Genomic DNA, 72089 nt, shown 5'->3' on the forward strand with positions numbered 1-72089 from the left:
CTTAGCGCTGATATATTATCACCAGCTCTAGGCCAGCAATAAGAAACCAGTAAGAACAAGGCCAGAAACCCAGTAGAAAAAAAATGAGCAAAGGATATGAATAAACAGTCCACATAAAAGGAAATGCCAAGTGGCTCCTGAATATGCGAAAAGATGCCCAGGGCGCAGTGGCTCATGCCTGTAATCCCAGCACTTTGGGAGGCCAAGGTGGAAGGATCCCTTGAGCCCAGGAGTTGGACACCAGTCTGGACAACATGGTGAGATCCTGTCTTTACCGAAAATTTTAAAAATTAGCTGGGCTTGGTGGGGCTACACCTGTAGCCCCAGCTATTCAGGAGGCTGAGGTTGGAAGATCGCTTGAGCCTGAGAGTTGGAGGCTGCAGTGAGCCGTGATTGTGCCACTGCACTCCACCCTGGGCAGCAGAGAAAGAAAAAGATGCTCAGACGAACTTACTATTTCCAATGTGCAAATTAAAGCTATTCTGAGACAAAAATTTTTACCCATAAATTTGGCAAAAATTTAAAAGTTTAATAACACAATCTGCTGGAGGGGCTGAGAGGAACAGGTACTCCACTGGGAGTGTAAAGTGGTGCAACCCCACGGCAGGGTCTGGCAAAGTTACAAATGCATTTTCCTTTCACCCAGCAATCTGCCCACCAGAAATTTATTCAACAAATATCCAAAGTATACATAGTTACATATTTCATTATGGTTTATAATAGCAAAGTATGAGAAATAACTCAAGGTGTCCATAAAAGGCGGCTTGATAAAGTAATGTGCATTCATTTGTTTTAATTTTAATTTTCCTTTTTTTTTTTTTTTTTTTAGAGACAGGGTCTCACTCTATCACCCAGGCTGGAGTGCAGTGGTGCCATCAAAGCTCACCTTAACCTTCAACTCCTGGGCTCCAGTGATCTCCCACCTCAGCTCCCAAAGCACTGGGATTACAGATGTGAGCCACCACACCCAGCCAAATTATGTACATTCATTTAACTGAATACAGTTCAACACTTTATGGAGTTCTCTGTGGATCATGGCAAGCTCTCCAGAGGCAGTATGGCATAGTGGATAATAATCTAGACTTAGGAACATCTGCCTGGTTTGGAATCCCAACCATGTCATTTACTGGCTGTGTGCCCTTGAGCAAGTTTGTTAACCCCTCTACTGCCTCCCTCTACTAACTACTGCCTCAATTTTTTAACAGTGAAAAAGAGCAAATAATAATACCTGTCTCATAAGGTTGTTATGAATAAGTAAGTTAACATTTGTAAAACACCCAGAACAGTGCCTGACCACCCATGCTAAGTAAAAAAATCAAGGTACGAAACAGTGTGTATTACTACCTCTTGTATGTAAATATATGTGTGTGTATATATGTGTGTGTGTGTGTATGTATGTATTAACTAGTGTTTATACAAAGAACCTCTGGAAGAATACATAAAAACTAAAAAGCATAACTGGAATTTAGAGTAGAAAATAAGAGAAAGGGTTTTTGTTGTAAACCTTTTCATATTGTTGTGATTTTTTTTTCCCCCTAAGACAGAGTCTCGCTCTGTCGCCAGGCTGGAGTGCAGTGGCATCACTTTGGCTCACTGCAACCTCCGCCTCCTGGGTTCAAGCAGTTCTCCTGCCTCAGCCTCCTGAGTAGCTGGGACTACAGGCATGTGCCACCGCGCCCAACTAATTTTTGTATTTTTAGTAGAGACGGGGTTTCACCATGTTGGCCATGATGGTCTTGATCTCGTGACCTTGTGATCTGCCCACCTCGGCCTCCCAAAGTGCTGGGATTACAGGCGTGAGCCACTGTGCCCGGCCTTGTTTTGATTTTTGAATCATATAAATAAAAACCTATTCAAAATACATTTTAAAAAGAAAGTTTTAGGGCTAGTCTGCCAGAATCTAAGTAATAATAGAAATAAATAGGCACTGCCTGAGACAGACTAAAAATGGAGACATTTCCCTTTGGAAGGACAAAGTTGATGGTATGTATAATCAAAGTCTACAAACCAATATGAGCAGGAATAAGTGGCTAGACCCTGCCATGGGGTTCCTCCTTCAAGAAAGAAATATGCACAGGGGTTTCATGCTCAATAAAATAACAATATTTATTTCTTTTTTAGAATTTTTAAAAATAACACTACTATGAAGAGCTCAAGATACATAAACTTTTAATTTATAACAACAAACCTTCTTAATATTTGTAATTATTTTAAAGGAGGGGAGAGAGGGACTATGAGGTAGACAAAAACGTAAAAGGAGAAGAATGGAGGTGAAAAAACTGCGTAAGAGCATGCAGGAGAGAATGAGTGAAATACATTCAACAGGCAAAGGGCCCACCAACCAATAACAGCAAAACCATCCAGCAATAGGAACAGAGAGGTTTTTGCCTTGTGATGGATTCATAACTCTGTCAGGTCTTACACTCTTCTAGAAGGCAGGACTGTTGGCTAAGGACTAAGCACTCCCAATTTTAAGCAGGCAAGCCTAAAAGAGGATGGCAGAGCAGGCAAAGACACCTTGGAGCAGGGTCGAGTGGTATGGGAAAACACTGGAGTGCTGAAGGAAGACCTGAAGGGGGTCACAGAGGAGTAAGAGGATCAAAGGTGAGACAAGAATGTAAATGTTGTAGAATCAGAGCCTGAGAAGGAAACACCCAACGGTGCTAGTGGTAGTCGTGGGGCCTCTAGGCATGGAAATGGGAAGGTAGATGAGATGGACCATATGTTGGATTTGAGTATTAGAGACAAATGTTTCACTTCGATTTTCCAGAGAGAGTTGGGGCCAGGACTGGGGCAGGGAGGTGACATGTCACTGAGAAGGAGAAGCTGGCACTGCAGATCTGGACATGAGTAACGAGAGTGGAGCCAACAGGTCACCAGAGGGCATGGTGCCCAGGGAGTGGCCCAGGAGAAAGTGCCCATTTCTGTGATCTTTAGTTTGAGGATGAGATTCTCTTTCATTCCTGGAACGAAATGTTCAAGGTTTCCTCACAAGGAGCCCTGGGACCATCCACAGCACTGGCTGGGCAGCAAGGCTTCCTGGGGTTTACTCCTTGGGCTTTACCATGACGTGATTGCAGACATCTCATAGCTAGTTCCTCCGAAGAGACAAATGGCTCGTGAGCCTGCAGTTCTTCAACAAACCAGGTGTAGACCAACAGTGATGGGAGACGAAGAAGGGTGTTCTTCCCGTCTGTCCCAGTGGGATTCATGTTTCTCAGAGGGTAAAAAGAAAGCAGAACTTGACCTTTACTTTCCTTTTACAGCAAATGGTTGTTCCAGAAAAAATGCAACAACACCTGAACTCTTCTAAAGAAAAAGAAGACAAAACCATCTAGTGCATCTATGCCATCCTGTTGAAGATCCTATTTGAAAAAAAGAGAGAGAGAAAGGTTTTGTTTTTAAGTGATAGAATAATCCAAAGTTAAAAATTCAACACAATGGAAAATAGTAATTCAATCCATGCTGCAAACAAGCTTCTTGGGTTGCTTTATGAATTGTATGAGCTGAAGGACAGCACCTTCCATATGGCCATATCCTCACATCGCCTTGGAAGTTTGCCTCTGGACATATTTTCCTATCTGACCATCTTTCCCATCTGGCTTCAAACTTCTGGGCTCAAGAGATTCTCCCACCTCGGGCTCCCCAGTAGCTAGGACCACAGATGCATGCCATCACATCTGGCTAATTTTAAAAAATATTTTGTGCAGACAGGGTCTCACTATGTTGCCTAGGCTGGTCTCAACAAATTGGGGCTCATCAGCAAACTGGGACACTCTTTTCAGGGCTGATAACCTATTCCCCTGGCTTCCCAAAACACTTTCTTAGTCCTCTCAAAGGGGTAAGCAAATTTGCCTGGAGGCTAGAAGAATGGAGAGAAGACTGGGCATGGTGGCTCCCGCCTGTAGTCCCAGCACTTTGGGAGGCCAAGGCAGGTGAATGGCTTGAGCTCAGGAGTTTGAGACCAGCCTGGGCAACATGGCGAAACCTCATTTCTAGAAAAAATTAGCCAGGCATAGTGGCACACACCTGTAGTCCCAGCTACTCAGGAGGCTGAGTGGGGAGGATCACCTGTGCCTGGGAGGTCGAGGCTGCAGTGAGCTGTGATTGTGCCACAGCACTCCAGCCTGGGTAACAGAGGGAGATCATGTCTCAATAATAATAATAATAATAATAACCATAATTAATGTCTAGGACTTAGATGGGCAAAGAGGTGAGGTGAATATTAAGTACTTTGGAGCAGAAAGTAACAACTGTTTATGTCAGAACATCAGAAAAAGACTGTGGGTCAGACACAAATGCTCCCCCTGCCTGCCCCCTGCAGTCTGTTCTCAGCACAGCTCCCTCTGTGGACTGTTGAAATGTGGTTCCTCGGCTCAGTGCCCTCCAATGGCGCCACCTCACTAGAAAAAAAGCCCTTGTAGTGACCTCAAGGCCCTACCTAATCTGCCCGCCACCCACCCCTGACCATAGATAGATAGATAGATAGATAGATAGATAGATAGATAGATATTTTTTTTTTCAGATGGATTTTCGCTCTTGCAGCCCAGGCTGGAGTGCAATGGTGCACTCTCGCTCACCACAACCTCCACCTCCCAGGTTCAAGCGATTCTCCTGCCTCAGCCTCCTGTGTAGCCAGGATTACAGGCATGAACCACCAAGCCCAGCTAATTTTTTTTTGTATTTTTAGTAGAGACAGGGTTTTTCCATGTTGGTCAGGCTAGTCTAGAACTCCCAACCTCAGGTGATCCGCCCTCCTCGGCCTCCCAAAGTGCCAGGATTACAGGCGTGAGCCACCATGCCCGGCCCTGACCATATCTTTTATGACTTTCTCCCTCACTCAGCTTCAGCCACACTGGCCTCCTTGCCATTCTTCAAACACATGAGATGCATTCCTGCCCCAGGGGCTTTGCTGTCCTCCTGCCTCCAATCCTCTGCCTCCTCCCCGATACCCACAGCTCAGTCCCATGCTTCTTTCAAGGTTTTCCTCAGAAGTCACCTTCTTTATGGCTCACGCCTGTGAGCACTTTGGGAGGCCGAGGCTGGTGGATCACTTGAGCCCAGGAGTTTGAGACCAGCCTGGCCAACATGGTGAAACACCCCTGTACTAAAAATACAAAAATAGCCGGTGTGGTGGCATGCCTATAATCCCAGCTACTCGGGAGGCTGAGGCATGATAATTGCTTGCACCTGGGAGGCAGAGGTTGCAGTGATGACTTTGTTCCACGGCATTCCAGCCTGGATGACAGAGTGAGACTGTCTCAAAATAAAATAAATAAAATAAAATAAAATAAAGTCACCTTCTCAGTGAGGCCTTCCCTTAACATCTCTACTTAAAATTGCAAACCCCAACACTCCTTATCCCTTTCCTTGCTTTACTTTTCTCCAAAGCATGTATCACTATCTGATAAACTACCTACTTTATTTGTGTAGATACTGTTTGTCTCCCTTACAAACTCTGTGAGATCAGGAATATTGTCTCTTTGATCACTCCCATATCTCCAGTACTTAAACAGAGCCTGACATACAGTAGGTGCTCGATAAAAGTTGAAGAAATGAATGGAGAAAGGAATGGAAAACTATTAGCAGTAGGCTAAGGAACTTACACTTTGTCCTGCTAGTAATTGAAAATCATTAAAGGTTTTTCTCCCCCTCTTATAGTTGGTATCAGCTAGGAAAATGGAATGAGTTTCCTTTCAGCATGGCAGACAAGAAAAAGTATAGAACACTGAGTCAGATGCTCATATATTTAAATTCCAGTCTTGTCACTTAGAAGCTAAGTGCCCTTTGATAAGTTTTGTAATCTCTCTGAAACTCCACTGCTTCTCCTGAAATACCTGTGACAGCAGTTCATAGGGTTACTGGGAGAATGAAATGAAACATGAAAAAGTGTCTCAAATAGTACTTGGAAAAAAATTTAATAAATGTTTGTTTCCCTCCCTTCCTCCTAACAAACTGAGAAATTCCCTATGCATTATGACATCAGTCAGATTCCCAGAGGAAACAGATGGCACACCCAAATTAGGCTAATTCAAGGTGAGTTAAATAGAGAGACTCTACAAAGGTGTGGAGAAACCACAGAGGATGGGGCAGTACCCAGACCCAGTGACAACAGAGTTGTCACCACTCCTAGGGGCGTAAGGACAGGGAGGGAGCAGTTTCCAGAACCCAGAAGGAGAGAAAAATTTCGAAGGCATATTTAAAATTCTAAAAGTGATGAGAAGCCTAACTATTTTAAAACATGCTTTATATCTAGAAAAAGTATATGTCCCGGGCATAAAAAAAAAAAAAAACTGGATTAAAAAAAAAATACTTGAACCAAAACCCCACACAATTCAATGGTAAAATAGAGATTTTTTTTTTTTCTTTTTCAGATTCAGGGTCTCTCTTTGTCACCCATGCTGAAGTGCAGTGACACAATCATAGCTCACTAAGGCCTCGAATTCCTGGGCTCAAGCAATCCTCCCACCTCAGCCTCCCAAGTAGCTGGACTACAGGCACACACCACCACACCTGGCTAATTTTTCAAAAAATTGTTTTGTAGAGACAGGGTCTCACTATGTTGCCCAGGCTGGTCTCAAACTCCTGGCCTCAGCCTCCTAACGTGCTGGGATTACAGGTGTGAGCCACTGTGCCCAGCCTAAAAGATGTTATTTTGAGAAACACAGAACACTTTTGAAAAAGACAGAGCACTTGCTTAAGTAAAAAGAACAAGAGAGGAAAACTTTGGCAGCTCAACAACAATCCATTTAGCATATAAAAATATAACTTGATGAGCTGCTTGATAGGCAGTTCCAAGAGCAAGAATAAAAGTTTCTTTAAATACATCAGTGGCAGGAAGGCATCTAGAGAATCGATGTGACTGCTTGATTAAACAGAGTACAAAAGGTAAATAAATGATGACTATATATGAAAGAAAGTTACCATGCCAGACTTGAAATTCTGTTAATTTCCTTGATTTGAACTTCGAAGCAGCAAAGCCTTTAGCATTTCAGAGCCAAACTTAGAAGGATTTTTTTTTTTTTTTTTTGAGACAGGGTCTCACTCTGTTACCCAGGCTGGAGTGCAGTGGCACTATCACAGCTTATTGCAGCCTTGACATCATAGACTCAAGCGATCCTCCCACCTCAGCCTCCCGAGTAGCTGGGACTGTGGCCACCACACTCGGCTGGAATTTTTCAAACTATTATTTTTTAAATGTGTTGTGGTCTTTTTAAAGGTGTTCTAGGCTGAGCGCAGTGGCTCATGCCTGTAATCCTAGCACTTTGGGAGGCCAACGCAGAGATTGCTTGAGCCCAGGAGTTTGAGACCAGGCTGGGCAACGTGGCGAAATTGTGTCTCTACAAAAAAAATACAAAAAAATTAGCCAGGTGTGGTGGTGGGCAACTTTGGTCCCAGCTACTCTGGAGGCCTAGGTGGGAGGATTCCTTGAACCTGGATAAGTTGAGGCTACAGTGAGATAGTGCCACTGCACTCCAAATTGGGCAACAGAGTGGGACCCTGTCAAAAAAAAAAACAACAAAAAAGGTATTCTAAAGTGCAAGTTTATAGGTTTATAGTACAGAACAAATGTCTAGGTCAAAACCAGCTTTGTAAAGTTCTGCAAGAAAAGCTGGAGCAGGCATAAGGATAGCTATACAGATCAGTGGAACAGAATTGAGAGTACAGAAAGAAACTCTCATATTTACAGCCCATTGGTTTTCAACAAGGGTGCCAATGATGGCAATGGCTGCTGCCCTCATACTGGCTGCAGCAGGAAGGTGCAGCTTGGGCCGCATGCTCCATGGAGCCAGTGGGAGCCCCACCTCTTCTGAGTTGGGGCAGGAGCTCCCTGGGTGACACTCTGGCCACCCTCCCAGTTGCAGGACCCAGGCATCTCTGCAGCCTGCACCCTTGGGGGCCCCAGGAAGGACATACCCCTACCCCTGAAGGCTCAGGGGTGTCTGTTCCCACTGCCTAGCCTCTCTCTGCTCCCAGAGCCTGCTCCAATCTCTGAGTAGGGGTGGGGGCCAAGTCCCTCATGGTGCCAGAGGCAGATTGATTCCTGGGTGGAAGGGAGTGGGTCCCCAGTGAGACCCCACCTTCAGGTCAGGGAGGGTCTAAAGGCTGGGGGCTAGGCTGCCAGTCCTGTGGACCAGAGTGGGGACTGGTGTTGCCCCTTCCAGACCCACCCATGGCCACCCATGGACCAATCAGCATGCACTGCCTCCCCTCTGAGGTCCATAAAAGCCTTGGGCTCAGCCAGAGCAGGGCAGATGATGTCCTCAGGACAAAGAGGGTAGAGAGACAATGGGATGATCAGCTGCAGAGAGAAGCTACCCTCTCTGCTGATAGCTGGAGATGAGGCAACAACAAGTTGCAGAGAGGAACTGCCCTCTCTGCTAACAGATGCAGAGATGACCTGCTGGCAGAGAGGAGCCACCCTCTCTAGGGCCGCCTCTCCACTGAGAGCTGCAGACATTGGGAGGACTAGTTGCAAAGAGGAGCTACTCTCTCCAGGGCCTCCTCTCTGCTGAGAACTGAACACTCAATGGATAACCTGCCTACAGAGAGGAGCTACCCACTGCGGATCTCCTCTGAGCTGTTGTAACACTCAACAAAGCTCATCTTTGTCTTGTTTACCCTTCACTTGTCTGCATACCTCATTCTTCCTGGATGCAGGACAAGAACTTGGGGAAAAGATGCCATGGCCACAGAGATTTCCGGCCAGAAAATTGACACCCCAAAGATCCCATAACACCAAAACAATTTATAGGGAAACAATCGTCTTTTCAACAAATGGTACTCCAGACACAGTGAGATGTACCTATAGTCCCAGCTACTCGGGAGGTTGAGGTGGGAGGATCTCTTGAGCCCAGGAGTTTGAGGCCAATCTGGGCAGCATAACAAGACCCCGTCTCAAACAAATAAACAAACAACAACAAAATCCAAATGATGTTGGGACAACAGGATATCCATATGCAAAAAAAGGAAGACAGACTCTTAACTAAAATGTATGCAAAAATTAATTTCAAATGGATCAAAGACCTAAATTTAACAACTAAAACTAAAAAGCCTTTAGAAGAAAACATAAATGTGACACCCAAAGCAAAAGCACTAGCAACAAAAAGAAAAGTAGATAAACTGAACTTCATCAAAATTTAAAACTTTTGTACTTCAAAGAACACTATCAATAAAGTAAAAGGACAACCTACGGAATGGGATATAATATTTGCAAATCATATATCTGATAAGAAACTTACATCCAGAATATACAAACGACTCCTAGGCCAAGGCAGGAAGATCATTTGAGCCCAGGAATCCAGGACCAGCCTGGACAACACAGTGAGGCCCTGTCTCTACAAAAAAATAAAATAAAATAAAAATTAAAAAATTAGCCAGGTGTGGTGGCACGTGCCTGTGGTCCCAGCAACTCAGGAGGCTGAGGTGGGAGGATCAATTGAACCCAGGAGTTCAAGGCTGTGTGAGCTATGGTCACAGCACTGCACTCCAGACTAGGCAACAGAGCAAGAACCTGTCTCAAAAAAAAAAAAAAGACTCATATAATGATAAAAAGATAAGTAGTCAATTAAAATGGGCAAGGATATGAATAGACATTTCTTCAAAGAGAAAAATGACCAATAAGCATATGTAAATATGCATATTATTCATCAGAGAAATGCAAATCAAAAACACAATGAGATACACTTCATACCCACTAGGATGGCGATAATCAAAAAGATAGTTAATAACAAATGTTGGCAAAGATGTGTAGAAACTGGAACCCTCATACTCTGCTGGTGGACCACAGTGTATAATAGTGTAGCCACCTTGGAAAACAGTCTGAAAGTTCCTCAAAAAGTGAAACACAGAGATGTCACATGACCCAGCAATTCCATTCCTAGGTATGTACCCAAAAGAATTAAAAACATTTCCACACAAAAACTTATATACAAATGTTCATAGCATCATTATTCATAACAGCCACAAAGTGGAAACAACCCAAATGTCCAACCACTGGTGAATGGATAAGCAAAATGTGGTATATCTGTACAATAGAATATTCAACTGTAAAAAGTAAAATACTGATACATGCTACAACATGGATAAGCCTTGAAAAAAGTATGTTAAGTGAAAGAAGCCATACACAAAGTTCCATATTGTGTTACTCCACTTATATAAAATGTCCAGAATAGACAAATCCACAGAGACACAAAGTAGATTGGTGGGGCCGGGCTTTGCACTGACTGTTCCCTCTGCCTGGAACACTTTCCCACTCCAGGTGTTCCCATGGCTAGCTCCCTCATTTCCAGTCTCTGCTTAAATATCACCTTCTCAGAGACGCCTTCCCCGACAGCCTATTGGAAGTCACTCTCCATCAATCAGTGTGCTCTGATCCCACTTGGAGCTCACATCCCTGTCTGACTTGGCTGCTTACTGTTCATCTGCCTTGTTATCTGCTCCCTCCCCACATCATTTCTATGAGACTGCTGCTTACTGCTGTAGCCACCAATGCCTGGAACTGAGTCTGGCATTCAATAAATATTTGTTGGAATGAAACTGGCCTATCAAATAGTTTATTTGATTGCCTATGTTCTCTATGTTTATTTTCTCTTTATTTCTCTCTTGCTTTATTTTATTTTATTTTATTTTATTTTATTTTATTTTATTTTATTTTTTGGGACAGAGTCTCACTCTGTCACCCAGGCTGGAGTGCAGTGGCACAATCTCGGCTCACTGCAACCTCTGTCTCCCAGGTTTAAGAGATTCTCCTGCCTCAGCCTCCCGAGTAGCTGGAACTATAGGTGTGTGCCACCATGCCTGACTAATTTTTGTGTTTTTCAGTAGAGATGGGGTTTCACCATGTTGGCCAGGCTGGTCTCGAACTCCTGACCTCAAGTGATCTGCCCACCTTGGCCTCCCAAAGTGCTGGGATTACAGGCATGAGCCCCCTCTTGCTTTTATAGCATTATTGTTGGGATCTCCCATTCATGTTTTGTCTCCAGGATGTTTTATCTGAGGAAAAGGCTGTGTGTTGTCCACATTTGGACCTGAGTATAAAAGAGGACACGGCACTCCCTGTGGCATGCATGGTGGAGGACAGCATGGTGGAAGCTGCACCAAGAAAGCTTCACAGGATAGTTGAATCTAAGAGCAAGAAACTGGGCTCTGAGGGGTCCGCCACCCCGTCTGTCACAGAGCGCATGTGATCACACAAATCACCTGAGGAATGCATAAAAAGGTAGATTCTGATTCTGACTGTGTGGGCTGGAGTCTCAGATCTTACACATCTAACCAAGTGATGCTGATGCTGCCAGTCCACAGACCACAGTCTGAGTAACAAGTATGAGATTAAATGCCAGCTTTGGCTCAGGTTCACAAAGTGTAGATCTAATATGTGGTAATCCAGACAGTATTAATCCATTAATTCTGATAATTCCTGGGCATCTCAGACACTTGGCAGCTGTGGTTTTGTTTGCTCTTTCTTCCTACCTGACAGGCCCTGGCTGGGGAAACTGAAGCCTCACCTCTCGAACCATCCTATGATCAATACTGTCCCCAATGTGTCTCAGCTGCATGGCCAACTTGTGAATTATTTCCTCCTGGTGATGCTTCTGACCAATGCTATGCTCCTTGGTCTGAGAAGGTAGATTATGATCTGCATTGAGAAAAAAAGAGTTCAAAAGAGATAATCCTACTTAATTATCTGTAAAATCACCACTAGTTACTAAAAACTGTCTTAGAAAATGAGAGGGTGGACTGGGTGCAATGGCTCATGCCTGTAATCCCAGCACTTTAGGAGGCCAAGGTGGGTGGATCACTTGAGGTCAAGAGTTCAAGACCAGCCTGGTCAACACAGTGCAACCCAATCTCTACTAAAACTACAAAAAATTAGCTGGACGTGGTGGCGGGCACCTGTAATCCCTGCTACTCGGGAGGCTGAGGCAGGAGAATCACTTGAACCCAGGAGGCAGAGGTTGCAGTGAGCCAAGATTGCACCATTGCACTCCAGTCTGGGTGACAAGAGCAAAACTCCATCTCAAAAAAAACAAAAAAAACAAAAAAAAAAAACAGAGAGTTGAAATTCAGTTCTTATAATAATTATCAAAAAGCAAAGCCTATCTATTGGAATAGGTCAGCTCTCTCCAATAGAAATATAATTCAAGCCACACATGTAATTTTAAATTTTCTAGTAGTAAAATCAGGTAAAATTAATTTTAGTAATTTATTTTACCTAAATCAATATATCCAAAATATCATAATTATAACATTAATCAATATAAAATGATTAATTATGTATTTTGCATTTTAAAATTATACCTAAGTCTTTGAAATTCAGTGTTTATTTTGTACTTACAGGACACCTCAATTTAGATGCTAACTTTTCACCGGAAAATCTTGATCTATACTTAGATTTCATGAAGTTGACAGTTTAAAAAGTAGATTCAGGCCAGACGCCATGGCTCACATCTATAATTCCAAAACTTTGGGAGGCCAAAGTGGGAGGATCACTTGAGCCCAGGAATTTCAGACCAGCCAGGGCAACATAGTGAGACCTTGTCTCTACAAAAAATTAAAAAATTAGCTGTGCGTGGTGACTCACACCTGTAGTTCCACCTACTTGACTGAGGCTGACATGGAAGAATTGCTTGAGCACAGGAGGGGAGGCTGGAGCCAGCTATGGTCACACCACTGCACTCCAGCCTGACCAACAGAGCAAGGCCTGCCTCAAAAAAAAAAAAAAAAAAAAAAAGATTCACATATCCAAGTCATTTCAAACATACTTAAAAGGGCTCCAACAATTAAATCAATTATCAGTTTTCAAATTTAAATTAATTAAAATTAATTAAAACTTAAAATTCAGTTCCTCAATTGCACCAGCCACATTTCAAGTGCTAATAACCAAATGTGGTTAGTAGCTATTGTATTGGACAAGTAGTAATAGATCTTTATAGCTTTTCAAAATAGATTTTTCCACTATATATATAATATATAGTATATATTATATATGTGTGTGCACACATATAAAATGGAAAATCTATTTTGAATAACTATATATAAAAATTCTGTGTGTATACACACACACACACACACACACACACATATATATATATATTTTAATAGACACAGGGTCTTGCTTTATTGCCCAGGCTGGTCTTGGTTTTAAACTCCTGGGCTCAAGTGATTCTCACACCTCTATCTTCCTAAGTGCTGGGATTACAGGAATGAGCCACTATGCCCAGCCCCATTTAATATTTTTATGCACTCTCCTTGATGAGCTCTCCAAACTTTATTTGCTTCCAGCAACCAATGAGCGTTTTTAAGCAACACTATAAGTTAACACTTGTTAGGTGCTTTGGGGAAGGTCTAAAGAATACAACAAGGTTTCTGTCCTTTAGTCACTTAGAACCCACAGGTTAGAGATGATACAATTCCCAAGTGCTTTAGGACTACAGAAGAGAAGGAAATGAATTTGGGCTAAAGTAGACATAAGTATGGCTTCATAGAGAAAGCAAGAGTTGTGTTGAACCTGTTTCATTTCAATAAAATTGGAGAACCTTTGATTTTCAGCCTTGAACTCAAAGAGTCGAGTGGGAGAGACACAAACTACAATTCAACATGTTAGAGTAAGAATGAGGTTTGCACAGATGGGTCAGGAAGACATCCCAAACGAAGTAGGTGATATCTGAGTTGAGTCTTGAAAGATGAAGGATGACTAAGAATTAGCCTGGAGAAGACACAGACTGGGGAAGAGCCAGCTGAGAGAGTGCAAACAGGACATTCCAGGCAGAAGGATCAGGTGAGCAAAGGCTTGGGGGTGACAGGGAGGTTTTATGCATAAACTCTAAGTAGTGCTGTTATTGAAAGGGAGGGACATAGGAGACAAAGCTAATAGAGACAGCACAAGAAGAGGCTTCAACTTTATCCAGTAGAGATAAAGGAGAGCTCCCCGAGGGGAGACTTTTTAAACTCCCAATGCTCAAGCCTCTTTCCGCTCCAGTGAAATCAGGAGCCTTGGAGTTGGACCAAGCATCAGTAATTTTCTTTTTCTTTTTCTTTTATTTTTTTGAAACAGTTTCACTCTGTCACCCAGCAATGGTGCGATCTCAGCACCACCATGTCCAGCTGATTTTTGTATTATTAGTAGAGATGGGTTTTCACCATGTTGGCCAGGGTGGTCTCAAACTCCTGACCTCAAGTGATCTGCCCACTTCAGCTTCCCAAACTGCTGGGATTACAGGCATGAGCCACTGCACCTGGCCAGTACTTTCTTTAAGCTCCACAGGTGGTTCCCATGTGTAGCCAAGTTTGAGGATTGATGGTTTAGAGAGGTTGAGTAACTTGCCTAGGGTTTCAAAGCAAGTGAATGTGAGCCAGGATTTAAACTCAGGTATGTCTGGCTGCAAAACTCATGCACTTAACCTTAGCATGGAGCCTGAACTAAAGCAGTACTAATAGGGATGTAATAGTGGAAACAGATTATATATTTAGGAAACAGAATAGGCTGGGATTTAGTATTAGCTAGGGAAAGGGAGGAAAAGGGAAACTCCCACTTTTTAGGCTCGAGGTATTGAAATGGCAAAGGCAGCATCAGCCTGTACAGAGAATGGGATGGAGAGAGGGCAGGTGTGGAAGGCAGAGGAGGCCAGCAGAAAGAGAAAGAAGAAAATTTGAGTTCATTTATAAATTTTAGGTACCGACTAGGCATGGTGGCTCATACCTGTAATCCCAGGATTTTGGGAGGCCAAGGCAGGCAGATTGCCTGAGCTCAGGAGACTACCCTGGGCAACATGGCTCAACTCCATCTCTACCAAAACTATAAAAAATTAGCTGGGCATGGTGGCACACGCCTGTGGTCCTAGCTACTTGGGAGGCTGAGGGGGGAGGATCGCTTGAGCCCAGGAGGTCGAGGCTACAGTGAGCTGAGATTGTGCCACTGCACTCCAGCCTGGGTGACAGAGAAAGACCCTGTCTCAAAATAACTAAATAAATCGTAGGTACCTTTATGACATTTTAGCAAGCATTTGGATAACATTCGGGGCACAGAGGATGTAGAACTTAAGATAAAGATTTAAGAGTCATTCATTCATTTATTCAATAACAATGTAGGAGAGTGGTTGTGATTGAGGGAGAGTTTATACAGGTGATGACAGGACCTCTGGATAAACCAGATGGTTAACAAGATAGACAAAGGAACAAAAGTCCACAGAAATGACTGAGAAGAAATCAAAGAGGTAAAAAGGGAACCAAGAAAATGATGTCAGGAAAGGCATCTTTCAAGTCTTGTTGAAAATGTCCTTTTAAAATGTATTAATGGACACTGTTACTTGGTTAACTACAGTATAAGAACACAGACAAGGGTCGTATAACCGTATTTCAGTCAACCACAGATCATGTATACAATGGTGGTCTCATAAGACTACAATGAAGTTGAAAAATTCCTATCACCTAGTGACATCATCAACACATTACTTATGTGTTTGGTGATGTTGATGTAAACAAATCTACTGTGCTGCCAGTCACTCAAGCAATCCTCCCAACTTAGCCTCCTGAGTAGCTGGGACCACAGGTGCAAGCCACCATGCCCAGCTAAATTTTGTATTTTTTGTAGAGATGGAGTCTTGCCATGTTGCCCACACTGGTCTCAAATTCCTGAGCTCAAACAATCCACCTGCCTTGGCCTTCCTAAGTGCTAAGATTACAGGTGTGCACCACCGTGCTCAGCCTGTTATTTTAGAGTATACTCCTTCTACTTACTAAAAAAAAATAAAAACAAAACAAAACAAAACAAAAAAACGGCCGGGCGCAGTGGCCCACACCTGTAATCCCAGCACTTTGGGAGGCCGAGGTGGGTGGATTACGAGGTCAAGAGTTTGAGACCAGCCTTACCAACATGGTGAATCCCTGTCTCTATTAAAAATACAAAAATTAGCCAGGCTTGGTGGTGTGCACCCATAATCCCAGCTACTCAGGAGGCTGAGGCAGAGAATTCCTTGAACCTGGCAGGTGGAGGTTGCAGTGAGCCGAGATCGTGCCACTGGACTCCAGCCTGGGCAACACAGCAAGACTCTGCCTCCAAAAAAAAAAAAAAAAAAAAAAGGTTAACTGAAAACAGCCTCAGGCAGGTCCTTCAGGAGGTATTCCAGAAGAAGGCATTGTGACCTTCCCACGGGACAAGATATGGAGGTGGGAAAGAGTGATATTGATGATCCTGACCCTGTGTAGGCCTAGGCTAATATATGTGTTTGTGTCTCACTTTTTAACAAAAAGTTAACAAAGTAAAACATAAAAAATTTTAATAGAAAAAATCTTATAAAGATGTGAAGAAAATATTTTTGTACAGCTGTACAATGTGTTTGTGTTTAAGCTGTGTTATTACAAAAGACTTAAAAATGTAAAAGTTTTAAAATAAAAAGTTACAGTAAGCTAAGGTTAATTTATTATTGAAGAAAAACTTTTTTTTTTTTTGAGATGGAGTTTTGCTCTTGTTGCCCAGGCTGGAGTACAATGGTGTGATCTCGGCTCACTGCAACTCACTTTGCCTCCTGGGTTCAAGCAATTCTCCTGCCTCAGCCTCCCGAGTAGCTGGGACTACAGGCACTTGCCACCACGCCTTTTTTGTAGTTTTTTAGTAGAGATGGGGTTTCACCATGTTGGCCAGAATGGTCTGAAGAAAAACTTTTAAAAATAAATTTAGTGTAGCCTAAGTATAGTGGTTATAAAATCTACAGTAGTGTACAGTAATGTCCTAGGCTTTCACATTCACTCACCACTCACTCAGTTACTCCCCCGGAGCAACTTTCAGTCCTGCAGGCTCAATTTATGGTATAAAAGATAACCACTTTTTACTTTTCATACAATATTTTTACTCTACCTTTTCTATGTTCAGATATACAAACACCATTGTGTTACAATTGCCTATAATATTCAGTACAGTAACATGCCGTACAGGTTTATAGCCTAGGAGCAATAGGCTATACCATCTAGCCTAGGTGTGCAGTAGGCTATACTATCTGAGTTTGCGTAAGCACACTCTCCGATGTGCACACAATGATGAAATCACCGGATTTCTCAGAACCTGTCCCCATCATTGACACATGACTAGTGTAATGATTTGAGTGTTTGAGTGTGATAATAATGATGATCCAGAATCCTAAAACACAACTTAAGGTCCTTGTTTTAAAGATGCCAATCACTATCTGATTTGCCCACACCCCCTTCCAAGAGAATCTATCTTGTTGCCTAAGCAATCAGGTTCTTTCCTACATGTTTCCACCACAACCTCAGGCCAAAGTGGATTGGATCAGAGGTGGACACCTGACCCAAGGACAAATAATCCATTGCCTGGCCAAGTACTCACAACCTAGTCCCAAAAGGAACAGGGTGAGTCAGGTTCCTCTCTGCTCAATAGACTCAGGAGACTAAGGGAATGGGTGGCATTGGGATCACAAATGCCACAGGACTGTGTTGGGGCCATGATGAGTTGAAGCCACTTGCAAGTAAAAATTATGAAGAGGAAAAAAGCATTGAAAAGACACGGGATGCTGGTTAATAGAGGAGAACTGAACAGGTAATCAGAAAGAAACCAAGATTCAAGAGGCCAGGTGCGGTGGCTCACGCCTGTAATCCCAGAACTTTGGGAGGCCCAGGTGGGTGGATCACAAGGTCAGGAGTTTGAGAGCAGCCTGGCCAACATGGTGAAACCCCATCTCTACGAAAAATACAAAAATTAGCTGGATGTGGCAGCACATGCCTGTAATCCTAGCTACTCGGGAGGCTGAGGCAGGAGAATCGCTTAAACCTGAGAGGCAGAGGTTGCAGTGGGCCGAGATCACACCACTGCACTCTAGCCTGCGTGACAGAGTGAGACTCTGTCCCCCAAAAAAGAAAAGAAGACTCAAGAAAGACTGGCCCCCAGTGCCAGCCTGCCTCAGAGCCCAAGCCCTTCAAGTTCAGTTCATTTTCATAAGCATCCTCACCAGAAACCACATCTTTCTGGAGGTGACTGAAGTAGATTTCTCTTCCCTGCAGCTAAACATCTTAAATATCTATATCCATTATTTCCATTGTCCAGAGCTGTCGAATGTACATAAAACTGTAGGAGTATACGTTGGCTATAAATCAGCTTCAGCACAGACTCTGGAAGTGAAATTTAAAAATTAACTTCGTGATACTAGTAGGTTGTGTTTTTAGTTCTGGTCATTTGCCACTCCTCATAAAAGTTCAATGTAAAACAGATTGAAAGCTGTGCAGTACTCAACCTATATATGACATTATTTGCTAGCTAAAGAGAGTTGGTGCACTTGCCTTATAGACATTTATGCACTAAGATAGCTATACCACCATATCGTAAGAAACATCGTAACAGGGAAGAAATCATTAGATCACAGTTCTAAACTAGTCACACATTGGAGGCAAAAAAAAAATTCCTTTAGCAAGATTATCAAAATGAATGAAAAAAGTAAAACTCTGTATTATTTTCCAAGCATTAAAATATTAATATCTAGGAGAAAAAAGTTTCTCATTTTATGTAATAACTGTTACTGAAAAGTTGTGGGAATATGTATACATCCACACACAATTCTCAAGATAAAATCATAGTCTAAATGGCCCCGTAAGGAATTTGGAAAAACTTCATGGTTAATCTTTTTTTTTTTTTTTTTGAGATGGAGTCTCAGGTTGCCCGGGTTGGACTTGAACTTCTGGGCTCAAGCAATCCCCCTGCCTCCGCGTCCGAAGTGTGTGATAATAATGATGATTCAGAATCCTGAAACACAACTTCAGGCCCTTGTATTAAAGGTATAGCCTATTGCTCCTAGATAAAGATTCTCCCTCCAGGAGAATCTATTCTGTTGCCTAAGCAGTCAGGTTCCTTCCTACATGTTCCCACCACAAGCCCAGGCCAAAGCAGATTGGATCAGAGGTGGACACCTGACCCAAGGACAAATAGCTGGGACTTCAACAGGCCCTGCTACCAAGCCCAGCTGGTTAATCTTTTTTTTTTTTTTTTTTAGATGGAGTATTGAGTATTGCTCTGTTGCCCAGGCTGAAGTGCCATGGTGCAATCTTGGCTCACTGCAACCTCCACCTCCTGGGTTCAAGTGATTCTCCTGCCTCAGCCTCCCGAGTAGCTGGGATTACAGGAGCCTGCCACCACACTGGGCTAATTTTTGTATTTTTAGTAGAAACAGGGTTTCACTATGTTGGCCAGGCTGGTTTCAAACTCCTGACCTCAGGTGTTCCGCCTGCCTCGGGTTCTCAAAGTGCTTGGATTACAGGTGTGAGCCACCATACCCAGCCTTTTTTTTTTTTTTTTTAAATACAGGGCCTCTCTCTATTGCCTCTCTCTGCTTCTCTCTGTTACAATGGCACAATCACAGCTCACTGCAATCTCTCAGGCTCAAGCAATCCTCCCACCTCAGCCTCCCAAGTAGCTGGGACTACAGGCATGTACCACTATGCCCAGCTAATGTTTTATTTTTTGTAGAGACAGTCTTACCATGTTGCCCAGGCTGGTCTAGAACTCCTGGCTCAAGTGATCCTCCCTCGTCAGCCTCTCACAGTACTGAGATTACAGGAGTGAGCCACCATGCCTGGCCTTGGTTAATCTTTTCTCAAAAAAGAAAAAAAAAATTTTATAGGCCAGGTACTTTGCAGCATTTTGGGAGGCTGGGGTGGGAGGATCTCTTGAGCCCAGGAGTTCAGGACCAGCCTAGGCAACATAGGGAGAGCCTGTTTCTACAAAAAAAAAAAAAAAGTTTTAATTAGCTGGGCATGGTAGTGCCTATAGTCCCAGCTACTTGGGAAGCTAAGGTGAGAGGATTGCTTGAGCATGGGAGGTCGAGGCTGCAGTGACCCATGATCATGCCACTGCACCCCAGCCTGGGTGACAAACACCATGTTTAAAAAAAAAAAAAATCCTTTGTAAAGGAAATAATCAGCCTCAGTGTGTCAGAACTTTAAAAAATATTATCGTATGTTGCGAATCCTATGTAAGGACCTCCCACCACCTGTCTTTCAGTTGCATTTAGGAAAGCTTTGAAGCAAACATGCTGTGAAGATTTGTAAGTGCCTTTCCACTGCCAGGCAAAATGTTAATATTCCATTTTCTCACATGGTGGTCATCCATTTATACTCCTGATTTTGTTCACTAAAAATAGGGGTCTAGGGGCTCTGGTTCAAGACTGAGCACAAGCACTGGTTTCTCCATCTCTCCTAATCTCCCCAAGACCTCACCAAAATGAAAGTATGAAAAAGAACAAGGTCAGAACACTGAAGAGAATGGGAGGCAGGTCAAACAACAGATGAGAGACCTATATGTGTTTCTGGAAGGCAGAAAGCAGACGAGACAAGCTGCAGATAAACAAACCAGGAGAGAAAGCACAGAGAACCCACCACAGGGGCTCCTGAGGCTTGGAAGCCCATCTACCCCGCCAAGACCCAGAGACTGGAAGAGGGAGACGCACCCTTGACTGGAAGTCTGATGGGGACCAACTGCACCACTTGGTGCCCCCAGCTCACTGTACCCAGCACAGAGTTCAGGCAAATAAAATGAAAGAAAAGAGAATTCAGACCAGGCAAGGTGGCTCAGGCCTGTAACCCTAGCACTTTGGGAAGTTGAAGTGGGTGGATCACTTGAGGCCAGGAGTCCGGGGCTAGCCTGGGCAACATGGTGAAACCGTGTCTCTAGAAAAAATACAAAAAATTAGCCAGGTGTGGTGGTGTGTGCCTGTAGTCTCAGCTACTCAGGAGGCTGAGGTGGGAGGATCACTTGAGTCTAGAAGTTTGAGGCTGCAGTGAGCCATAATTGTGCCACTACATTCTAGCCTGGGTGACAGAGCAAGACCCTGTCTGGAAGGAAGGAAGGAAGGAAGGAAGGAGAAGGAAGGAGAGAGAGACAGAGAGAGAGAGAAAAGAAAGAAAGAAGAGAAAGAGAGAAAGAAAGAGAGAGAAAGAGAAAGAAAGAGAAAGAGAGGAGAAAAAAAGAAAGAAAGAAAGAGAAAGAAAGAAAAAAAGAAGAAAGAAAGAAAGAAAGAAAAGAAAGAAAAGAAAAGAAAGAAAGAAGAAAGCAAGGAGGCAGGCGGGGGTTGGGGGGGCACGCAGTGGCTCATGCCTGTAATCCCAGCACTTTGGGGGGCCAAGGCGGGTGTATCACCTGAGGTCGGGAGTTCAAGACCAGGAAGGAAGGTAGGACAGAAGGGGGAGGGAGAGAGACAGAGAGAGAGAGAGAGAGGCCAGATGCGGTGGCTCATGCCTGTAATCCCAGCACTTTGGGAGGACGAGGAGGGTGGATCACCTGAGGTTGGGAGTTCGAGACTAGCCTGACCAACATGGAAAACCCCTGTCTCTACTAAAAATACAAAATTAGCCGGGCGTGGTGGTGCATGCCTATAATCCCAGCTACTCAGGAGGCTGAGGCAGGAGAATAGCTTGAACCCAGGAGGCAGAGGTTGCAGTGAACCGAGAATGAGCCATTGCACTCCAGCCTGGGCAACTAGAGTGAAATTCAAAATAATAAAAGGAGAAGAAGAAAGAGAATAAAGAGAGAAGGAGAGAAAGAAAGAAGGAAGGCAGGAAGGTAGAAAGAGAGAAAGAGAGAGAGGAAGAGAGGAAGAGAGGAAGGGAGGAAGGGAGGAAGAGAGGAAGGGAGAAAGAGAGAAAGAGGAAGGGGGAGGAAGGGAAAGACAGGAAGAAAGAAAAAAGGAAGAAGGCAAGAAGAAAGAAAAAGAAAAGGAAGGAAGGGAGGAAGGAAGGAAAGAAGGAAGGAAGGAAGGAAGGAAGGAAGCAATCCAGACCATTATTTAACGGAAGAGGTCAAACCCTGTGGTGAAAGCAGAAGCTTCTTTATGGACGTTGGCACCTCAAACTAAAGGTCTCTTTGTTCTGGCATTTGGGGGACACAGAGCTAGAAACTAACTCATCTCCCTAAATCCCAGACAACTCAAAACCCTCCTATGCACCATCTGAGCCTCCATTAGAGAGAGTCCTGGAGAGGCACTCAGGTATAGTGGTAGAATTTTGAAGCCAGAAAGCTTGGGTTCAAATATAAAATCTGCCACATATTAACTATGTAACCTGCCACAAGTTATCCATTCTGTCCATGCCTCAGTTTCTTCATTTGTAAAACGGCAATAGGAATGTATTATTTCATTCATTCTAAGATTTTTAATACAAGAATAATCAGTATGTGTCTTATAATCTTATAAAGACATGTCATACTTCAACAGCATTATTTACCTTTTTAGTAGTAAACAAAATAATGGTTCATCTTACAATTGATGGAATAGTAAACTGAATGAAATACTATGGCCAGGCACAGTGGCTTAATGCCTGTAATCCCAAAACTTTGGGATGCCAAGGTGGGCGGATCACCTGAGGTCAGGAGTTTGAGACCAGCCTGGCCAACATAGGGAAACCCCGTCTGTACTAAAAATACAAAAATTAGCCGGGCATTGTGGCACGCACCTGTAATCCCAGCTACTTGGGAAGCTGAGGCAGGAGAATTGCTTGAACCCAGGAGGTGGAGGTTGCAGTGAGTCAAGATCGCACCACTGCACTCCAGCCTGGGCAACAAGAGTGAAACTCTATCTCAAAAAAGAAAGAAAAGAAAAGAAAAGACCATAGTAACTACCTCATAGAGGAGTTGTTGAGATGACTTAATAAGTTAATATATTTAACTTACACAGAACTATGCCTAGAACGCAGGTAAACACTGTATAAATGTTAGTTATTACTACCCACCTGGGGGAACAGTTCTCACATAACAGCAGAAAAAACCCACACTAGCTACCCACTGTATCTTTCACTAAAATAACAAAGAATTACCTGCAAGGTGGCTCATGCCTGTAACCCAAGCACTTTGGGAGGCAAAGGCAGGAGGATCACTTGAGGCCAAGAGTTCAAAAGCAACCTGGGTAACATAGTGAGACCCCATCTCTACAAAATAAAAACAAACAAAAAATTAGCCAGGCATGGTGATGTGTGTCTGTAGTCCCACCTACTCAGAGGCCGAGGTGAGAAGGTCATTTGAGCCCAAGATGTTGAGGTTGCACTGAGCCAAGATCTTGCCACTGCTCTCCAGCCTGGGTAACAGAGTAAGACCTTGCCAAAAAAATAAATACCAGATAAACAAAACAGTAATTCTGAAGAAAACACATAATTCAGTGAACAGAAAATAATGTTTGCAAATTCTAATGTATGTGTTTAGAGAGGTTTTTAAAAATAAGAGTGGAGCCAGGCGCAGTGGCTTACACTTGTAGTCCCAGCACTTTGGGAGGCCGAGGCGGGAGGATTGCCTGAGGTCAGGAGTTTGAGACCAGCCTGGCCAACATGGTGAAACCCTGTCTCTACTAAAAACAGAAAAATTGCCAGGCGCGGTGGCGCATGCCTGTAATCCCAGCTACTCGGGAGGCTGAGGCAGGAGAATCGCTTGAACCCGGGAGGCGGAGGTTGCGGTGAGCCGAGATCGCGCCATTGCACTCCCGCCTGGGCAAAAAGAGTGAAACTCCGTCTCAAAAAAAAAAAAAAACAGAAAGAAAGAAAAAAGAAAAATTAGCCGGGCGTGCACCTGTAATCCTAGCTACTCGGGAGGCGAAGGCAGGTGAATCGCTTGAACCCAGGAGGTGGAGGTTGCAGTGAGCCGAGATCCCGCCACTGCACTCCAGCCTGGGTGACAGAGCAAGACTCCGTCTCAAAAATAAAAACAAAAATTAAAAAAATAGGCCGGGCGCGGTGGCTCACGCCTGTCACCCCAGCACTTTGGGAGGCCGAAGCGGGCGGATCACGCGGTCAAGAAATCCAGACCATCGTGGCTAACATGGTGAAACCCCGTCTCTACGAAAAATGCAAAATTAAGCTGCGTGTGGTGGTGCGCGCCTATAGTCCTAGCTACTCGGAAGGCTGAGGCAGAAGAATCGCTTGAACCTGGGAGGCAGAGGTTGCAGTGAGCCGAGATCGTGCCACTGCATTCCAGCCTGGCGACAGAGCGAGACTCCGTCTCAAAAAAAAAAAAAGAGACTCTTGAAATCCTGGGTTCAAGCGATTCTCTTATCTTGGCTCCCAGGAGCCACTGCACCTGGCCTGTTTAGAGACAGACTTAAGACAATATTATGTTCATAAAACAAAAGAGAATGCTATGAAAAAAGAAAAATCCTAGAACAAAATCTTTCAGATTTCAAAAATATGATTGCCAAAATTAAAAATACAATTGATAGCCTGAAAAAAGTTAAGTCAAGGAAATCTCAGCGGAAAAAAAAAAAAAAAATCAGAAGTTGAAAAACATGAGAGAAAAGATAGGCAATACAGAGGAACAATATGGAAGGACCAGCATCTGATTAATAGAAATTCCAGGAAGAGTGAAACAGAGGAGGAAATAAATGAACAATGCAAAACAGCTTCCCAGACCTAAAGGGCACAAACATTCATATTAGAAAATCCTACCAAGTTCTTAGGACAGCAAATGGGGAAATAAAAACCTTACCCTTTGAACATATTGAAATTTCAAAACACCAAGGATAAATATAAGGAGACTCTTTAAAGCATTTGAGGAGAAACAGGAATTCATTCGGCAACGGACTTCCCATCAACAACAATGGATACTAGAATATAGTGGGAGAAATTTTTTAATGCCCTCAAAGGTTTTATAAAAAATTATTTTCAATCTAGAATTCTATGCCCAGCTAAACTGTCAGTATGTGAGAGGTGGGGCCAGGCACAGTGGCTCACCGTAATCCCAACACTTTGGGAGTCTGAGATGAGTGGGCTGCTTGAGCCCAGGAGTTTGAGACCAGTCTGGACAATATAGTGAGACTCCCATCGGTACAAAAACTTTAAAAATTAGCCACATGTGGTGGCATGAGCCTGTAGTCCTTGATACTCAAGAGGCTGAGGCAGAGGGATAGGTTGAGCCCAGGAATTCAAGGTTACAATGAGCTAAAGATCACTGCACTGCACTCCAGCCTGGGAAACAGGGTGAGAGCTTGTCTCTAAAAATATAAAAATAAAAATACAAAATATGTGAGAATTGAATGAAGACATTTGCATACATGCAAGGACTCAGGAATTTTTCTCCCATACACCATTTGTTAGGAAGTCTCTTGAGGAAGTATTCCAGTAAAACACAATAAATAGAGTAAGACTAAATTAAGAAAGAAAAAGCCACAAGATTTAACAACAGGTGGGTCCAACCATGTGTACGGAAGTCCCAGGATCTCAATGGTGCAATGTGCCTAGAGAGTAACCAGATTGGAGCAAGAGAACAACTCTCAAAGGGTAGTTCCCAGTGGAAAGGGAGACTTGGTGGAAGCAACTGTATGGTTTAGAACTTGGGGAAGTTTGAGGATGTAATAATTACAAATCACATGGATGAGGGGAGGAAAGGAAATGAGAAAGTCTGGAAAACAATAAAAGATCATATAGGAAGCTTATAGTCCAAATATGAAGCAAATTAAAATGTGGCTTAAGTTTAAACTGAAGGGATTGTTTTATACTTCCTTCCAAAAAGATATTCCTCTGTGTTAAACCTGGCAGTGCTTTATCTGCATAATTAGGCATAATTTTAGGTGATTTTTCTCAAGGTAAAGTCATTCCAGGAGTCTTCACTGCTGGTAGCCACCACCCCTAAGTCCCAGACTGTTAAAAGGAATTTCAAGAAAGTATTTGAACATTACCTTTGGAATGTTGACACAATGTGGAAAAAAATGAGGTTGAAAGTACTGGAAGTCTTGGCCTCTCCACATTCTGGGCCATCTGCTGACAGTTTGGAAAATACATGTCTCCCTTTCTCAGAGACAAACCACCTCACCAGAACTCAAGGCTTCATGTCAAACTCAAAGTGACCTCTTCTTTTAGTTGAGGAAAGTGGTTTCTTTTATGAGGACTTTAAAGCATTAGCTAGTGCTTTAAATTCAATCGTTTTGAAGATGCAAATATTTCAAGTACAAAATCAATAGTTATGGCACCATCTCAAAAGGCATGTCCTTTCATAATCAAACTTATTATAGTTAAAAGTTTAATTCTTAACAATCTGTGGTCTGAATAATAATTTCAAAATAATTTGCTTAAATTTAGCAGGCCTACAAATCAATCTCAGGAAGGCTCAAAGTCTCTTGCCAAGGACAAATTGATCCTTTAAAAAGAATTGCTGGCCAGGCATGGTGGCTCACGCTTGTAATCCCAGCACTTTGGGAGCTGAGGTAGATGGATCATCTGAGGTCAGGAGTTCGAGACCAGCCTGGCCAACATGGTGAAACCTCGTCTCTACTAAAAATACAAAAATTAGCCAGGCATGATAGCATATGCCTGTAATCTCAGCTACTAGGGGGTGCTGAGGTAGAAGAATTGCTTGAACCTGGGAGGTGGAGCCTGCAGTGAACTGAGATCGCACCACTGCACTGCAGCCTTGGCAACATAGTTAGACTGTGTCTCAAAAATAAATAAATAAATAAATAAATAAATAAATAAATAAATAAATAAAATAAAACAAAAAAGAATTGCTGGTATAACCCAGGCTCTAAGTATCAGAAAAGAGAACTGGTCTTGCAGTAGGGATGAATGGAAATTTTCATGATAGTGAGCATGAATTTGAGTTACCAAACTGGACTTGGCATCAATATGTGTAGACTGCTCTTCTAAAGTGTCCTGATGAAGGAATGAGAGAATTGGCAGTAGCTGGAGGAAGTGTGTTGCAGGAACTTTCTCAATTGAGTCTTCAGCAGGTTTGCAGATTGAGGAGAGGAATTAGATCAGGAGCAACAGAAAATGGGAGATACAGTAGGGCAAATTGTTGAGGTGAAGTCCCAGAAGTTAAGGAGGAATGTGAATACAAATATGAGGATTAGTTTTGAACAGGAGGAGGGTTCCTCCTTCCTTTGAGACAGGACAGGAGATAAGATATGATGCTCATTTAAGGAAGTCTGGAAGAAGTGAGGAAGATTCAGGTATTTACCCTTGATGACATCAATTTTGTATATGAAACAGGAGACTGGTCCATCTGCTAAGAAGGAAAGAGATCCTGAAGTGTTTGAAATTAGTCACTACCAGAAATTTAAAAAGTGGCAGGGCAGGATGGCTCATGTCTGCAATCCCAGCACTTTGGGAAGCTTAGGCAGGAGCATCACTTGAGCCCAATAATTTGAAACCAGCCTGGGCAATATAGACCAAGACCCTGTCTCTACCAAAAAAAAAAAAAAAAAAGAAAGAAAGAAAGAAAAATAGCCAGGTGTGATGGAGTGCACCTGTGGTCCTAACTACTCAGAAGGCTGAAGTGGGAGGATCGCTGGAGCCCAGGAGCTGGGGGCTACAGTGAGCTATGATCACGCCACTGCACTCCTGCCTTGGCAACAAAGACCCAGACCCTATCTCTCAAAAGAAGAAATAAACAGAAATGGAAAAAAGAAAACTGACAAGACCCAAAGACCACCCTTATTTCTCCCCAAAACAGAGAAGAAAAAAATACGTATTTGACCTTGATGTGCATTATCTTTTCATCTGGCAAGGGTCCTAAACTTGTACCTAAAGAAAAAAAATTCATCCTATCCTTCTGTAGAAAATGGTGCAAGTTCTGTCTCAACTACTTTCTGACTTCCTGTTCTTAAATAAGCCTCAATTTCTCCGTGCCTCAGTTTCCCATTTTTAAAAAGGGACCTTCTGATCATTATGACAATTAAACAATGATGTTCATAAAGTACTTACTATACAATAAATCCTGTATTATATAAATGTCAGCTACTATCACTAGACCTGGTGATAGACACTATATAGATACTATAATGTAAACCAAGTTTATTGGTTTGTAACTTTAAGAAACAACTTATGGATAGCATGGAAGAGCTGATTGTGGCTGGAGGTCAGAATGCAAATGTTAACAACTTCAAAAATGTAAGAATTAAAAAATATGGGGAGCAAATAGCAGGCTCCAGAAGACTGGGTGAGAAGACATAGAAGTTAGTATCTTCATCTTACAAAATGAGAGTTCATGTGATATTGCTGAAAATGGATCGAATAAGAAATAGGAGTGCAAATTATTTAAGTTTATGAAGACAACAGAGAGAAATATTAAAATAATTTAACAGCCAGGCACAGTGGCTCGCGCCTGTTATCCCAGCACTTTGGGAAGCCAAGGCGGGCAGATCACCTGAGGTCAGGAGTTTGAGACCAGCCTGGCCAACATGGTGAAACCCCATCTCTACTAAAAATACAAAAAGTAGCCGGGTGTGGTGGCGGGCACCTATAATCCCAGCTACTCGGGAGGCTGAGGCAGGAAAATCACTTGAATCAGGGATGCAGAGGTTGCAGTGAACCAAGATCGCGCCATGGCACTCCAGCCTGGGGAACAGAGCAAGACTTCGTCTCAAAATAATAATAATAATTTAACATCAAATATGAGAAAAAGGAGGGTGCGGTATGAGCTAAACCTCATCTGTCATGTCAAGGAGTCAATGGATGATATGAATATGATTAACCAAGAGATAGTGGGCCAGGCATGGTGGCTCACTCCTGCAATCCCAGCACTTCGGGAGACAGTGGCAGGAGGATCACTTGAGCCCAGGAGTTTCAGACCAGCCTGGGCAACATAGTGAGACTTCGTCTCTAAAAAGAAAAAAAAAAAAAAATCAAAAACTTAGCCAGGCATGGTGGTGCATGCCTGCAGTCCCAGCTACTCGGGAGGCTGAGGTGGCAGGATCACTTGAGCCCAGGAGGTCAAGGCTGCAGTGAGCTGAGATTGCACCAATGCACTCCAGCCTCGGAGACACAGTGAGATCCTGTTTCAAAAAAAAAGCAAGAAAAGAAAAGAAAAAAAAAGAAAGAGAGGAATAAATGTAAAGGCACATTATTTAGAATACTGGTTCTGAATGCTGGCTGCACAAGACAATCAGCTTGGAGGCTTAAAAAGTAATTTTGTTAGTCTGGGAATGAGACTACACATAGGTGTTTTTTTTTGTTGTTGTTGTTTGTTTTTTAAGCTCCCCAGCTGATTCTAACATGCACCCAGGGATAAGAATCATGGATCTAGAAAACCGGAAAACATGACCAATTAAGGAATTTCACTTCTAGTAAAGGAATGGTGGGATGGGGTGGAGGTGTGAAGGACAGGCTGGACACTGACTTTGTATTTATTCATTCATTCACTCAACAAATAGAGGGCTTTCTATGTGCCAGGCGCTGGTCCAAGTCCCTTTTCACCATAAGCTCTCTGTACTAGTTGATTTGTTTCCATGAACCTGAGTTGCTTTGATTTTAAAATTAATGCAACAAATATACAGCATCATTATACAAATCCACACTTTTAAACACATTGGGCAACTATTGAGAACCACTTCTGCTGAGTGGAAAAGGCAGCCACCTACACAGAGTGATAGAGATTGAAAAAAAAAAAAAATCACCTTTCACCATGGGCAGCCAGGCTGCAAGGTGACTGGGAGAAGACAAAGGGAAGAGTGCCTAAGAGCACTGGAGAGTACCCACTCACTTCCACCGTTACATTCCCACTCTCCTCCAGAGGCCACCGAGCAACAGCTGCCAGCTGGGTTCGAAGATCTCTGACAGTAATGGTCCCCAAAACTCCAGGACCCTATGACAGAGTAAAGAGTGGCAGAGGGAAGATAGTGTGGGGCAGGGAGGGCCAGGGCATTAATTCACTTCAGCCAAAGGTAAGTCCCTAAGTCGGTGGCTTACAGCCTTCTGATCAAAATTGCAACCCTATTGCCTGTCATTTCAGTTTTCTATAAAATTGTATCTTGAAACATAACACATACTCCTGAGATCCTCACTTCAAACCATTTTGAAATAACACCCTAATGATTAGTTGACAATCACCTGAAAAAAAAGTGAGGATATCAATAAGGGTTGAGAGCTCACCCAGGAGAGAAGGTACTCACACAGGAATCAACTGGGAAGACTGAACAAATTTCACCTACTTCCAAATGGGCTAGGCCTGCCTGTGCCAATCAAAAGCATATTGATTTATAACTATTAGTTTAACAGAATAACTAATCATAACTAATTATCACTTGAGAAATACAAACTCTAATATCTGCATCAGGAAAGTGAAATACAAGTTGGGTAAGTTTCAATAATGGACACTGGGAGAAATGAAGGAGCTACAAGGAAACCAACAAGCCTTGGGCAGCTCAGTGATCAGGGCAGTTAGGTAGGCAAAGAGGCAGAGGAGGAAGGAGGCAGGAAGGAAAGCAGTGAGTGTGCCAAAAGCAAGAGGTGTATTTTGCATGTTGAAACTTGACATAATGATTATTTATATTTTGTGCCTGTCTAAACAATAGTGAAATCCTTGAGGGCAAGTATCTATTGCATAACTCTTAAGACCTAGCTCAGTGCCCTATACATAGGAAGTACTCTATAGATATTTGTTGATTAGGTTAGAGTTGGATGAAAAAGGTCAACTACTCTGTAACTTTATCTAAAAACAGCACTACCTTTCCATTTGTCTTGAAGTCAGCTCTCCTTTCATTTAAAGTTGTAAAACAGCAACAATAATGCACATTCATATATTTAAAGCTCTCGGTTTAGAACCAGGTGAAATATTTGGCCTTTGATCAACAATGGTCCCCAAATCTCCAAGACCCTACAACAGAGTCAAGAGTGGGAGGGAGAAGATAGTGTGGGAAGAAAGAGCCAGGGTCTCAAAGCATTGATTCACCTCAGCCCAAGGGTAAGCACCCAAGTAGGTGGGTTTAGGGCTAGGCTTTTCACTGTACATCTTTTCATTTATTTATTTTTCTAAACAAGAAAATCTAGTTTTTAAGCAAACACTTATATGGCACTTACAATATGTCAGCCACTGTTGTAAAAGCTTGGAGATACTCTCACAATTGCTAGTGGGAGTTTAGATTGGTACAACCTGTGTAGGGAGCAATGCTATCTATCTATCTATCAAATTTTACAAACAGAAATATGTCTAAGGTTATCTGTTACAGCATTGGTTTCAATATTAAGTAATTGGAAACAGCCCAAGTGTAAGTCAATAAGGAACAGTTTAAATAAATTATGGTATATCCACACAATGGAATACTATGCCACTGTAAAAAAACAATAAGGAAGTTATTTAAGCATTAATGCAGAAGGATCTCCAAATCATATTAAGTGACAAAGCAAGTAAGAATTGTGTGCTTAATACGATACTTTTCATCCAAAAATAGGAACAAAAATCCATATTCACAATTGTCCATGTTTGCATAAAGAAATTCTGGAAAGATACCTGAGAATCTAAGAACAATAGTTGCCTAAGATAGGGAACTAGGGGAGTGAGAACTGAGCAGATGGGGGACAAGAATGAAAGAGATAGTCTTTGCTGTATGCCTTTTCATATTTTTTATTTTTCTAGCCAAGAAAATGTATTTTTAAGCAAACATATAGCACTTACAATGTAGTATGAAATTAAAATTGGTAAGTCACTTATTAATTAATAAATACTTATTCAAAATTTAAATTTAAAAGTATCTCAGGGCCAGGTGCGGTGACTCACACCTGTAATTCCAGCACTTTGGGAGTCCAAGGTGGGTAGATCACCTGAGGTCAGGAGTTTGAGAACAGCCTGGCCAACATGGTGAAGCCCCATCTCTACTAAAAATACAAAAAAAAATTAGCTGGGCATGGTGGTGTTTGCCTGTAATCCCAGCTACTGGGAAGGTTGAGGCAAGAAGATCCCTTGAACCCGGGAGGCGGAGGTTGCAGCGAGCTGAGATTGTGCCACTGTGCTCCAGCTTGGGCAACAGATAGAGACTCTGTCTCAAAAAAAAGTACCTCGCAAGTGTCATATTGTGGTTATGCAGAAAAATATCCTTGTTCTTAGAATAAAGCAAATGAGGCAAAATCAAACAACAACAACAAAAAACCAAGGCCAGGTGTGGCTGACATCTGTAATCCCAACATTTTGGGATGACAAGGCAGGATCACTTGAGCCCAGGAGTTAAGATAAGCCTGGGCAACAAAGTGAGATGCTATCTCTACAAAAACACAAAAAATTAGCTGGGCCCAGTGACGCATGCCTATGGTCCCAGCTACTTGGGAGACTGAGGCAGGAAGACCACTTGAGCCTAGGAGTTCAAGGCTGCCATGAGCTATGATCGCACTACTGCACTTCAGTCTGAGCGACTGAGTCTCAAAAAGACCCTGTCTCAAAAAAAGCAAAACAAAGCAAAACTGACTAATCTGTGGGAAGGGTTTATGAATAACCATAGAGTTAATTTTGTCACTTTTCTGTAGATTTAAAATTTTCCAAGACAAATATTAGGGGAGAAAAAGTATCTCAGGAAAGTTCTTAAAACTTAAATAGAACTTTTTAGTTTCTACAGACTTTTAAAAATATTTTAGACAGTGTGTTTCGCTACATTGCCCAGGCTGATCTTAGACTCCTGGGCTCAAGCAATCCTCCCATCTCAGCCTCTGGAGTAGCTGGGATTTCAGAGGCAAGCCACTGCACTAGTTTGGTTTCTACAAACTCTTTAGACTGGTTTTCAAGGCCCTTGGAATGTATTTCAACTGATTGGTTCAACCTCCTTACTCGTCTTTTAGAACCTTATGCTCTAACTAAATTGTATCTTTATCTGACCAAATCTTACCTCAATGATTTTTGAAAATTACTTTCGCTAAGATGCCTTTTTTGAGTCTTCCAAAATCATGTGATCTCTCACTACTTTGTCTACAGCACTTTTAGTTCTATTGGGATATATCATATCCTACGATTTGTTACAGTCATTGTATATTTTTCTTATACAAAACAACAGATAATGCATATTAGACTGTATATTAATATATATTGTATATTAAATGTATATTGATATTATATTAGATATGTATACTTACCTATTGGGTAGCACTGTCTTTAACAATCATTGTAGGTTACAACCAGGCACTCCCTAAGAACTTGGAATTAAGAGAACAAATGTCTCCTGAGAACTGAGGGGCAAGATGAATGTATGTATAGTGGAAATGGGTGAGGTGGGCAGTCATTGGAAGGGGAGAGGCTCCCAGTGCTCCCTTGTACAAGCTGCTCCCTCTGTCTGCAACCTCCAACCCCCTTAACCCCTTCAGGTCTCATGTCAGGGGTTGCATCTTGAGGCAAGCCTTCTTTGATCTCCCTGCTAGGTCAAATCCCCCATTATGGCATCTAGACCTCTCCTTAGCACTTATCACATTATATTTAACATTGATATGTGCAATTAACTACTGTCTGCTTCCTTTACCAGACCATATGCTCCATGATTGAAGGAACTGGTACTGTTTTTATTTATCATTGTCATCTCAGTACCTAGCACAGTGCCTGGAATATAGTAGGTCCTAGTATTTCTGGAATGAACGAATTAAAAAAGAAAATGTTTATCTAGAGGAGGAAGGGTTGGTAAGCCTTCGAAGCAAAAAATTTAAAAAAGCAGAAGTAAGCAAAGCACTCTTAAAGAGAAAAATAAGTTAAATTGAACTCTACTGAATTCTACAATTATATTTCCCATTTATACTACTTACACACACATGCACACACATTTATTTAGCCCTTTCCTATCTGTAATTATTACACTACTGGCCCTTGTCAAATCATTCCATTCCCGCACAGCAATGGTGCGCAGGGCCTCCTTTTGCTTTTACTCATCTTTGTTTCCCCAGGAGTTTCTAATTTCCCTTAAATGATGTGTATCAGGATGGTTGCTCCGGATTTCCCACGACCCTCAACTCTTCTAAGAAAAAGTGGCTTTGAATTTCCCATACAAAAATTATGTATTTTCCCCCGAAGAGTTAGGTTTGTACGTGTAGAGTGCCCCCAAAGAGATAAATCTTGGCTTCAGCGAGTCACATTCCTGCCAATGAAAGGCTTGTGATTTCCATTTTCAGTCAGTCTGTGTCACAGCCCGGGACAGAAGCCACTGAGGGGAGAGGTGGACCTCCTCAATCTTCTGCTTCCTCAGTAAGAGTTTTCCTCTGGACAGTACTTAGGCATTGTCTCAGGCTCCCCGCCAGAGAGCGCCCCCCAGGTCCTCCGAACGACCTCGCGCACCCGTGAGACGCCCGCTCCCGCCCTAGGCTTTCTGTGGAGGAAAAAGCGCGCGCGGACGAGCAGGTTAGGCGATAGAGGTCACGTGGGCCAGCTGTGGCCAATGGGGAGGGCGCATGGTGGCGCGGCCGGGGACCGCGCGCGCATAGCTCGCCTCGGGCTACTGGCGGGAGCTGGAGTTAGGAAGGCTCGGTACCCGAATTATGCGCACCAGCGTTATTCTATTCGTCCTTGGTTACTCTGGCGTTCTCGACGCCGTAATAACAAGTTCGCGCCCTCTCATTCCGCACATCCCTCATTTCTTCAGTGGTATCATAAAGATGAAGGGGAGAAATGCGCTGCTGCCTGAACAGAAAGGCAACTTAGGTCTCCTGGGCCAGAAGTGGAAGGACATGGGAGGCACCTCTTTATTGGGAGATCCCTGGTTTCTAATTGTTTGGGAGGCATTGAAAGCACATTGGTGGCTCACCAGACTACCAGTCATATGTCAAAATAAGATTTGACATATAACTCGCGCATGTTAAAACGAGAGTTCTAGGTATGAAAACAAGCATGTACTTTAGCTAGTGGGTTGTTACTCTATAAATCAAGGGCAGCAGCGTTAGTAACTCTTCACCTGCCTCTTCTTTTGAAGTGAAACTGTAATTAGAAAAGCATTTGAGGCAAAAGTAGCAACGCCCACAGAACACCTCGGAAGACAGCGATCAGCTTCACAAGGAATCTGAGGATCAGGAGGTGGAGTGTGAAAACATACTGGAAAGGGTTTACAATAAAATATAAAATCTTAGAATAGTGGCGACGATTTGCACAACTTTGTGAGTATACTAAAACCCTCTGTACTGTGCACTTTAAAAGGGTGAACTTTATGTTAAGTGAATTACGTCTCAAAAATAAATACAAGTTCCTAGAACGTGTTCATAGGTGACACAATCTCCGACTTTGGGGAATAATTGTTGACAACGGAATTAACAAATGAAGATGCAGGCGGGGCGCGGTGGCTCACGCCTGTAATCCCAGCACTTTAGGAGGCCGAGGCGGGCAGATCACGAGGTCAGGAGATCGAGACCATCCTGGCTAACACGGTGAAACCCTGTCTCTACTAAAAATACAAAAATTAGCTGGACCTAATGGCGGGCGCCTGTAGTGCCAGCTACTCGGGAGGCTGAGGCAGGAGAATGGCGTGAACCCGGGAGGCGGAGCTTGCAGTGAGCAGAGATCGCCCCACTGTACTCCAGCCTGGGCGACAGAGCGAGACTCCGTCTCAAAAAAAAAAAAAAAAAAAAGAAGAAGAAGATTCAAAATTTCAGTCAATTCAGTGCTTTCTAAAAAATGGATACCAGGCCGGGCACGGTGGCTCACGCCTGTAATCCCAGCACTTTGGGAGGTTGAGGCCGGCGGATCACTTGAGGTCAGGAGTCCAGCCTGGCCAACATGGTGGAAACCCCCTGGCTCTACTAAAAATATAAAAATTAGCCTGGCGTAGTGTCGGACGCCTGTAATCCCAGCTACTTGGAAGGCTGAGGCAGAAGAATCACTTGAATCCGGGAGGCGGAGGTTGCAGTGAACCGAGACTGTACCACTGCACTCCAACCTGGGCGACAAAGTGAGATTCTGTCTCAAAAAAACAAAACAAAACAAAAACAAAAACAAAAAAAGTATTTGGTGTGGTGGCAAGCAACTATCAGGATGCTTGAAATTTCCACTGTCTCAGGAGGCATGTAATTATTTTAAAATTAGATATTAGGTTGAAATTAATGTTCATAATCCCTCTCGGGTATCTAGCATATTTTTTATCTAAAATTCTAAAACCTCATAAATTTACCTAACACTGCCCTTTAATGCTCTTCAAAACATAAAACTTTACTTTTCCAGCATTCTGGGACATTTAGGAATCACATTTTTGCAACGTAAAATTTCAAATTTATCTTTCCTTCATGTTCTCTCTTCTAGTGGCAAAATCAAGAAGAAATCTAATCTGAATGTTCCCTACCTTAACAATACAGACACTATCAGGTCCAATTTAAAGACTAATTTTTATTAAAAGATAAATTTGATCTATTTTTAGCCCATTTGGAATTACCTTAATTGGTCATCACAGCAATGATTCAGGGCTAATAGAAACTAAAGAGATTTAGTACCATGAAGCAAAGTCACTTTTAGATTTTTGCCACCTAAGAACCGGGATGAATAGATTTTCTTATAGTTCATATTTAAATAATATATTTAATGTGATTCAGGCGCAGTGACTCACGCCTGTAATTCTAGCACTTTGGGAGGCTTATGAGGGGGGATCAATTGAGGTCAGGGGTTCAAGACCAGCCTGACCAACATGGTGAAACCCCGTCTCTACTAAAAATATGAAAAAATTAGCCAGGCATGGTGGCGGGTGCCTGCAATCCCAGCTACTCGGGAGGCTGAGGCAGGAGAATCACTTAAACCCAGGAGCTAGAGGTTGCAGAGAACCGAGATCGCACCACTGCACTCCAGCCTGGGCGACAGAGTGAGACTTCATCTCAAAAAAATAATAATAATAAAATAAATAAATAAATAAATATATAAAATGTCCAATTTTATGGTCTTAATATCAAGAAAAACACATGCTAAGTAAACTATTTATCTTAGTTTAATCCAAATAAGATCTTACCTGGGTTCCTTGACATTGCTGGAACTGGCTGGGAGCTGACAACTTGGGTCATGTATGCCTTCTGAAAACTGTATTTTACCCACAGTGATTTGCAACAATTTGTTACTTTGGGAGATGGATTGAGAACTTCTTTAGTTTCATAAACAATGCCATCATGTTTTTTCTTCTTGTTTTTTCCCTGTTGAAAAACATATTTTCAGAGGCTTTCCCCCATTTCTCAGTTAAATATTTGGTATTTTGGATAAATATTACTGTTTTAACAATATCAGCAGCATTTATTCCACATATAAGAGAGTTATGGATTAGAGTAGAAGGTGGATTAGAGTAGAAGGTGGACCAGAGTGAGGCCTTTTTCAATTTAGTTAAACATCTTTCTAGGCTGCTGCATCCTTATCACCTATTACACCTGCCTGCATCCTTATCTCCCATTAGTCTTTCTTCTCTCTCTCTTTTTTTTTCTTAGACGGAGTTTCGCTCTTGTTGCCCAGGCTGGTGTGCCATGGCGCCATCTCGGCTCACTGCTACCTCTGCCTCCTGGGTTCAAGCAATTCTCCTGCCTCAGTCTCCTGAGTAGCTGGGATTACAGGCATGTGCCACCATGCCTGGCTAATTTTGTATTTTTAGTAGAGACAGGGTTTCACCATGTTGGCCAGGCTGGTCTCAAACTCCTGACCTCAGGTGATCCGCCCACCTCAGCCTCCCAAAGTGTTGGGATTACAGGCGTGAGCCACGGCGCCTGGCCTCTTTTCAAGAGCCACATTCCATCAGGGGAAGTGTGTAAATTGGTACACTGAGAAAAAGAGAGAAAAATTGGTATAGCCAAAATAAAGTAGATCAAAACCTAGAGAGGTGGAGAGGGGTGGAGATGGACTACAACACACTCTTTGTCCTATTTCCCCGTGGGTGTGTGTGTTTCCTCCCCAAAATAATTCTCATAGTCCTCTTTGATCCTTCATACAGACACATTCTGTCTCTGCAGACACTTATATGAAGATGACTCTTCTGCCCCCTTTCCCTTTTCCCCTCCAATATTGTAGAATAAATCCAAATGAGATGAAGAATTGCATTAAGACTTTTTTTTTTTTTTTTTTTAAGACGGAGTCTTGCTCTGTTGCCCAGGCTGGAGTGCACATCTCGGCTGGAGTGCACATCTCGGCTGGAGTGCACATCTCAGCTGGAGTGCACATCTCAGCTCACTGCAACCTCTCCCTCTCAGGTTCAAGCGATTCTCCTGCCTCATCCACCCGAGTAGCTGGGATTACAGGTGTGTGCCACCACGCCCAGCTAATTTTTATATTTGTAGTAGAGACGGGGTTTCACCATGTTGGCCAGGCTGGTCTTGAACTCCTGATCTCGTGATCTGCCCGCCTCGGCCTCCCAAAGTGCTGGGATTACAGGCATGAGTCACCATACCCGGCCGCATTATGACTTTTGTTGTCTTCCTGGGCATTTAATTCTTTTGACTTGAAGGGTGGCCACAGGGTTCAAAACTTTCTATTCTACCTCCTAAATCTACCTGCTATTCTAACTTCTAAATCTAAGTTACTGCAAAGGGAAAGAATGGATAAGACCACAATGAGCTGCTAAGATAATAGAGGCGGACTTCAGGAGCCTTACATCAGTGCTGTCTAATACAAATAAGTGAACCACATATATGGTTTTAAGTTTTCTAGTAGCTACATTTAATAAGTAAAAAGAAGTGAGTGAAATTAATTTTAATGATATATTTTATTTACTCTATCCCCAAATAAATCCAAATATTGTCATTTCAACATGTAATCAATATAAAAAATTATTAATGAATTATTTTACATTCTTATTAATTTAAGTCTTCAAAATCTGGTATGCATTTTGCACTTACAGCACATCTCAATTCAGACTAGCCACATTTTGGGTACTCAGTAGCCACATGCAGTCAGTGGCTACTGTACTGTACTTTACTGGACAGCCAGCCATACAAACCAAGGGGAGAAAGACTGTCAAATAGAATTGTGACTCATCGTTTTTCAAATGTACCACATTTTCCAGTGTAGAATGCTACCTCAATATATTGCTTAAGTTTGTAATTCAGGCCAGACTGGGGGAAAGGGAGCTGAGAAATGAGTTGTTGTGGGTTTCTGAGCATTTTTAGTGCCTTGGGCAGCCTGGCATTTTAACTGGACTCATTAGGCAAACTTCTGACCCTAATTTGATTTGTCAAGTAAGACATGCTGTTCAGCTCATGTGTCAGAGCCAGATCAGACCTGGATGAACTGATAAAAGTATTAAAATTCCTGGCAGGGTGCGGTGGCTCATGCCTGTAATTCAGCACTTTGGGAGGCTGAGGCGGGCGGATCATGAGGTCAGATCAAGATCATCCTGGCTAACACGGTGAAACCCCGTCTCTACTAAAAATTCAAAAAATTAGCCAGTGTGATGGCACACGCCTGTAGTCCCAGATACTCAGGAGGCTGAGGCAGGAGAATGGCTTGAACCCTAGAGGCAGAGGTTGCAGTGAGCCGAGATCGTGCCACTGCACTCCAGCCTGGGTGACAGAGCGAGACTCAAAAAAAAAAAAAAAAAAAACTGTTCCTAAATGAGCAAAGTTGATAATCAAGATGCAGCTACCAGGTGAGGTTCTTACCTGAAAGAGCTGGCTGACAGCTTTACCCATCAGCCTATTGTGAAACTGTCATTTTGTACTAGTCATTCATGTAACATTGCTAGACAACTGAGAATAAAATATCTAACCACAGCCTTTTAAACTAAACTATCAAGAATGTTGGATTTTATTTTTCTCAAGTAGGTTTTTATTATAATTTCCCTCAAACAATACTGCAGTATGTTAATAGGTATTTATTGAAAATAATTAATGCTAATTATATTTTTCATCTAAAACTTTTTTTTTTTTTTTGAAACGGAGTCTCTCGCTCTGTCACCCAGGCTATAGTGCAGTGGTGCCACCAAGCCCAGCTAATTTCTGTATTTTTAGTAGAGATGGAGTTTCACCAAGTTGGGCAGGCGGGTCTCAAACTCCTGACCTCAGGTGATCCATCAGCCTTGGCCTTCCAAAGTGTTGGGATTACACGCATGAGCCACCGTGCACAGCCTAAAACTTATTTTAAAATATATGTCAGGACCAGAAGTGGTGTGGCTTATGCGTGGAATCCCAATACTTTGGGAGGCCAAAGTGGGCTGATTGCTTGAGCTCAGGAGTTTGAGAATAGCCTGGGCAACATGGTGAAATCTGATCTCTACAAAAAAATACAAAAATTAGCGTGGTGGCGCACACCTGTAATCCCAGCTACTCGGGAAGCTGAGGTAGAATCACTTGAGCCTGGAAAATTGAGGCTGCAATGAGTCGTGTTTACACCACTGCATTCCAGCCTGGGGTATAAAGTGAGACCTTGTCCCAAAAAAAAAAAAAAAGAAAGAAAAAATATATACATATATATGTACCTAAATGTCAGAAAAACACTATGCTGTTTTATGTAACTGTTAGTATAACTGGATAATTACCAGGCCGGGCGCAGTGGCTCACCCTTGTAAACCCAGCACTTTGGGAGGCAGAGGCGGGTGGATCAACTGAGGTCAGGAGTTCCAGAACAGCCTGGCCAACATGGTGAAACCCTGTCTCTACTAAAAATACAAAAAGTAGCTGGGCATGGTGGCGCATGCCTGTAATCTCAGCTACTCAGGAGGCTGAGGCAGAAGAATAGCTTGAGCCTGGGAGGCAGAGGTTGCAGTGAGCCAAGATGGCACCACTGCACTCCAATCTGGGCAACAGAGTGAGATCTTGTCTCAAAAAAAAAAAAAAAAAAAAAAAAATTGCATAAATACCCTTAAGAAATGTTGGCCCTACCTGAAAATATTATATATAACCAGGAAATCTCAGAATTCATGAAAGCATGAGAATGTATCTGTACATGCTTCAGCAACCATTTAGTTGATGTATGTTGTCAATTTAATAATTACTGGTTTATGTTAGGTATCTTGTCTTATTATTTTCTTTTCCTTTACTTTTTTTTTTTTTTTTTTTGAGATGGAGTTTCACTCCTTTTGCCCAGGCTGGAGTGCAGTGGTGCAATCTCGGCTCACTGCAACCTCCACCTCCCAGGTTCAAGCGATTCTCCTGCCTCAGCCTCCTGTGTAGCTGGGATTACAGGTGCATGCCACCATGCCTGGCTAATTTTTTATTTTTTGTAGAGATAGGGTTTCACCATGTTGGCCAGGTTGGTCTCGAACTCCTGACCTCAAGTGAGCCACCTGCCTCGGTCTCCCAAAGTGCTGGGATTACAGGCGTGAGCCACCATGCCGGGCCAAGTCTTATTATTTTGATATATATTTATGAAAGCTTTTACTTAATAAAATAATTTATTTTATCTTCTTTGTGGGTTGTTCTGATATAAAGCTTAAAATACATTAGAAGTAAAGCTTTTGGCCAGGCATGGTGGCTCATACCTGTAATCCCAGCACTTTGGGAGGCCCAGATAGGTGCTTGAGATCAGAAGCTCGAGACCAGCCTGGCCAACATGGCAAAACCTTGTCTCTACTAAAAATACAAAAATTAGCCAGGCATAGTGGCACATGACTGTGGTCTCAGCTACTTGGGAGGCTGAGGCAGGAAAATCGCTTGAACCCAGGAAGCAGAGGTTGCGGTGGGGTGAGATTGCACCAATGCACTCCAGCCTGGGTGACAGAGCGACACTCCATCTCCAAAAAAAAAGTAAATCTCCTATCATTTCTTTTGTTAATTATTAATTCATCTATGGGTTCACATTTTGCTGTCTATGTGTTGTAGGCTAAATAACAGCCTCACAAAATATCCACATCCTAATTCCCAGAACCTGTGAATATGTTACCCTACCTGGCAGAATGGACTCTGTAGATGTAATTATATTAAAGCTCTTGAGATGAAGAGATTATCCTGGATTAGCTGGGCCCAACCTAATCACATAATCCTTAGAGAGGGAGGCAAGAGGGCCAGATTCACAGAAAGAAATGTGACAATGGAAGCAGAGGTCTGAGTGACATGAGAAGAATCTATAACCCAAGGAATGCAGGCAGCCTCTAGAAGCTGAAAAAGATGAGATGGATTCTCTCCTAGAGCCTCCAGATGGAATGCAACCCTGCCAACTCATTTTAGACTTCTGACCTCTAGAACTGTAAGATAAATTTGTATTGTTTTAAGCCACTAAGTTTGTGGTCATTTGTTACAGCAGCAGTAGAAAATTTATATACTATGTTAATCTCAGTGCATAATATTGTTAGTAAATTGTCATTTTATTTTATTTTTTATTTTTTGAGACAAAATCTTGCTCTGTCACCCAGGCTGGAGTGCAATGGCGCAATCTTGGCTCACTGCAACCTCCACCTCCCGGGCCCAAGCAATTCTCCTGCCTCAGCCTCCTGTGTAGCTGGGATTACAGGAGCCCACCACCACAGCCTCCCAAAGTGCTGGGATTACACGCGTGAGCCACCGTGCCTGGCCGTAAATTGTCATTTTAGAAGTGTTCATTGTAAGATAAATTTGAAAATGTAATTATGGAAACACTATACTATAAAATGGGCTCTTGTCCATAGCAATAAACAGATGATCATAATAACTAGGAATGCTGAACTCTAAATAATTACTTATTAGTGATGGCAACTGTAAATTAAGCTACAAATCTTTACAGCAATCAACATACGTTGGTTGACAATGAAAAATATATATTGATCTCCTACTGAATACCAGGCACTGCTCTGGACCCTGGGGATATAGCAGTGAACAAGACACACATGTTTCCTTTTCTTGCGGAGCTACAGTCTAGCAGAAGAAAGAGGCTATATTAGAGTCATGCTGGGTGTTACAAGAGTACATCGGCCCAGCACAGTGGCTCATGCCTGTAATCCCAACACTTTGGGAAGCTGAGGTGGGCTGATGGCTTGAGATCAGGAGTTCAGGAACAGCCAGGGCAACATGATGAAACCGTGTCTCTACAAAAAATAGAAAAATTAGCTGGGTGTAGTGGCATGTGCCTGTGGTCCCAGCTACTCAGGAGGCTGAGGTGGAAGGATCACTTGAATTTGGGAGGCAGAGGTTGTAGTGAGCCATGATTGGGCTACTGCACTCCAGCCTGGGCAATAGAGTGAGACCCTGCCTAAAAAAATAAAATTAAAAAAAAATATATATATACACACATATACACACACATATGCACCAGGCGTGGTGGCTCATGCCTATAATCCTAGCACTTTGGGAGGCTGAGGTGAGGGTATCACTTGAGGTCAGGAGTTTGAGACCAGCCTGGTTAACATGGGAAAACCCCGTCTCTACTAAAAATACAAAATTTCCAGGCATGGTGGTGGGCACCTGTAATCCCAGATACTCAGGGAGAATCGCTTGAACCTGGGAGACAGAGGTTGCAGTGAGCTGAGATAGTGCCACTGCACTCCAGCCTGGGCCACAGAGCAAGACTCGTCTCAACAAATTAAAATATAAAAAATATATGTATACACACACAGATAGATAGATAGATATAATATATCATGAGGGGTGGACCTAACCTAGTCTAGGTGATCAGGAAGGACTCATCTAGGAATGATGTTTAAGTTAGGACCTAAAATTTGACTTGGAATTAGCCTGGAGGGAGGATGAGCAAGGGAAAAAGAATGTCTGGGAGAGCTGAACACCAAATGCAAAAGCCCAAAGGTAGTAAATAATTCAAGGCATGTAAAGAACTAAAAATAAAAACAGAACTTTCAATTCAAAATAGCTGAGATATTCCCCGCACAACTCTCTCAAAAATAACAAGTGGGGGGAAACACCTAGAAACACTCATTTCATTTTTCTTGAACTGAGACTCACCTCAAACCACAATGCCTGAAAATAGAAAATGGATGGAGGCTATTAAAGGACTTAGCAGATCCAAGGAAGGTCAAGCCTAAGTGCTTAGAGAAGGAGAAACCAAGAAGAAGCAAGGCACATCTCCCTGAGGAGCCCTGGAAAGACTCAGGTATCAGAAGCTGTGAAGTGGGAGAAATGTAGTGCTTCGAAAAGGAGACTCATTTGAAAATCTGTTTAAGAAGTAGGCAGGTCTCCCAGAGCCCCACCCCATCTAATGTAATCAAGCTATACTTTTACCTCCATAGGAAACGGGAAATGCCATCTCTGGAGAAAGTAAACTAAAGGAGTTACAGATAGCGGTACACTTGGCATAGATCAGAGTGGGAGTCAGACATATTACTGAAAAGAAAACACCCAGGCCTCTTCTGCATAGATACAGAACTTCATAGCCAGGTTCTACTCTCTAGCCAGAAAAAAAAAAAAAAAAGTACTTCTTAGGGGAAAAAAATCTGACATTTTGGGGGCTCCCATAGAAAAAGCCTCCAGTGAATTCTTTCAATTGATAAGACGCAAACATATACTTAGAATTTCCAATTAGCTTTTAGGACTTTATTCTTAAAATATAAATGTACAAAAATCATCAGCTACTAGAGGAAAATCTGCAGTATAAAAAAAAATTCTAAACCTCAAGCATGGAAGAATCAGGGGGGAAAAATCACAGAAAACTGAGACAATGCAAGGAGCATAAAAATACTTCAAATAAATTATATCATCAGAGAAATATTATATCCATGAAACAAGAACAGGATGCTAAAAGAAGAAACACTCTAAGAATAAACAAGAGCAGCTGGAAATTACAAATACTATAATTAGAAATCTGTAAAAATACATACATTGTGAAAGATAAAGACAAAAAAAATGCTCCAAAAGAGAATGACCTTGGAAATTGTTACAAGTAAGGAAAAGTCATGAGAAGATTCTACAAGAAAACTGCTCTGATGTCCTTAAGAAATCATTGTCATGGGGGAACAAAATGGTAGGCAGATGGGGAAGGGTACTGCTCTACATGAAAAGGGTACGCCGGGCGTGGTGGCTCGCGCCTGTAATCCCAGCACTTCGGGAGGCCGAGGTGGGTGGATCACAAAGTCAGCAGATCGAGACCATCCTGGGTAACACGGTGAAACCCGTCTCTACTAAAAAATAAAAAAAAAAATTAGCTGGGCATGGTGGTAGGCACTTGTAGTTCCAGCTTCTCGGGAGGCTGAGGCAGGAGATGGTGTGAACCTGGGAGGCGGAGATTGCAGTGAGCCAAGATCGCGCCACTGCACTCCAGCCTGGGCGACAGGGCAAGACTCCATCTCAGAAAAGAAAAAAAAAAGGAAAAAGAAAAGAGGCTAAAGAGATAAGAAAACCAAATGCAATTTTGGAGTGAGATGTCATATTGTCTGCCACTTACTTTCAAATAGTTCAGCAAAATAGACAAATATAAAAATAAAGAAAATATGAGAACATGTTAGCAATTGTTTAATCTATTATAAGTAGTGGATATACTAGTGTTGGTTGTATTAGTCTTAAATTTCCTTTATATTTGAATTTTTTCATAATAAACAGCCATAGAAATAAAGCAAATATTGGGAGCGCACTGCAGTGAGCTATGATCATGCCAGTGCACTCCAGCCTGGTTGACAGAGTAAGACCCTGTCTCTAAAAGAAAAAGAAAAGAAAAGAAACAAAGAAATGCAAGAAAACATCCCAGAACAAAAGGACATAACGTCTCCAGGATGAAAAGGCCCAGCACGACGAATGGAAAAGACCTAAACCAGTATATACACACACATCTTGGAATGTACACACACATCAAAATGTTGATGATTATTGCATCTAAGTAGTGGGTATACTTGTTGAAATACTATACCCTCAACTTTTTATCTTTGAAATTTTTCATAACAAAAAAGTCATGAGAGATCTAAAATTTAATAAAATTTTATGTTAATGTCTCTAAGAATTGTGGCCTATTTTGAAAAGCAATAAATAAATTAGTTGAATCCAACCAAATGAGGTAGCCATTATAGGTTCCAGTCGGATTGGAACATTAATGACATAACTGAAATTCTCCTTAGTTTTGGTGAAATAGTTGGGTGTATAAAGGCCAAATAAAATCAAATCTATACTTGTAATTTCCAAGAGAAGTTGGTTTATAAGCGAACCAATAATCATGCATATTTATAACATTATTAGGTCTATAATAGATGCTTACGTACTTGAGAAGGTTTGTCAGACAATTCAGGTATATAAAGAAGAAATAAAATATTTGAAATGCCTGTGGTTTGAAACGATTTGTCTTTAGTTAAGCGGCAAAAGTCCCTTTTCAATTGATTGCTAAAATTTGCTAGCCTTTTAACTAAAACAATAAATCAGCTGAAATGTTATAATTTTCTCTTTATGCTTCTTTTAACAGCTTAGGGAGATTAACTTTTCTGAAAGGTACTTTTATGTGGTTGAAAATCACCCTTGAAGGTAATAAAAAACTCAATTGTCACAGAAGACAAACATGGACAATAAAAAAAGATAAGATTAGAGTATCTAGAAGTTACAATATTTGAATAATAAGAATTCCAGAAAAGAAAAAAGAAAAACTAGCAAAAGCTGTAGAGAAGAAATTATCAAAGAAACAAAGGTGTGATGGCTCATGTCTTTAATCCCAGCATTTGGGAGGCTGAGGAGGGAAGATTGTTTCAGCCCAGAAGTTGGAGAACCACATCTCTACAAAAAATTAAAAAGATTAACCAGACCAGGCACAATGGCTTACGCCTGTAATCCCAGCACTTTGATAGGTCAAGGCAGGAGGATCATTTGAGCTCAGAAGTTCAAGACCAGCCTGGGCAAGATAGGTAGACCCCATCTCTACAATTTTTTTTTTTTTTTTTTTAATTAGCTGGACATGGTGCTCTGCTCCTGTAGTCCAGCTATTCAGGAGGCTGAGGCAGGAGGATACTTGAGCCCAGTTCCAGGCTGCAGTGAGCTATGATCACACCACTGCACTCTAGCCTGGGTGACAGAGTAAGACCCTGTCCCAAAGGAAGGGAAGGGAGGGGAGGGGGGGGAGGGGAAGGGAGGGGGGAGCGGAGTGGGGAGGGGAGGGGAGGGAAGGGAAGGGAAGGGAAGGGAAGGGAACGGAAGGGAAGAACAAATGCAAGAAAACATCGCAGAACAAAAGGACATATGTCTCCAGGATGAAAAGGCCCAGCACAACAAATGGAAAAGACCGAAACCAATATACACACACACATCTTGGAATTCATCGGTGATAAATCCTAAAATCTTCCAGATTGAAAAAAATAAATTAAGAACAAACTCGACGGCACTATTGGAAGTTAGAAGACAGCAGAGCCTTCAAAATCCTGAGAGAAAATGTTTTCTAATCTAGAGTGTACACCTACTCACACTAACAAACAAGTAAGACTAGAATAAACCCCCTTTTCCTGCAACATCTCAAAAAATTAACCTCCCTTGCATCAGGAAGCTAGTGGAGAAGGGAAGGGCTCTACAAAAAGAAAGGAGTAAGTCAACAGAGATGAAAGCAGGGATCCTGGAAAACAAGACTGTGCCATAAACTTTTTAAAAAACAAACTGTTTAACAACGATTGGTTTTTAAATGATGTGCCTGGATTCATTTAATAAAAATTAATTTTAAAAAAGAATGTAAGCCAAAAAAAAAAACACGAAAAGCTCAGCATGATTGGAGAGTACTAAGTGGCACAAATAAGAAAAGATACATAGGCAGGGGCCAAATCATGCAGGGTTTTAGATTTTGTCCTTAAAAAAAGTGAGAAACTCTTTAAGGAATTTAAACAGGGGGATGACCTGATGGGATTTCTGTTTTAAAAGATGTCTGGCTACTGGATGGAGGTGGTTTGGAAGTAGTAATTCAATCATCCACTAGGGTAGAAGCACTGGAGATGGAAAGGAGATAAATTTTAGATTTAGGAACTAGAATTGATTGACTAGAAAATGGGATGATAAGTAGAAAATAATCATGGATAATGCCAGGGTTCTGATGATCCCTTAAGTAAGTGGGTCATAGTGGCAGTTACTAAACCAGAGAGCACCAGCACGAATTAACATTTTGCCTTATTTGGTACTAGGTTTTATCTGGGGGAGGGATGCAATGGCAGGAAATGACGAGTTCAATTTTGGATATACTTAGTCTTTGAGGTATGTGAAAGTCATTCAAGTAAAGATGTTAAGTGGGCATTTGCCAATATGAATTTGGAGCTCAGAAGAGAGGTCAGGACTGGAAAAACAAATGCGAGTCGTTATCGTAAGGAATATGAAAAATGCCATGTAAGTAAAAGGAACACTCTTGTGTTCCTTAGGAAATATTTATTAAACTCTTACTATGTGTCAGGCATCAAACTAGATGCAAGGTTACAATAGTGAACAAAAATTTCACAATATGGGATATTTGATAAGTAGACTTCAACTAGGGTGTACTAGTCTCTAGGGGGCATTGTTCAAAATGTTGGGGTGCAATTGTACAGTTACATTAATGTGAAGTTATATTCAAATATAGAGACCAGGTGCGGTGGCTCACGCCTGTAATCCCAGCACTTTGGGAGGCTGAAGTGGGTGGATCACTTGAGGTTAGGAGTTCAAGACTAGCCTGGTCAAAATGGTGAAACCCCCATCTCTACTAAAAATACAAAAATTAGCCAGGCGTGGTGGCACAGGCCTATAATCCCAGCTACTTGGGAGGCTGAGGCAGGAGAATCGCTTGAACCTAGGAGGTGGAGGTTGCAGTGACCTGAGATTACACCACTGCACTTCAGCCTGGGCGACAGAGCGAGACTCCATCTCAAAACAAACAAACAAAATTTTAAAAAACCCAAATTTAATAGGTAGAGTCAGGTATGTTAGACCTCCTCCATTGCCTGTAAAGGTCCTGCCCTCCACAAAAAAACTGTCCTACGTTCTGTATTTTGACTGTCCCTCTGGATACTCTCATAGGCAAAAAATCCAGTCATAATGATCTGAATCTAGAACTTGTCTGTTTCACATATAAATAAAAAATATTTTTTGTGTGGGTTTTATATATACCAGATTTCCAGGAATGCATCTATGGTATAAATCAAGGGAAACTTATACTTTTGTTATTGTTGTTTAATGATTTTCTGAATTTTACTAAGATTTGTTCATTGTATCAGAAAATCAGATCATTTACCGCAAGACCACACATGGTACTTGAGTTACTAATTTTAATAGTATATGTATGTATATGTATATTCTCTCTATACATACCTGATTACTGGCCCCATTTCTTTACCCCTCCCTGTGTCCACACCTTTGCAGTGGCTTCATGAGACAGAGACAGAAGAGACAATGCACTATTTCAAGCCTAGGTCTAAAGAGGCCTGGTTACTTTCTGCTTGCTCTTTTGCACCTCTGCTATCTTAATGAGAAGAGTTTTCTCTCGGTGGTGCTGCCCCTTCAAACTGAGCCCCAGGCTAGAATGAGAGATTCTTTATTTCAGCTCTTGTTTTCCATATTTTCTAAATGAGCATAAATTATTTCTATTATCAGAAAGAAAAGAAAACCCAAGTTACTAAGAAATGAAATTCTATTTGGGGTTAGACCATGAGTAATGCATTTTTTTTTTTTTCTCCCAGGACATGCATTTATCAGGGTACTCTGCAGTCAGTGGTTGGATAATAAATATTTGTTGAATGAAAAAAATGAACTCCTTTAACCTATCTCTCCTGGCTTCCACTGTGGTTCCCCTTTGTTCTAGTCTTTCTCTCCCTTCTAAGACCAGCTTTTTCCTATTCTGGACCACTCTGTTTCTCTCGTCCATTCTGATTCCTCCTTCTCCTTCTCTAACTCTCTGCAACTTTATTTTTTTATTTTTTTGAGACGGAGTCTCGCTGTCTCACCCAGGCTGGAGTGCAGTGGCGCGATCTCGGCTCACTGCAAGCTCCGCCTCCCGGATTCACGGCATTCTCCTGCCTCAGCCTCCCGAGTAGCTGGGACTACAGGCGCCCGCCATCACGCCCGGCTAATTTTGTTTTGTATTTTTTAGTAGAGACGGGGTTTCACAGTGTTAGCCAGGATGGCCTTAATCTCCTGACCTCGTGATCCGCCCGCCTCGGCCTCCCAAAGTGCTGGGTTTTTTTTTTGGGGGGGGTTTGTTTTGTTTTGTTTTTGAGATGGAGTTTCGCTCTTGTTGCCCAGGCTGGGGTGCGATGGCGCGACCTCGGCTCACTGCAACCTCCGCCTCCCGGGTTCAAGCGATTCTCCTGCCTCAGCCTCCCGAGTACCTGGGATTACAGGCATGTGACACCACACCCAGCTACTTTTTGTATTTTTAGTAGAAACAGGGTTTCTCCATGTTGGTCAGGCTGGTCTCGAACTCCTGACCTCAGGTGATCCGCCCGCCTCGGCCTGCCGAAATGCTGGGATTACAGAAGTGAGCCACCGTGTCAGGCCTGCAACTCTTTTTTCTTTCCCTTCTCCCCAGCTCTACATTTTTCTTCCTATGTTTGTTTCTCTCCTTTTCTTTTTTCTTCATATATATATATGTGTGTGTGTATATATATGTGTGTGTGTATATATGTGTGTGTGTGTATATATGTGTGTGTGTGTGTGTGTGTGTGTGTATATATATATATATATATTTTTTTTTTTCCCTCTGTTTTTAAGATGGGATCTCGCTGTGTCACCCAGGCTGGAGTGCAGTGGTGTGATCTCGGCTCACTGAAACGTCTGCCTCCCAGTTCAAGCGATTCTCCTGCCTCAGCCTCCCGAGTAGCTGGGATTACAGACATGCACCACTATGCCCGGCTAAGTTTGTATTTTTAGTAGAAACGGGGTTTCTCCATGTTGGTAAGGCTGGTCTCGAACTCCCGACCTCAAGTGATCCATTTTCGGCCTCCCAAAGTGCTAGGATTACAGGTGTTAGCCACCGCGCCCAGCCTAAACCCTGATTTCTACATCTGTAATATGGAACTAATGAGGCTTGCCAATTAGAGCTAGTGCCTGCCCACCACATGGGATGCACTCAACAAATGGTAGGTATCATTTGATCTAAACTTCCCCATTTTTAGATAAAAGTGGATGAGACCAGAGAGGCAATGACTGATCTAAAGGTGACCAGGCTGTCAGATCTTCTTAGTTCCTATTCAGCTTACTCTCACCTGGATCCTTCTTAAAGTCAATTTCGAAGTATATGGTTCCCATTTCAAGGTAGAGTATCCACTAATTTTCAGCATCATATGGACCTACTTCCATTTACAGTAAATAAAAACCAAGAGAGACCAACCCACTCACTAGCTTAAGCACAGAGATTCAAAGCAAGAAGAGGAACTTTCCAAAAGCTGTCAGCCTTATTCATATGTTGCTATCATATAGTATATTAAAAATCAAAGAGTAGCTGAGGAAGCAATGAGCTAGCAATTCCTAATAATTGCTTCCAGATTCAGCCTAGGACATTGACTGTGTGTGTGTGTTTGACAATCTTTTAAGAATAAGAATCTGTAAGGACAATTATTTAGTGTATGATTTTTAAAAGGCACTAAAGAGGACACATCCGGTAGAAAACCAAATATCCCCTTAAGAAGTGATATTTAGGCCGGGCCTGGTGGCTCACACCTATAATGCCAGCACTTTGGGAAGCCGAGGTGGGTGGATCACTTGAGGTCAGGAGTTCAAGACCAGCCTGGCCAACATTATGAAACCCAGTTTCTACTAAAAATACAAAAAATTAGCTGGATGTGGTGACAGGTGCCTATAATCCCAGCTACTCAGGAGGCTGAGGCAGGAGAATAGCTTGAACCAGGGAGGTGGAGATTGCAGTAAGCTGAGATCATGCCACTGCACTACAACCTGGGCAACAAGAGCGAAACTCGGTCTCAAAAAAAAAAAAAAAAAGTGATGTTTAATTCTCTTTAAAATAGTAATTCTATTGTTATTCATGATTATGGATAAAAGAAAAAAAATTGAAAATATTTCATCACTGTAACATGTTTTTATTTTCATTAAAGCTGTATAACAAGCCAGACATGGTGCCACGTGCCTGTAATCCCAGCTAACCAGGAGGCTGAGGTGGGTGGATCTCTTGATTCTAGGAGTTCAAGACCAGCCTGGGCAATATAGCAAGCCTCCAGCTCAAAAAACAAACAAACAAAAAACTGCAGAACAAATGTTAAGAAAACTAACTGGTATATTTTGATATGGAAACAATTTAAGGTCGACATTAACGAGGACAATTTTACCTCAGGAAAAAGATAATATTAGTTTGGATGGGGTGTATATATCATATTAATACTAGTAGTACCTTACATTTCTCTAGCGCGATCTAAATTTCTGGCGCAATCTCAGCTCACTGCAAGCTCCACCTCCAGGGTTCATGCCATTCTCCTGCCTCAGCCTCCCGAGTAGGTGGGACTACAGGTGCCTGCCACCATGCCTGGCTACATGTTTTGTATTTTTAGTAGAGACGGGGTTTCACCATGTTAGCCAGGATGGTCTCAATCTCCTGACCCCGTGATCTGCCCACCTTGGTCTTCCAAAGTGCTAGGATTACAGGCGTGAGCCACCACGCCTGGCCAATGCTTTCTTTTTTCTTTTTTTTTGAGAGTCTTGCTCTGTCATCCAGGCTGGAGTGCAGGGGCGTGATCTCGGCTCATTGCAACCTCTGCCTCCTGGGTTCAAGCGATTCTTCTGCCTCAGCCTCCCAAGTAGCTGGGATTACAGGAACCTGCCACCATGCCCAGCTAATTTTTAGAGGTTATAAAATACTTTTGCATACATTTTGATTTTTTCTTTTTCATAATAACCTCATGGCAAAAGTAGGTCAGTTACCTACAGATTAGGAAACCTAACCTTCTGGGTGACTTGTTTAGTCAGTAAGTGTGAAATAGCCTCAAACACAGGTCCTCTGGCTTGTTTTCCAATATTTTTTTTCACTACATCATACTGCCTTATAAAAATGATATAACATTTTTTTTCTTTTTTTGGTTTTTTTTTTTTTTTTTTTTTTGAGATGGAGTATTGCTGCAACGCTCAGGCTGGAGTGCAATGGCATGATCTCAGCTCACTGCAACCTCTGCCTCCCAGGTTCAAGCAATTCTCCTGCCTTAGCCTCCCGAGTAGCTGGGACTTAAAGGCATGTGCTACCATGCCTGTTAATTTTTGTATTTTTAGTAGAGACAGGGTTTCACCATATTGGCCAGGCTTGTCTCAAATTCCTGACCTCAAGTGATCCTCCCGCCTCAGCCTCCCAAAGTGCTGGGATTACAGGCGTGAGCCGCTGCTCCTGGCCATCACTTCATGTGTTTAATTCTTCCCTTTTCATGTACTTTATATATATATATTCACAAACACTGACTTGTTTCCAAGTAGGCATCACAACTCTGAATAAGCAAAGAGAAAGCTCTGTTTGGACTCTTAGTTAATAAGCCAGAGAAATCTTTCTGAATTTACCTAGTTCTCATTATTTATCTTATTGTTTATGTGTTTGTTCCTTATGATGAAGTTTCTTACAGTGGACGTAGGGGCCAGGAGGACACATGTTTTGATAAACAGATTTTCCATGTTTTCAATTATTCATAGTTTGGGGAAAGGAGGAGGACATGATTTGAGCAAAATAAAAGAATCTCATAGCGAGCTGCCAGCTCTTACTAAACTGTACATAATTTGTCAATATTTTAATAATTTGACAGTACTATAATATAATCAAGGTTTCTAGAATAAATCATTTTCACTTTTCACTACTGAAAGCATAACCTATATCTTTTCACGAATTTCATTCAGCTATAGGAAATGCTGCCCTCAACCACATCCAGAATGTAGTAGAATAACTCTAGAACTAACTCTAGGATAAAGATATGTTATTTATTCTTTTCTAAATAAGTCTTATGGCTGTGTCTGATAATTGTATGTTTGTTTATTTATTCCATCGATAACTGTTTGTCCTGAATTGTATGTTTTCTGAAAAGGAAATTACATCATAGTCCTTAGTCATTTCATGCTGGTCTCAAAATTGTTTATAAACTACTATGTTTCATCTCCTTCCGCATTATTTTGAATTCCTAGGGACCAAATGACTGAAGTAAAAGTAGGTTCTGTTTTATTAATGCTTTCTTTTTATTATTATTATTATTTTTTTTTGAGACAGAGTCTCACTCTGTCTCCCAGGCTGGAGTGCAGTGGTGTGATCTCGGCTCACTGCAAGCTTAACCTCCTGGGTTCACGCCATTCTCCCGCCTCAGCCTCCTGAGTAGCTGGGACTACAGGCGTCCACCACCACGCCCGGCTAATTTTTTGTATTTTTAGTAGAGATGCGGTTTCACCGTGTTAGTCGGGAAGGTCTGGATCTCCTGACCTCGTGATCCACCCGCCTCGACCTCCAAAAGTGCTGGGATTACAGGCGTGAGCCACTGCGCCCGGCCGGATTAGTGCAACACCATGTTTTAATGCAATAAATTCAGACTTACTTTTCCAAGTATGTTGAGCCCTGCTTATTTTCTGTACTTTCATGCTTGAGTTAATAAACTGCAAAGTTTCCCTCTTTTGTTTGCTTTGTTTTCCTTTATATACCATTTGTTGGAGGTTCTCTATTTTGAAAGAGAGGGGGATGGAAAGTAAATTATCCCCTTGGGCTTGCGAAATAAAGTTTACCTATCTACTAAATAAATATCTCATAACTTTCTGTGGTGGCTCAGTGGGTTATTGGAATCTTTTTTTTTTTTTTTTTTTTGAGACAGAGTCTCGCTGTCGCCCAGGTTGGAGCAGTGGTGTGATCCTGGCTCACTGCAACCTCCGCCTCCTGGGTTCAAGCAATTCTCCTGCCTTAGGTTCACTGCAACCTCCGCCTCCTGGGTTCAAGCAATTCTCCTGCCTCAGGTTCACTGCAACCTCCGCCTCCTGGGTTGAAGCGATTCTTCTGCCTCAGCCTCTCAAGTAGCTGGGATTACAGGCGCACCACCGCATCCAACTAATTTTTTGTATTTTCAGTACAGACAGGGTTTCACCATGTTAGCCAGGCTGATCTGAAACTCCCGACCTCAGGTGATCCTCCCACCTTGGCCTCCCAAAGTGCTGGGATTACAGGCATGAGTCACCATGTCCTGCCTATTTTCTTTTTCAAATACTGTTTATTTAAAACCCATATAAGGTGGCTGGGAGTGGTGGCTCACGCCTGTAATCCCAGCACTTTGGGAGGCAGAGGCCAGTGGATCATCTGAGGTCAGGAATTGGAGAAGAGCCTGACCTAACCTGGTGAAACCCCATCTCTACTAAAAATATAAAAATTAGCTGGGCATGGTGGCGTGTGCCTATAATCCCCGTTACTTGGGAGGCTGAGGTAGGAGAATCACTTGAACCCGGGAGGTGGAGGTTGCAGTGAGCAGAGATTGCACTCCAGCCTGGGCGACAGAGGGAGACTCCGTCTCAAAACATCATCAACAACAACACTCACATAAGGCTGAAAAAGAAAAGAAAACTTCTAGGCATTCTCAGTATTAGGTTTAAGAATGAGACTTGTATGTTCATAAACAAGAGGTCATGTGAGCTGTCAGAGCTGGTACATGGGATAGGAAGGCCAGAGCCCGTTCGTAAACCACTAACAGGAATAACAAGAGATAAACATTATCAGTTTACGCCCAGCCTTCGCCGAAACCCAGGGTAACACATTTCCACATTTCCTGACTCCTCTATCCTGACTCCCCACAGGACTTTGAGACCAGCCTGGACAATATAGTGAGACTTCCTCTCTACAAATTAAAAAATTAGCTTGGCGTGTTGGCCTGCACCTGTAGTCCTAGCTACGCAGGAGGCTGAGGTGGGAGGATCACTTGAGCCCAGGAGGCTGAGGTTGCAGTGAGCCATGATCCCACCACTGTACTCCAGCCTGAGTGACAGGGCAAGACTCTGTCTCAGAAAACAAAACCAACATTTGGCAAATGTAATTACTTTGAGAGAGATAGTTCAAAATCTGGGGATTTTTGGTTAGTTTTTACATTTACTACATAAGATTAGTCAGTAGAAATGAGAATTAGCTTTTTGTACGACAATTTACAATAGCTATTATTTTAAAAATATTTTTATTCTTAAGAGTCAACCTTAAATTAGTTGTTTGGAATTGTCACTATTTAGTGTATGACAAACAAGAACTTTGAAATTAGACGACCTGAGTTCTCGGCCCACAAGCACCTCGTTAGTAGTTTAATGACCTTAAACACTTCATGCTTATGTCCTGATTTCCTCATTTGTAAATAAGAGTAATAAAATCTATCTTCTATGGTTATTAAGAAGCCTAAATGATATAAAATGTTGGGATGAGTGCTTTGTAATTTTACTGGTAGTAGATGCTGTTTAAGGAGACTTAAATAATTCAGCAAATCAGATGAACTATGTTGCCATTATGTCAATTGAAAACTCCAAGTCTACCAATTTGACATTAGAAAGGGTTTCAGTAGGGGGCCCAGGGGCTCATGCCTGTAACCCCAGCACTTTGGGAGGCCAAACTGGGAGGATTGCTTGAGCCTAGGACTCCCCCTTCCCACCCTATCTCTACAAAAAAATTTTAAAAATTAGCTGGGTGTGGTGGTTCATGACTGTAGTCCCAGCTGTCTTGGAGCTTGAGATGGGAGGATCACCTGAGTCCAGAAGGTCGAGGCTGCAGTGAGTGGTGATCACGCCACTGCACCCAGTCTGGGCAACAAAGGGAGACCCTGTCCCAAAAAAAAAGGTTTTGATTTCAGATAGAAATACATCTCAGAGACTCAGGGTCTTGAGATACCTACATTAAATTAGAAATAAAATGATAAAAATCAGCAAACACCTATGCTTTCTGTGAATACACATTTCTCATATCCTGTCTCCTTGAAGTCTGCCCCAAAAAGGTACCCAGTCTGATATGCTGTTCATTATATGAAATTTTAGCCAAAAGTAGAACCATTAACTATAAATTAAAAGTCATGTTATCACTTATTTATTTTGGATGATGGATAACAAGTGTTTATTATATCTTTCTGTATGCTTTAATTTCCAAAATGAAAGTGTTTAAAAAAAAAATAAGACCCAGTAGTTAGCCTGATTCTCCAAACTTCAGGCCAAATTTTTGTAAACCACAAATCTGCAGCCAGTGCAGTGGCTTGTGCCGGTAATCCCCAAACTTAGGGAGGCGGAATCTGGAGGATAGCTTGAGCCTAGGAGTTCAAGACCTGCGTGGGCAATAGAATAAGAACTCCGTTCTCCACGATAAGAAAAAAAAAAAAAAAAAGAAAGGCAATATACAAATCTGCAGGAAGGAATCTTTCCAGAAAGGAAGAATTTGTTTCAAGAACTGTTTTGCAGGAATATCAGAAGGGTTATTTTTCTTTGACTCAAAGGCCGTAACACTGTACTTTGTAACAACGGAAATAAAGGCATTAGTTTGAACAATCCTCTATGCTGCTACTATTGTAAAGTTTGGAGACTATAACTCACTCAGATTGGTTTATAGCCATGTATTTACCAAATCTTTTTTCATATTCCTTTTCTCCAGGCATGCAGGAATTTATATCTCACAGCCTTCTTAGAGTCAGTCAGGTTGAGTCGGGTGACTAGTTCAGGACAGTGAAACACATCAGCAGAAGTGAAAAGGCCACTCACTTCTGGCAGAGGCAAAGGAGAGCCCTTACAGGATTCTCCAGTCTAGCTCTTCTGCCAGCCCGGAAGTACTAGGATGGCAGAGCCAGAGACGCAAGCAGCAGGGAAGCTGAGTCACCATGGGGACGTGAGACTGACTTACAGATGACGAGTGTGCAGCCTCACAGCCTAGCCCATGTTGAGATAAACACAATACAGTCTTGCATACTTTACAGTCATAAACGAGGGAGAACAGAAATGGAGAATGACCCTCTATGCCTCTAAGACCAAATTATAATGAAACAACTTATGTCTTCAGTTTTGAAAATTAAAGTTTTTGACCCTCATAAAACAAGTTTGCTATACAAGTATCCGTTAACCATGTGAAACCCACTGAAATGAGTCAAACTATTTTCTTACATTCTTTCCACTTCAACACCAATTTTAATCCTTAGTTCCAAATTAGTTTTTAGAGACTCTTGTAAGGAAAAGGAAAATCGACCCAGAATTTTAAAAATTGTGCTATTATTAGTTTATATAGCTTTCAACAACAATTTACAATAGCTTGCATAATTAGTATATTTAATTAGTATATAGAGACATATATATATATATTTGAGAGGGAACTTCACTGCAACTTCCCAGTTGCCTCCTGGGTTCAAGTGATTCTCCTGCCTCAGCCTCCCGAGCAGCTAGAATCATACAGGCGCCCGCCACCATGCCTGGCTAATTTTTGTATTTTTAGCAGAGACGGGGTTTCATCATGTTGGCCAGGCTGATCTGGAAACCCCGACCTCAGGTGATCCGCCCGCCTCGGCCTCCCAAGGGCAGGGATTACAGGCGTGAGCCACCGCGCCCGGCCTAGTGTAATTTTTAAAAGTACAAAAGCCACTAGAAACCATGACAATAAGAACTTCCTTTTGGGTTTTCCAGCATTCGGTTTATAGGACATGGACCACACATAGATGTTTTTTGAATGCTGAAATATTTTACTCATAACACAGTTTTCCCAGTAACTTGCTTCCGGTGGATTTAAAATTTGTAATATAACTTCGTCATAGCAGGTACCTTCATGAAACTCAATATTTGAAAAAAACGTGGAGGTTTCCCCCTTTCTTTTGGCCAGAATGTATGTCCAGGGTAGTGACTTTAGAGCAAATGCGTTTAAGCAACTCCAGTATTCTTACTACGCTGCCCCCAATCCCGCTCCAAGCATGGGGAGATCAGGGTTCCACATTTTCGGGTAAGTATCAGCCGTCCTGGCGCTGCGCGAGCGCATTCTACAATTCCGAAAACTACTAACTTTTCCGTCTGCAACCTTTAATAATTGAGAGGGTATGCGCAACTCAGAAAAGTGCGCCCGCTGCGGTCGGGTGCAGAGTGGACTGGAGGAAAGGCGACTCCCATTTACGGTGCGGCCCCGGGCGGGGTCCCCCAACACGGCCTTCCCGGCGTGCCACGCGCGGAGGGGACTCTTAACGTGAAGCGCTGGGTGACTCAGCCGCGTGGCCGCGCGGGCTGGGGCGGGGGGCGCGCGCCGCTGCGGCACAGCCGGTCCCGGCTGCGGCTTCTGGCTGCGCGGTCTGCGCGCGCCTCCCGGGCGGATTCCATCCCCGAGCGCGACAGCGCGGCGGGGAGCGACGAGTAAGTGGCGGCGCGGGACGGTTTCGGGCGCGAAGACCGGGCAGGGCGAGTGTGGTGGCGGGCGTGGCCCGAGTCTCCCCTTTGTGGCCGAGGGGGCTTCTCCTCCGCACGCGGCGGCGGCCCGGACCCCCAAGTCAAAAGGCCGCGGGGCTAAGCTGGGCGCGAGGAACCTGTCGGCACCGGCGTGATGGGGTCCTGTTTTCGCGTGGAGGGCAGAGTCTGGTGATCCTGGGGAGGGAGGCGACGCTGCGCCGAGGTGGTGGGCACAGCTGAAGTATAACTTGACTGCTTTTTGCAGGCCTCGGGTGGTTCATCCCGAGAGGAATGGCGAGAACCTGGAGTGTTGACTGGCAAAACATTTGCAGACGCGGTTCTTCTGGCAATTAATTGGCTCCATTAAAAATTAGGTAGTTGGTGGGACTTCCTCCTGAACTCTGGAGCCGGGTGCATTTTGCCCGGTCTTTTCAGCCCTGTTTCCGCGTCTTCCTTCCCTGCCACCCGCAAATTGCCAGCTTTCATTCGTGGCTCTGAGTGCAAAAGCGCTGGGGAAAGCCTTAACCAGCAATTTTCTTTTAAATAAAACTTTGCTTTTTATAGCAGTGTCTTCAGGTTTACAAGCCCAGTTCTGTACTATGAGAAAACCTCTTCTGTTTTGGAGTTTGTGATTCTTTCTGAAAATTCTTCGGTTGAAGAGATTTATTTTTAAATAAGAATCTAGTGAACAAACTAACGTAATAAACAAGGCTGTAAAGGAACTAGTGTTTAACCAGCTTATGAAAATACATTCCAGAGTCCTTAGTTTTGTTCCTGTTCGCCCTGTGAGAAGTTGAGGTATTTTTTTAGTGGTCTCCAAAACAAAGTGTTGTAGTAATGTCTGTCGGATGTGATGAATCCAGAGTCAGAGGACTTCCGCTCAAGGCCCCCACCTGAAACCCCAAATCCTAGGCCATAGTTCTGAAACAGAAGATTGTTCCTTAGTAATAAGGTTGCAGTACCGTAGCACCTCTTACATAAATTTGATTCTAGAGATTTGTGATGAGTCCCTGAGTCTGGGATTTAAGCAGGCACCCCCACTCTTGGTCCAGGGACCACACGCTGAGAAACACCACCTTTAGGCTGGGCTGCCCAACAACCTTAACCCTTCGTCGATGTATTCCTCCCCAAACCTGTCGTAAACCAGTCGCCTGCCCCAAACCAGTCCTAGGACAAGAAGCTCTAACTCTCCAGAAGCCAGTATGAGAAAACATAGTGCTTTTTTTTCACCCTGACACGGGGTAGGAAGTGATTTTCATACATATTCCGATATTGCTCTGGTGGTTTAGAGATAGCCCATTTATCTTTTCCTTCTGAGGGCTGCTTCTAGTATCGTCAGAGCTTAATGCCATTAGGCCAAATCTCCTCCGCCCAGTTTACTCAGTCTCCCCATGGAACCAGGGCAGCCAATGCCATATAATTCCCATGGCCTTGACTGTCATATTATCCGGTATGTAGCAGTACTAGTAGCATTATGAGGGCTTCCAGTTCAGCTGGACATTAATTTAGTCATCAAATATCTGCGTAATGCCTATTTTCTTCAAAGCACTGTCATAGGCCGTTTTATCAACAGCATAGCGATATAGACATATATATCTTGGCACAGAGTTGCATTGCTTCTCTGAGGCAGAAATGAGGGTTGGATAAACTTCACTGCTGCCAAAGGTTCTCTTTATTCATCCATAATTCATTCCTTCCTATTATTCCAGAAATATGCGTACTATTCCAATAATCTGGTTTTCCATAAGAAGTTAAGAAATACATTGGATGAGGTTAGTAGTTAGGTCAGTCTTAAATTCTGTAACGGAAGTCGGGCATGGTGGCTCACATCTGTAATCCCAGCACTTTGGGAAGCCGAGGCAGGTGGATCACCTGAGGTCAGGAGTTTCAGACCAACCTGGCAACCTGGTGAAACCCTGTCTCTACTAAAAATACAAAAATAAACCAGGCATGGTGGTGGGCACCTGTAATCCCAGCTACTCGGGAGGCTGAGGCAGGAGAATCACTTGAATCTGGGAGGCAGAGGTTGCAGTGAGCCGAGATCACGCCATTGTACTCAGCCTGGGCAACAGCGCGAGACCCCGTCTCAAAAAAAAAAAAAAATTCTGTAACAGAGACACCTAATAACTTTAGTAAGGACAATAATATACACATTTTTGTATTTCTTATTCCCCCTTCAAATAGATGTGTAGAGATGAGGTTAGAATTAGGCCATGTGTTTCTCTGACTTTTTTCCTTTTTTTGGTGTCTGATTTCTCTTATTGAATCTTTTTCCGTTGATTCGTAAAATGTCATGTCTTCCTTCTGTAGCCCTGAGCTTCCTGATTGTTGTGTCTTCCTCTGCCCTTCAATCTGATCTTCCTGCCCCTCTTTGGCTAAGTGGAGTAAAAAATTGAGGGGAATTGTTAGAATACCAAATGATTTTTAGTTGGAAGATCCAGAGTCTTAGATATATGAGGCTTAGAGATATAAAGGAGCCTATTACAAATTTATCAAGTGCAGTCCTCTCAGATAAAGAATCTGAGAGATGAGATTGCAGAGTGAGGACTTCTGGCTCCTAGCCCAGTGTTCTTCCCACCAAATTATCTCAAGAAAAATGCTTCAAAAGTAGAAAAGGTCCAGAGAAATTATAAGTAGATGGAGAAAATGGAGAGACTTTCATGTGACTACAAAAGCAATAGTATCTTATCTGGAAAAATGGAGATTGAAGGAGGATATGATGTAACCATATAAATCATAAAAAGTGAGAGTACTACTGCTAAGGAATTCTTTGAAGCTTGAAATAAGTAGTGAAAGGACAAATAAGAGCAAGAGATAGCTATCTTGTAAAGCCCAAGAAATGTTATGAACTCAGTTTTTTTGTTGTTGTTTTTTGTTTTTGAGACAGCGTTTCGCTCTTATTGCCCAGGCTGGAGTACAGTGGCGCAATCTCGGCTCACTGCAACTTCCGCCTCCTAGGTTCAAGTGATTCTTCTGCCTCAGCCTCCTGAGTAGCCAGGATTACAGGCACCCATGGCCGGCTAATTTTTTGTGTTTTTAGTGGGGACAGGGTTTCACCATGTTGGCCAGGCTGGTCTCAAAACTCCTGACCTCAGGTGATCTGCCTTCCTGGGCCTTCCAAAGTGCTGGGATTACAGGTGTGAGCCACCGCGCCAGGCCTGAACTCAGTATTTTTAAAAAAGATTAAATAAAAGCTTAGATAACTACTTTGGTGATTTTAAAAATATGTTAAATGCTTGAGCAATGCCCAGAATCTTTGGAAGTTGTCATCAAGAGTATAACTATTGTCCTTACCAAACTTACTAGGTACCCCTGTGATAGAATTTAAGACTGATGGCTGGGTGTGGTGGCTTACGCCTGTAATCCCAGCACTTTGGGAGGTCATGGGGGGAGGATTTCTTTAGCCCAGAAGTTCCAGACCATCCTGGGCAACATAGGGAGATCCTGTCTGTGTTATTTTAAAAATTAAAAAGTGAACAAAGAATTTAAGACTCATCTGACTACTAACCTCATCCAATGTGATATTTCTTAACTTATGGAAAATGAGATTATTGGGAATAGTACATATATTTCTGGAAGAATAGGAAGGAAACAATTACGGATGAAGAAAGAGGGCCTTTTGATGTTTTAGCTTGGAATCCCCAAATTAGACACTGTAGGATTGATTGCTCTTGTATATTCATGAAAGTAGTAAAAATAAAAATAGTAAGGGCTTAATAATTAGTATACATTCTATACCAGCCACTTACTAAATGGTTTTACATCACTGTCCCATTTAATTATCTCCTTTCTATAGATAAAGACTCTAAGATATAAGAGATTAAGTTTGCCCCAAATAATGTACCTAATAAGTGGCTGAGCCTGTAGTAAAGTTTAAGTCCACTTGACTTCAAAGCCATTAAAATATATGCTCAAGAGTGTCCTAGTTGTATTTCGTTGCGAAGTGGTTAAGAATGTGGGTTGTGGGCCGGGCGCGGTGGCTCATGCCTGTAATCCCAGCACTTTGGGAGGCCGAGGCAGGCAGATCACGAGGTCAGGAGATCAAGACCATCCTGGCTAACACAGTGAAACCCCGTCTCTACTAAATATACAAACAAATTAGCCAGGCGTGGTGGCAGGTGCCTGTAGTCCCAGCTACTCGGGAGGCTGAGGCAGGAGAATGGCGTGAACCTGGGAGTCAGAGCTTGCAGTGAGCCGATATTGCGCCACTGCACTCCAGCCTGGGTGACAGAGCGAGACTCTGTCTCAAAAAAAAAAAAAAAAAAAGAATGTGGGTTGTGGAGTTAATGTTGCCTGGGTTCAAATCCTGACTCCTCCATTTACTAGCTTGGATAAAGTACTTTATCAGTTTCTGTCTCTGAAATAGACAGTAATAGTACCTACCTATCCCAGGATTTTTAGGATTGAGTTAATTCATGTAAAGTTAATAGAATTGTGCCTCACAAACTGTAAGTTTTCAGGAAATGCTGGCCATTAATGTTTTAAAAAATATTTTTTAGGCTGGGCAGGTTGGCTCAAGCCTGTAATCCCAGCACTTTGAGAGGCTGAGGTGGGCAGATCATTTGAGGCTAGGAGTTTGAAACCATCCTGGCCAACATGGCAAAACCCCCGTCTCTACTAAAAATACAAAAAATTAGTTGGGCATGGTGGCATGCGCCTGTAATCCCAGTTAGTTACTGGGGAGGCTGGGTCATGAGAATTGCTTGAATCTGGGAGGCAGAGATTTCAGTGAGCCAAGATCGCACCACTGCACTCCAGCCTGGGCGATAGAGCGAGACTCTGTCTCAAAAACAAAAAGGAAAAAATTATAATTTTTGATATACGGTTGTGCTTAGAAAGGAAAACATATTTATAATTTATTTCATGGTGGGTGCTGTAGCTCACACCTATAATCCCAGCACTTTGGGAGGCTGAGGTGGACACATCACTTGAGCCCAGGAATTTGAGATCAGTCTAAGCAACATGGCACAACTCTGTCTCTACAAAAAATATAAAAACGAGCCAGGTGTGGTGCTGTGCGCCTTTAATCCTAGCTACATTGGAGGCTGAGGTGGGTGGATCAATTGAACCCGGAAGGTGGAGGTTACAGTGAGCTGAGATGGTGCCACTGCACACCAGCCTGGGCGACAGAGCACCATCCTGTCTCCAAATATATATTTGTATATATATTTGAAATAACTGAGGTTTAATGATAAGTATAGATATAAAGTAAGCTTTATCTCTGCCCTTACTAAAATAGGAACATTACTAAAATTTTGGAAAGCATTGGAATGTAGTGGAAAGATCCATGATCCAGGTCAGATGATCTGCTTCTAGTTGTCGCTGTCACTGCTAGCTCTGTGTTTCTAGGTTCAAAATTTCTGTTTTATACAGAAGGTTGTGAGGATCAAATAAAGTGACAAATAGGGATGAAATTTGAATTTTATATGCTATACAAATGTAAAATACCATCTTAAAAATTATGGAGGAAAGTTACAATAAATTATTGTTGCATAGCTTATTGGAAGTTCAATTTCCTTAGAATAAAACAGGTAGTAACTTACACCTCTATGTGAAGATCACAGTACATATCTTAAAATTATCTAAGACATCCTCCATGTGTTCTCAAATCTCTTTTTTACAGGGGGAAGGTGAAATTTAATTTTTGCAGTTATATCTGTGTATTGGTTTGCTAAGGCTGCCAAAGCAAAGGACCACTGTCTGGGTGGTCTGAACAACAGAAATTTATTTTCTCACAATTTTGGAAGCTAGAAGGCCAAGATGGTGTCAGGAGGGTTTATTTTCTTCTGAGGCCTCTGTCTTTGACTTGTAGATGACCATTTTCTTTTCCCTGTGTCTTTGTGTCTGGAATTTATTCCTTCCGGTGGGTTCTTGGTCTCACTGACTTCAAGAATGAAGCCACGGACCCTCGCGATAGTGTTACAGTTCTTAAGGATGGTGTGTCTGGAGTTTTTTCCTTCAGATGTTCAGATGTGTCCGGAGTTTCTTCCTTCCAGTGGGTTCGTGGTCTTGCTGACTTCAGGAGTGAAGCCACAGACCTCCGCAGTGAGTGTCACAGCTCTTAAAGGTGGTGTGTCCGGAGTTGTTTGTTCCTCCTGGTGTGTTCATGGTCTCGCTGGCTTCAGGAGTGAAGCCGCAGACCTTAACAGTCAGTGTTAAAGCTCTTAAAGGTAGTGCAGACCTAAAGAGTGAGCAGCAGCAAGATTTATTGTGAGGAACAAAACAACAAAGCTTCCACAGCGTGGAAGGGGACCTGAGTGGGTTGCTGCTGCTGGCTTGGGTGGCCAGCTTTTAGTCCCTTATTTGGCCCCACCCATGTCCTGCTGATTGGTGCGTTTTTACAGAGTGCTGATTGGTGCATTTAGAATCCTTTAGCTAGACACAGACCACTGATTGGTGGGTTTACAATCCTTTAGCTAGGCAGAAAAGTTCTCCAATTGCGTTTACAATCCTTTAGCTGGGCAGAAAAGTTCTCCAAGTCCCCACTGGACCCAGGAAGTCCAGCTGGCTTCACCTCTCATCTTCACATTGTCATCCCTCTGTTTATGTGTTCTAATCTCCCCATTTTGAGGACACCAGACGTATTGGATTAGGGCCCACCTTAATGACTTCATTTAACCTTAATTACCTCTTTAAAGGCCCTGTCTCCAAATATAGACACATTCTGAGGACTAGGGGTTAGGGCTTCACATATGAATTTTGAGGGAGACACAGTTCGGCCCTGACAGTCTGTTTAAGAAGTTATGCGTTGGGGCTGGTGCAGTGGCTTATGCCTGTAATCCCAACACTTTGGGAGGCGGAGGCAGGTGGATCACCTGAGGTCGGGAGTTCTAGACCAGCCTGGTCAACATGACGAAACCCTGTCTCTACTAAAAATACAAAAATTAGCTGGGCACGGTGGCACGTGCCTGTAATCCCAACTACTCGGGAGGCTGAGGCAGGACAATCACTTGAACCTGGGAGGCAGAGGTTGCAGTGAGCTAAGATTGTGCCACTGCACTCCAGCCTGGGCGACAGAGCGAGACTCCGTCTCAAAAAAAAAAAAAAAAAAAAAAAGGTTATGTGTTGGGTACTCTGAATGCTCCCTTGCTGTTATCACTATGTCCTATGCCATGAGGCCCAGGCAGCATTCGTTTTCTTGTGACTGGCTTTACCTGTTCTTCAGAACCATGCTTACTTTTGTATATCCTAAGAAGCATATTATGCCTCTGCATAAATCATTGTGTTATATTTAAGATTATCCTGTTAGCCTACTGAATAATGTGCTTGAAAATCTATTCCATACATTAACCTAAATTCCTATTTCATCTATTAAGCACATTTCTTCTTTAATCTAGATGGAAGAATGTCAGACTATTTTATGTGATAATATATTGTTTTCTGATTAAACTTTAAAAATTTTCTCTTAAACTGCTTCAGGCAGTTTAAAAATTTACTTTATTTTATTTTACTTTTTAAGAGATAGAAGTCTTGCTATGTTGCCCAGTCTGAAGTATAGTAGCTATTCACAGTCTTGATCCCACTACTGATCAGCACAGGAGTTTTGACTTGCTCTGTTTCCAGCCTGGGTCAGTTCTTCCCTCCTTAAGCATCCTGGTGGACCTCTGCTCCTGGGAGGTTACCATTGATGCTACATTTGGTGCAGACACCTGATTGATACAGTACACTACAGCCCAGAACTTCTGGGCTCAAGTGATCCTCCCACCTCAGCCTGCTAAGTGGCTGGGACTACAAGTGTGCCACTGAACCTAGCTACAAGCAGTTTTTAAGAAACTGTTCCAATGATTCCAACATTTTCTTGAGAAGGTATCTGTTTTTTGAGATACTTTTCATTTTTCGTTATTTTAAAGATAATAACACATTCATTTTAGAGACTTTAGAATATTCAGTAAGACAATAACTTTTTAAAAGAAAAGTCACGTGATTCTACAGTTAAGGGAGAATAATCTTTTCCATCTTTTTTTTCTGTGGATACATTTATTGTTTCAATCTGCCTTTTAAAAATCTAATACATCCATACTATTTCATGCTATTTCAGTTATTTTCTCTTTTTGAAATAAGGTCTTGCTCTGTCACTTAGGCTGAAGTGTAGTGGCAAGATTTCAGCTCACTGCAACTTTGACCTCTGGGCTTAAGCAGCCCTCCCACCTCAGCCTTGCACAAGTAGTTGGGACTACAGGTATGTGCCACCACACCCAGCTAATTTTTTTATTTTTTGTAGAAACGAAGTCTCACTGTGTTGTCCAGGCTTGTCTTGAATTCCTGGGCTCAAGTGATCCTCCTGCCTTGGCCTCCCAGAATGTTAGGATTACAGGCATAAGCTGCTGCGCCTGGCCCTATTTTAGTTATTTTCAAACAGATTTCTATTTATTTATTTAGAGACAGAGTCTCACTCTGTCACCTAGGCAGTGCAGTAGCGCAATCTCAGCTCACTGCGACCTCCTCCTCCTGGGTTCAAGTGCTTTTCATGCCTCAGCCTCCTGAATAGCTGGAATTACAGGTACGTGCCACCATGCCCAGCTAATTTTTGTATTTTTAGTAGAGACGGGGTTTTGCCATGTTGGCCAGGCTGGTCTCAAACTCCTGACCTCAAGTCATCTGCTCACCTTGGCCTCCCAAAGTGCTGAGATTACAGGTGTGAGTCAACGTGCCTGGCCTATTTTTTTCATTGGTGAATCATATGAATTGAATTTTGAATGTTAAGCCAATCTTTGCCATAATGTATAACCCTTTTTTATGTGGCTGGATTTGATTTTCTCATAATTTGTTTAGGATTTTTGTGATTACGTTCATGAGAAAGTTTGATATAATTTCTTCCTTAAAAGTGTGGGAAAATTTGCTAGTCAAGCCATTTGATTCTGGAAAAGTTTTAATTATCAATTAAATTTCTTTACTAGATATAGGACTTCATAGATTTTCTAATTTTTCTAAGTCAGTTTCAATAAATTATGGAATATTCATTTCATCTGCAAATTCTAATTTACTGGCACAAGTTGTACAGAATAACTGCTCATCCTTTTAATCTCATGGGATCTATAATGATAGTCTTTTTTCATCTGTGATCCTTGTAATGTGCACCTTTATTTTCTTTCTTCTTTTTTTTGAGATGGAGTCTCGCTCTGTTGCCCAGGCTGGAGTGCAGTGGCGTAATCTCGACTCACTGCAACCTCTACCTCCCGGGTTCAAGCAATTCTCCTGCCTCAGTCTCCTGAGTAGCTGGGACTACGGGCACACGCCATCACACCCGGCTAATTTTTGTGATTTTAGTAGATATGGGGTTTCACCATATTGGTCAGGCTGGTCTCGAACTCCTGATTTCAGGTGATACACCCAGCTGGGCCTCCCAAAGTGCTAGGATTACAGGCGTGAGCCACTGTGCCCAGCTTTTTTTTTTTTTTTTTTTTTTTTTCTTATTTGAGTCGGAGTCTTGCTCTGTCCCGAAGACTGGAGTGCAGTGACACGATCTCGGCTCACTGCAACCTCCATCTCTGGGTTCAAGCAATTCTCCCGCCTCAATCTCCCAAGTACCTGGGACTACAGGCACCCACCTGCCTGTAGTCATGCCAGGCTAATTTTTGTATTTCTGTAGAGACAGGGTTTCACCATGTTGTTGGCCAGGCTGGTCTTGAACTCATGACCTCAGGTGATCCGCCCGCCTTGGTGTCCCAAAGTGCTAGGATTATAGGCATGAGCCACCTCGTCCAGGCTACTTTATGGTGTTTTGTTTTTTTTTTAGATAGAGTTTCACTCCTGTTGCCCAGGCTGGAGTGCAGTGGTGCCATCTTGGCTCACTGCAGCCTCTGCCTCCCAGGTTCAAGTGATTCTCCTGCTTCAGCCTCCCGAGTAGCTGGGATTGCAGGCATGTACCACCACGCCTGGCTAATTTTGTATTTTTAGTAGAGACGGAGTTTCTCCACGTTGGTCAGGCTGGTCTCCAACTCCCGACCTTGGGTGATCCGTCCGCCTTGGCCTCCCAAAGTGCTGGGATTACTGGCGTGAGCCCCTGTGCCCGGCCTCCTTTATGGCTTTTTACCAGAAAAGTTTGCCACCCCATTCTACAGTGTTACTTTTAGGCTCCCAGTGGAAAACTTGGGGTATTTCACAGGATCCTTCCTCCTCTGCAGACCCATTCCAGTTTTTGTCTCTCCAGCACCTTGATGCTGACAAAAGCTCTGTTTAACTTCTCAACTTTTGGGCCGGGCATGGTTGAGTGAGCCAAGATCATGCACTCCAGCCTGGGTGACAGAGCAAGACTCCATCTAAAAAAACAAACAAACAAAACAAACAAAAAACTTCTCAACTTTTTAGCAGCTGCTTTCTACTTAGCTTTACAGCCTTTTGGCAGCTGCTTCCAAATTGGCAAATATCTGGAGGAGAAAAGTGGTACAGAGTGTTGGGCTTACCTTAATTTATTTGCTTTCTCTATTAGCGTTCCACCCAATCAATAGAACCAGTAGTGTGTGTGTATGTGTGTGTTCACAACATACATATGTATTAGGATATTTATTGCAAGGAATTGGTTCATACAGTGTTGGGGACTAGCTAGGCAAGTCTGAAACCTGTAAGGCAGGTTGCAGCCAGGAGGGGCAGGCTGGAACTCTCAGATAGGAGCAGAAGCTACAGTCTGCAGGCAGAATTTCTTTTTCCTCAGAGAATTTTCTGTTCTGCCCTTAAAGCAACTGATTGGATCAGGCCCACCCAGATTATCTAGGATAATCTTCCTTACTTAAAGTAAGTAACTATAGACTTTAATTGTATCTACCAAATACTTTGACAGCAACACTTGTATGAATAACACTTGTTTGAATAAAGGGACTGTAGCCTAGCCAAGTTGATACATAAAATTGACCATCACATCCTCTCTGTAGGAATTGACTTCTTGAGTCTGGGCCACTTTACTAGTTTTCTGATGCCTTCAGACAGATTTTTTTTTCCTGTTTCACTCAGCTTTTCTGAGCACTCTCCAGTAGGAGGTTTATTCTGATAGAAACTTGCCCATTGGTAGCAGCAGAAATCCCAGTGTTCTAGAAAATATTCTGAGGCCAGATGCAGTAGCTCATGCCTATAATCCCAGCACTTTGGGAGGCCAAGGCAGGAGGATTGCTTGAGACTAGCCTGGGCAACAAAGCAAGAACCCATCGCTAAAAAATTAACTTTTTTTTTTGAGACGGAGTCTCGCTCTATCCCTCAGGCTGGAGTGCAGTGGCATAATCTTGGCTCACTGCAACCTCTGCCGCCTGGGTTCAGGTGATTCTCCTGCCTCGGACTCCCAAGTAGCTGGGATTACAGGCATGTGCCACCACACCCAGCTAATTTTTGTATTTTTAGTAGAGACAGGGTTTCACCATGTTGGCCAGGCTGGTCTCAAACTCCTGACCTTAGGTGATCCACCCACCTTGGCCTCCCAGAGTGTTGGGATTACAGGCTTGAGCCACCATGCCCAGCCATTTTTTTTTTTTTTTTTTAAGAGACGGGGTCTTGCTCTGTCACCCACAGTGGCATATAGTGGTGCTATCACAGCTCATTGCAGTTTTGACCTCCTGAGCTCAAATAACTTTCCTGCCTCAGCCTCCTGAGTAGCTGGGACTATAAGTGTGCACAACCATGCCTGGAAAAAAGATGGTAAAGAGCCTGTGGAGCCTGTAGCCCACTCCTGAGTAGCTGGGACTACAGGTGTGCACAACCATATCTGGAAAAAAGAGATGGTAAAGAGATGGGAATCTTGGTGTGTTGTCCAGGCTAGTCTCATGTAATTCTCCCATGTTGGTGTCTTGAGTAGCTGGGACTGCAGTCATATGCCACTGTGCCTGGCTAATTTTTTTTCTTTCTTTTTGTTGAGACGGGGTTTTGCCATGTGGCCCAGCCTGGTCTGGAACTCCTGGTCTCAAGCGATCCACCTGCCCAAAGTTCTCGGATTACAGGTGTGAGCCTCCATGCCCAGCCTAATTTTTTATGTTTTGGAGAGATGGGGGTCTCACTGTGTTGCCAAGGCTGGTCTCAAATTCCTGGGCTCAGGCAGTCCTCCCACCTTGGCCTCCTAAAGTACAGGGATTGCATGTGTGAGCCATTGGGGGCTGTATTCTTGAATTAATAAAGATACTATGTAGTCCTTTAAATCACTCATCTGTTGCTTTTCAGAGATTCCCACATTACCTTCCTCAGTCATATTGTGGAATTGAGAATTGGGATAGTTTCTTGTAATTTTACTAATGCTGAGCATTAAAGAAGGCCTTGCTATTTTTAAATCTGTATCCTAATCAAATATTGAGGCCGGGTAAGGGGCCTCGCGCCTATAATTCCAATGCTTTGGGAGGCCCAGGTGGGATGATTGCTTGAGCCCACAAGTTAGAGACCAGTTTAGGCAACATAGTGAGACTCCCATCTCTACTTAAAATAGAATTTAAAAAATTAGCTGGGCATGGTTGTGCATACCTGTAATCCCAGCTACTTGGGAGGCTGAGGCAGGAAGATTGCTTGAGCCCAGGAGTTGGAGACTACAGTGAGCCATGATCTGCCACTGCAAAAATGTCAAGAAGTCTGGAAATAGTGTTAAATGCAAAACCGTGGCAAGAATTGTAGATTTAATATGCTGATCAAAGAAGGGAATTTATGGTACTTGTCTTTAATATTTAAAGGGTTGGAAGTGATGGAAGGATATGTTTTTCCAGGGGATGGGATTAAACTAGTGCATGGAAGTCACGGTGGGTGTAATAGACTATTTTTGGATATTTTTAGGTAGACTGGGATGAACTAGTAGAGGTGTTTTGTAGTCTTGGGTGGAAGGTTTGGGATCCCAGATTTTGAGGTTCACGATTGGTAAAATTGTGGCGGGTGGGTGATTGGGAGACCATCATAAGGTTGCTGACATTTTATTTTGTCATGTAAGGGCATTAAAAAATCTAGCCTTGTATTTCGAGACAGGGTCTTGCTCTGTTGCCCAGGCTGGAATGCAGTGTGGCATGATCATGACTGACTACAGTCTCAGCCTTCTAGGCTCAAGCCGTCCTCCCATCTCAACCTCCCGAGTAGCTGGGACCACAGGCATGAGCCACCATGCCCAGCTAATTTTTTTAATTTTTATTTTTGTAGAGAAAGGTCTAGGCTGGGTGCGGTGGCTCATGCCTATAATCCCAGCACTTTGGGAGGCTGAGGTGGGCGGATCACCTGAGGTCGAGAGTTCGAGACCAGCCTGACTAACATGGAGAAACCCTGTCTCTACTAAAAATAAAAAAAAAATTAGCTGGGCGTGGGGGTGCATGTCTGTAATCCTAGCTATTCAGGAGGCTAAGGCAGGAGAATTGCTTGAACCTGGGAGGCAGAGGTTGCAGTGAGCCGAGATGGTGCCACTGCAC

The 72089-nt window shown here is 42.6% G+C and overlaps 2 protein-coding genes across 6 annotated transcripts in view; one reads left to right on the top strand and one right to left on the bottom strand.

Moving 5' to 3' along the window:
• Nucleotides 1–1799: 1799 nt before the first annotated feature.
• PXT1 (peroxisomal testis enriched protein 1) lies at nt 1800–37129 on the bottom strand. Of its 2 annotated transcripts, none has more exons than XM_009205023.3 (3): nt 22807–22843; nt 11508–11638; nt 1800–3365 (listed from the first exon to the last, which is right to left on the bottom strand). In XM_009205023.3, the coding sequence occupies exons 1-3, from the start codon at nt 22820–22822 to the stop codon at nt 3261–3263; spliced, it is 252 nt and encodes an 83-aa protein (XP_009203287.1). In that variant the 5' UTR covers nt 22823–22843; the 3' UTR covers nt 1800–3260. The 2 variants fall into 2 exon arrangements, with proteins under 2 accessions (XP_009203287.1, XP_021792874.1); XM_021937182.2 differs by lacking the exon at nt 22807–22843 and adding an exon at nt 36627–37129 and having other exon boundaries at nt 2081–3365.
• Nucleotides 37130–47699: 10570 nt separating this feature from the next.
• The window catches only part of KCTD20 (potassium channel tetramerization domain containing 20), a 53981-nt gene continuing 29591 nt past the window's right edge, over nt 47700–72089 (top strand). Inside the window, exon 1 of one of the 4 annotated variants that reach the window (XM_017957827.3) lies at nt 47700–47778. The gene's annotated coding sequence lies outside the window, so the exon portion shown is untranslated. Of the gene's footprint in view, nt 47779–58580; nt 58705–72089 lie in introns of those variants that run through there. The other 3 variants (XM_003897522.5, XM_021937183.2, XM_009205024.4) reach the window with 3 other exon arrangements.

This window comes from Papio anubis, chromosome 6, assembly GCF_008728515.1.
Source record: "Papio anubis isolate 15944 chromosome 6, Panubis1.0, whole genome shotgun sequence".
Lineage (NCBI taxonomy): Eukaryota > Metazoa > Chordata > Mammalia > Primates > Cercopithecidae > Papio > Papio anubis.

What these genes read in the sequence shown, in the direction of transcription:
- PXT1 (XM_021937182.2), bottom strand. Translation starts at nt 36,678, where the DNA reads ATGACCCAAGTTGTCAGCTCCCAGCCAGTTCCAGCAATGTCAAGGAAC. An exon ending in AGCAATGTCAAGGAACCCAG is followed by an intron (nt 11,639 to 36,626) that starts GTAAGATCTTAT and finishes TTCTCAATGCAG; the next exon opens with ATCATAATCTACCTTCTCAG. An exon ending in ATCATAGGATGGTTCGAGAG is followed by an intron (nt 3,366 to 11,507) that starts GTGAGGCTTCAG and finishes TTTTTCAAATAG; the next exon opens with GATCTTCAACAGGATGGCAT.